The 69,937-nt window shown below is 46.9% G+C and overlaps 4 protein-coding genes and 2 pseudogenes across 5 annotated transcripts; 4 read left to right on the top strand and 2 right to left on the bottom strand.

The window, feature by feature from the left end:
• Positions 1–1,472: 1,472 nt before the first annotated feature.
• LOC149995252 (sialic acid-binding Ig-like lectin 5) lies at positions 1,473–3,975 on the top strand. The gene is made up of 7 exons (XM_090260286.1): positions 1,473–1,515; positions 1,575–1,975; positions 2,199–2,483; positions 2,738–2,785; positions 3,023–3,277; positions 3,359–3,655; positions 3,872–3,975. The coding sequence occupies exons 1-7, from the start codon at positions 1,478–1,480 to the stop codon at positions 3,973–3,975; spliced, it is 1,428 nt and encodes a 475-aa protein (XP_090116412.1). The 5' UTR covers positions 1,473–1,477.
• Positions 3,976–21,486: 17,511 nt separating this feature from the next.
• LOC149995251 (sialic acid-binding Ig-like lectin 5) lies at positions 21,487–24,004 on the top strand. The gene is made up of 7 exons (XM_090260297.1): positions 21,487–21,571; positions 21,649–22,029; positions 22,241–22,519; positions 22,782–22,829; positions 23,048–23,302; positions 23,380–23,685; positions 23,901–24,004. The coding sequence occupies exons 1-7, from the start codon at positions 21,535–21,537 to the stop codon at positions 24,002–24,004; spliced, it is 1,410 nt and encodes a 469-aa protein (XP_090116423.1). The 5' UTR covers positions 21,487–21,534.
• Positions 24,005–37,312: 13,308 nt separating this feature from the next.
• On the bottom strand, positions 37,313–37,940 carry LOC149995250 (large ribosomal subunit protein uL22 pseudogene; annotated as a pseudogene).
• Positions 37,941–39,874: 1,934 nt separating this feature from the next.
• Positions 39,875–40,680, bottom strand: LOC149995249 (chromatin modification-related protein MEAF6 pseudogene; annotated as a pseudogene).
• A 2,796-nt stretch (positions 40,681–43,476) lies between these two features.
• Positions 43,477–47,889, top strand: LOC149995248 (sialic acid-binding Ig-like lectin 5). 2 transcript variants are annotated; one of them, XM_090260283.1, is made up of 9 exons: positions 43,477–43,546; positions 43,624–43,986; positions 44,209–44,487; positions 44,728–44,775; positions 45,005–45,259; positions 45,342–45,638; positions 45,855–45,954; positions 46,741–46,822; positions 47,372–47,889. In XM_090260283.1, exons 1-9 carry the CDS (start codon positions 43,507–43,509, stop codon positions 47,564–47,566), a joined length of 1,659 nt encoding a protein of 552 aa, XP_090116409.1. In that variant the 5' UTR covers positions 43,477–43,506; the 3' UTR covers positions 47,567–47,889. The 2 variants fall into 2 exon arrangements, with proteins under 2 accessions (XP_090116409.1, XP_090116411.1); XM_090260285.1 differs by lacking the exon at positions 45,342–45,638.
• An 11,811-nt stretch (positions 47,890–59,700) lies between these two features.
• On the top strand, positions 59,701–63,951 carry LOC149995247 (sialic acid-binding Ig-like lectin 14). Its single transcript, XM_090259157.1, has 7 exons — positions 59,701–59,737; positions 59,815–60,195; positions 60,816–61,094; positions 61,252–61,296; positions 62,838–63,095; positions 63,203–63,338; positions 63,454–63,951. The coding sequence occupies exons 1-7, from the start codon at positions 59,701–59,703 to the stop codon at positions 63,488–63,490; spliced, it is 1,173 nt and encodes a 390-aa protein (XP_090115283.1). The 3' UTR covers positions 63,491–63,951.
• The last annotated feature ends 5,986 nt before the right edge of the window (positions 63,952–69,937 follow it).

The raw sequence follows: 69,937 nt of genomic DNA, 5'->3' as shown, positions 1-69,937 counted from the left end.
GCACAACCACGAAATCCTGCTTTCTTTAGACCTTTGCTGGCACAAAAGAATCTTCTTCGCAATAAGCATGGAGTTTGTGGTGGTGGTGGTTCGGAGTAGAGCCGGTTATATCTGGTTCACCTGCCCCCTGCAGCAGGGCCAAATCAGGTTTTGTGGAGCCCGATATTCATACTAGTGTTGAGATAACTGCTTCCAAAACAGAACAAAAAACAAACAATAAAAGGCAATATGTAGCACACGTGAATTGTTTTTGAAGTGAGAAAACACAGCCTATTAAGTCAGTAAAGCTAAAATGATGAAAACCAAAATATAAGACAATTCAAAACATTAGAGACCATTTTCATTAGTATTAAGGCATTGCAGTCTGGTACAGCTGCATGACAAGTTCCATGCATTTCTGATTAATAGTCTGATTCCCTCTTCATAGGAGAATAACTCTTACAGTAATAAGTATTAATATTACATTTATAATCACTTTAATTATTAAACATTATATTTATATGATATAGAGAATAGAAGAGAATTCAGTATTGCCTCCAGCAGAGGTGACTGATATTTCTTTTTCTCCTGTACAGTATAAGAAACTTGTTTTTCAATCACACAACTTGGTACAGGAATGTCTGACCTGTTTCACATCAATGTCATATTTGTGAAAACGTTTATCAGGTTTCTTTCATTCATAACAGAGCAGTGGGCTTGCAGGTTGTGTTCACATATCCCTGGAGCCCTTGCTGGGGCTTTGAAAAGAAACCAAGCATGTGAGGGGCCCTCAGGATAGAGCTCCCTGAGGATTCAGGTGGCAAGTTTGCTGCTATGCTGTGGGCCAGCCTTTGGGGTGCCCGCCAAATCGGGCAAGATCTCCCTGCACATGACCCATTTTTAAGGGGTGTGGGTGGTTGCTGTCTCACAGACCTCAGACCCTGGAAGAGGACCACGTGTGTATCCCATGTCCCCAAAACCCTCAGAACAGAGGGCTTTAATGTGCAGCTTTCCCCTGGATTCCATCCTCCACTGGAGTTTGGCCTAAATTCCTTCCTCTCCTTCAGCACTTGTGTGGTCTAAAGAAAACTTAACATTATCCTTTTCCAGAATGTTCAGTGATTTCAGCTGGAAGGTGGGTCCCTCTGAGTCACCAGGACCAGTTTGAACATAGCAGCCCCCTAGGTGACCTCCTTCTTGACTTAAACATCATCTACAAGGTGATCCCTTTCAGAGCCACATCTGGACAAACCTCTCAACCTCTGGGGGCCTCACTGTATTCACTTAGAGGACCTGACAGAGGGCTGAAGTTGGGACAGTGATTTCTCTGCACCCACCCCACCCCCATGGCCTGTGGAGCCCAAGTTCCCCCTCCAGGCCTGGCCACAGCTCTGTCACCCATGGCTTCCTGTTGGGGTGTCCTTGCCCCACCCCACAGCTTGGCATTTCCCTCCCTGACACGGGGACCGGGACCCTCTCTGCTCTGTCAGATGCAGACATGGTGCTCCTGCTGCTGCTGCCCCTGCTGTGGGGGGGGTGAGTGGGCTAAGGACGGGGGGAGGGGCAGGTGGGGGAGGGGAAGGGCTTAAGCTGAGGCTCTGTGTCCCCCCAGGGTCCCTGCAGGAGAAGCAGGAAGGCTATGAGCTCCGAGTGCAGGAATTGGTGAGTGTGCAGGAGGGTCTGAGTGTCCACGTGTCCTGCTCCTTCTCCTACCCGTGGAGTTCATTGTATTCCCCTGGCGAACTCTACACCTACTGGTACCGGCGTGGGGACAACACAAAAAATGGTTCTCCTGTGGCCACAAACAACCGAAATAAACCAGTGAAGAGTGTAACCCAGGGACGATTCCTCCTCGCGGACCCCACGACCAGCGACTGTTCCCTGAGCATCAGAGACGCCAGGAGGAGTGACTCAGGAACCTACGTCTTCCAAGCGGAGAGAGGAAGTGCTGTGAAATATACTTACCGGGATAAGACGCTGACACTGCAGGTGACAGGTATGCCAGGGTCGCAGGAGAGGTCGCTGAGACATGCGAGCCCGTGTTTGAGCAGGAAGAGGACCCTGGGACCCTCCCTGATGCAGGGCTTGGGCCCTGGGTTGGCAGGAGAGACAGGACCTGGAGTGATCTGGAGCCCCCAGGCCCAGGCCCAGGCCCATCACAGGGTGTCAGTCTGGGTCCCTAACTCTGGGGTCCCAGCACCTCCCTCTCGTCTCCTCAGACCTGACACAGAAACCAGACATCCTCATTCCGGAGCCCCTGGAGTCCGGCCGCCGCACGCAGCTGACCTGCAGCCTGCCAGGGTCCTGCGAAGGGGGACGTCCTCTCAGCTTCTCCTGGGCGGGAGCCGCTGTTGCTTCTATGAATACCCAGACCCTCCGCTCCTCTGTGCTAACCTTCACTCCGAAGCCCCATGACCATAGCACAAATCTCACCTGTCAGATGACACGGACACTCCATGGAACTTGGGTGTCCACGTGGAGAACCATCTGGCTCAATGTCTTTTGTGAGTGTTTGAGGGTCCCTGAGGGCTGTGGGACAGGCTGCATGTGTGTGTGCGTGTGCATGTGTGTGCGTGTGTGTTGCATGTAGAGGTAGATGAGCTCCCTGAGAACACCCGTGCATGGATCTGAGTGCAGGTGGGGAGGGGGCCAGAAGGACAGCTATTGCTCCTTCCTGGTTCCCACCGCCCCTCCTTGGGTTGGGGTGACTTCGATCCGCTCCTCCCCTCTGAAGCTGGGCCATGTCTTTCTGTCCCAGACGCCCCACAGAACCTCACCATAGGCATGTCCTTCAGAAATGTCACAGGTAGGAAAGAACCTCAGTCTCTGGGGCTGGTACCTGTCCCTGGGGCCGCCATGGAACTGAGGGGGGAACACGGTGAATGGGATCAGATCCAGGGAGGCAAGACTGAAAATCATCACCTTCCTTCCATCACCTTTGTGAGTAGGCATCTGCCCCCCCGGGGCACCACAATTCCCTCTCTCTCCCTTCCCCCCTCTCTCCCTTCCCTCTTCTCTCTCTCCCCACACTTCTCTCCCCCAGCCCTCAAGATTCTGCAAACCACATCCCTTCCCATCCTGGAGGGCGAGGCGCTGCGGCTGCTCTGTGTGGCTGACAGCAACCCCCCTGCAACGCTGAGCTGGTTCCGGGGGTCCCCAGTCCTGAACGCCACCCCCATCTCCAGCACCGCGATCCTGGAGCTACCTCGCGTGGGGTCGGGGGACGAAGGAGAGCTCACCTGCCGCGCTCGGCACCCGCTGGGCTCCCAAAGTGTCTCTGTAAACCTCTCCGTGGTTTGTGAGTGTGGGGACCCCTGGGCAGGTGACCTGGGTCCCCGGCGGGCAGGGGCACCGCTGACCTTCTCCTCGCTCCCCGCAGACCCCCCGCAGCTGCTGGGCCCCGCCTGCTCCTGGGAGGAGGACGAGGGTCTGCGCTGCAACTGCTCGTCCCGAGCCCAGCCGCCCCCCTCGCTGTGCTGGCGGCTGTGGGAGCGGCTGCTGGAGGGGACCCCCAGCGACGGCTCCTACACGGTCACCTCCCGCTCAGCCGGGCCCTGGGCCCACAGCGCCCTGAGCCTCCGCACGGGGCTCGGCGCCGGCCTCAGACTCAGCTGCGAGGCCGGGAACTTCCACGGGGCCCAGAGCGCCTCTGTCCTGCTGCTGTCGCCACCGCCAGGTCGGGGCCTGCTGGGGACAGAGGCTTCGGGAGAGAGGGTGCCGTCGGAGAGGAGCTGGTACCGGGGAGAGGGACTGCGGCCCAGAAGGGCGTGATTGCTATGATGAGACCCTCCATTTGGTTTCGGAACAGCACCTACAACCGGTTCTGCAAGGAGGTGGGAAGACAAGACACTGAGTCCCGTGAGTGGTGCGCTCACGCCCCTCTTCTCTGCAGGGCAGTCGGCATCTGTGTCGGGAGCGGTTCCTGCGGCTCTTGGAGGTGCTGGTGCCATGGCCCTGCTGTCGCTGTGTCTGTGTCTCATGTCCTTTTGCATGTGAGCCTGCGTCCTGGGGAGGTGCAGGGAACTGTGTTGTATGGGGTACTGATGGAGGCCCCCGAATCCAGAAGATGTAGCTGAGTATACACTGGGGTCTTTGGGGGAGCAGGATGGGGTAGCAGCTTTATTGAGATAAAATTTCCATAGACTTAACGTGTACCATTCAATGGCTTCTAGTTCAGGCACAGAGCTGTGCATTCATCTCCACAATCAGTTTTTAAATATTCTCATTAACACAAAATGAACAAAAGATCCCATATTTGCCATTTTGCCTTAATCATCACCCCAACCCCAGGCAGCCACTAATGTATTTCCTGTGTCTCTATATTTGCTTATTCTCCACATTTCATAGAAATGGAATCCTACAATACACTGTCTTTTGTGAATGATTTATTTCCACTTAGCATATTTTCAAGGTTCATGTCTCATTATTTTATTCCTTTTTATTTCCAAATAAGATTCCATGGTATGGATGAGGCACATTCTGTCTGTCTCTTTGTTCATTGAAGGACAGTTGGTTAGATTCTACATTGGGGCGATCTTTAATAACACTGTATGGTTTCTCGTGAATAAGTTTCTCTCTGTATAGGGGCCTATTGGGATGTAAGTTTAGTCTTAGCCAAACACCTGGTCATCCAGGGGACGGAGCACACACTTGCAAATAAGAGGATCTCTGAGTCTGGTTCCAGGGTCTGGATGCTCAGTTGTGTTACCAGGGAGTGGGAACAGCCTGCCCACCTGTGCGTGAGCCACTGTGGCTCTGACTTCTTCCCTTTGAGTGAAAGCCAGAAGGAAGCAAGCAGCCGGGAGACCAAAGATCATAAATGATGGAGACCCTGTCATGGGTACAGTCACCTGGGTGAGTGATGAGGGTGTCTTCTCCTGCAGTAAAGAAAAGTAGGCTGGGCACATCCATTCAATGAGTACAGACTAAGCTTCCCAGCATCTCACCAAATCTGCACCTCTGTGGTCAGCTGGACAGAGAGCTGGGAGCTGACCTCCCCTTCCTCTCCCAGAGCCCATGGTCAGCCTCCTGCCCCAGCCCTGCTGACCATTTAGCCCACCTCACCTCTCTGCCAGGAACAGCATGTTCCCTCACCTCTCCTCACCTTAGTTTCTCTATCTGTAAATGGAAATAATAAGACTATCATTTACACTTGATTTCTGTGAGGATGAAATGTGATTAGTAGCCCTCAATATGGTCTAATCAACCTTAGTATTATAAAATTTTAAATGATTGAGCAAATAGTTGAGTTTATGATTAGTTGTGTGGAATAAGACGATCAATGAATTACTGTTGGGTCTGCCCAACTTCCCCCTGGGTCCATGTCTACCTTACTCTTCACTGACTCTTCTCTCCCCTTCACTCAGGGTTCCCAGCAAAACCCTGGGCCAGAGAGGCCCCCAGACCAAGTGTCATTCCCAGAGGATGTCTCTCCGTCAAGAGAAGAGCAGGACGTCCAGTATGCTAACCTCACCTTTCACAGGAGGAAGCCGCAGGAGCCTCAGGACAAGGAGGCCACCAGCACCTGCGTGTACTCAGAGATCAAGAAGACCAGCAAACGAGGCATCACTCAGATCTCAGTTTTGGATGGAGGCATCACAGCCCCTCTGGGGGAAAAGAGTCATGGACTAATTGGTGAAGAATGAGGAGACCTTTGTGATATTAAGATGAATCACTGTAAGAGCATCTGCATGCAGAGCAGAAAGGAGAAAGGTTACAAAATTGGAGACACGGGCTCAATGCAGGCTTCATCACTTCCTAAGGCATTGTCACCAAGAAGTTCACTTCACTTTTCTGTTACTCAGTTTCCCATTCTGTAGAACACAAGTTATGCATCCTACTCAAACATGGCTGTGAATATTAAAGAAATTAAAAACCAAGAGAGGTCCAAAACTTGCTTTTCTCTTTCTTTGACCAGAAATGTCCTGGTGTCAAGTTCTGTTTCATCCAGGTTTGGCCAACCTTAGAAAAGATGGTGGTAAATTCATGGTGTCATTTCCATTCCAGAACTCTTCAAAGGGAAATACATGCCTGTCAGCCTGACATTCGGTTAATGATACGGTATCTTATAGTTTCTCTTGGACCACCTCACCTCACTGTGACCTGTCCATTCTTCCAGCCCCTCCTGACTGTCGATCCCTTCCCCATCCCATTAACAGTCCCACTGGGATCTTTCCAACAGTCTGTTGACTGTGAACAAGAGCTGACTGGGTACTTCATCACCAAAAAAGTTTTCTTTTTCAGAGAAAAGAGAAGGCTGCGAGGCAGTCAACACAGCCCCACTGACCCAGGTGCACACCCTTGGTAAGGAAGCAGCAGGCCAGAAGCCTTCTTTACAAAGCAGAAGAGAAAGTTCATGGAATGGGCTGTTAGGACCATATAGCTCTGCTGTGAGCGTAGTGCGTTTCTGGTAGGGTTGTCAGCACTACATAGGGTGTCACAGCACCCCCATAGGCCTCCCAATTCCTGGCTGGGTTAGTCCTCCATGGTAAAATGGGACACACCAGAGACCTGACCCTGCCTCTCTCCTACACAAACCCCTTCCTGACTCCCTGGCCTGAGACAATACATCACAGGCATCTTCCCCTGACATTTGCCTCCTCACCCACCCTCTCCCCGTGGTTTTTGTTCCTTAAACCTTCTATGGTGGTTCCTACAAAGTCTTACAAATTTGAGGTGTCCTTCCTGGAGGCCATGCCACCTCACTTCCTTCTGGTGTACACCATCCTGTCCTTCAACATGAGTTCTTGGACAGACTTGTGTTGAGAAGGTGAACTGAAGAAAAGAACTCATACTCTCCCACTTCTATATAGTTGATCTGATTTAATTTTTTAAAGAAAGTTCTAAAACAAAATCAGCCAAAATTCAAGAACAGTAGCGTAGCACAAGTACCTATCAATAGTCACTTTTGATTGTGAGTCCATTATTCCCCTAATCTTTGGGAGAGATATTCCAAGACCCCCAGTGATGCTTGTAATCACAGATAGTACGGAATCCTATATACACATAATTTTTTTCTATACACATCTCTGAAAAGTTTAATTTATAAATTAGTCACAAATAAGAATTAACAATAATGAGTAATAATACAATAGAAGCATTATAACAATACACTGTGATGAAGGTTATGGGAATGTGGTCTCCCTTTCCCAATACATCTTCTTGTACTTGCACTCACCCTGCTTCCTGTGCTGGTGTAAGATGTCACAATGCCTATGTGATGATTTGTAGGCAGGTGAATGTTACAGGCATTGTGATGTAGCACGAAGCTACTATAAGGGTGACTTGAACACCAGCACCCAGATACTGCCACAGTGGAACTGATAACATAGTCAGCTTAAGTGACGGATAGTGGATAGTGTATCAGTGTGGAGACACTGGTCAAAGGGTTCATGTTGGCAGGACAGACAGAGGCGTACAGGATTCATCATACTATTCAGACCACCATGAAATTGAAAACGCCAATGGTTTATTCCTGGAATCTTTGACTTAGTATTTTTGGACCGTGGTTGAACGCAGCTAACTGAAAGCCATGGAGAGCACAACGTGGATAAGAGGACATGACGCTACTAAACTTGTTTGGTTGACATTTTCTAATGGTTGCCGATGAAGTGTGTCTTATAATAAGAATCACAAGGGCTGGGCCAGCCACAACATTGGCTGCAGTGGGGGAAATGCCTGCGGTGTGGCCACAAGTAGTATGGGCCCAGGTGAGTGCCCCAGTGACACAGAACAAGCACCCAAACACAGCTGACTTATCTCCTGAATTTTAAAAAATGTCCTTGAGGAAAGAAGTGGACAATCACAGTGTGTGGTTTGGATGACTTCAGCTCCCCACATCCCCTTCACCAACCCCATTTGCAGTGGGCTAAGAAGTTGAATAGTGACTCTTGTTTTGGTAATAACTGGTTAAATCATCTGCTCAAGACTTGTGCTCAAAATAACAAAATTATCTGAAAAAATGTATAGAAAATGTAAAATCCCTCATTTTAAAAGTATACACTAATTCAAAAGAAAAGAAATGGGAACGGATTAGGCTAGTATTTTGGGGAATATGTCCATCCAGAAAATTAGAATATCAAAGCCAAAATACCATAGTTGCCAATGACATTTGCTCATATTGATCATGTGGCCTTGGTTCTGTGACCTTTGTGTCCTGGAAATAAAAATTAGGACTCTGGCCCTACCTAAGCTGAGGAGTTTCAAAGAGACCATCCCCACATTGTATTTATACCAGGGTAAGGGTGAGTAAAAAAACAAAACAAAACAAAACAAAGACAGGGAGAGAAACTGAATAGCAATCAGAGGAAAAAAGACAGATTACATTCAAAAGAGCAGTTTATTGAAATGTCAGTAGCAGCCATGCACAGCAGAAAAAAGCAAATACTATCTTTAAAAATCCCTTTATAATCTATGCTTAGTACAGATAATTCAAAACTGAGGAAGTAGTATAGATCATTTGAATCAAATAAATGAAGAAAATTATGGCTATTAGAATAAAAATATGATTTTTAAATCCTTGACTGTTATAACAGCTAAGACCAAAGTGGTTGTGGTGGGATAAGTGGACTTTACACTTCCTAATGTTTACATACTCCTTAGGAGGAGAGAGAGCTTTTCATTTACTAAATCTTTGGTGAGTTAATTATTTATGCAGTAAGTTTTATGGTTATGACTATACAAATAGAATCTTAATGTATAACTTTTGAACTAGAAACAGTCAACAGTATACTGTGAAAAACTTAGTGACTCAAAAGAAAACAAGAAGAAAGAGAGAAAGTAATGTGGCATTGCTGGAACATACATAAAATTAATATAATTTTGGATACTTATGTTGAATGCAATTGGATAAAGGCTTCAGTGAAAAACAGAGGGTCAGTTGGGAATGGTATCATGCTTTTGTAATATATGCATCTAAATTATAAGGATAGCAAATGTCAAAAGTCAAAGAAGACAAAAGTACATACTGTGCCAACATTAATAGAAAGAAAGCTGGAGTAGTCCTATTAAAGTCTTACAAAATACATGTTACTACATCATTCTACTACTACAAAATTCTAAGCCAACTATCTTGTTGAAGAATTAGAAAGCAGGTGCTGTGATTATAGGCAAAGGCAGAAAGACAGATGAGCCCAAATGTCAATATGATGGTAACCCACGAGGAGCTTGGAGAGAATGGGAAACAGAGAAATATTCTGAGGCTACTGTGGAGCCTTCATGTTCTGTATCTTAACTTGAGATATGATCACATAACTTATAAGTATACATTTATAAAATATAAACTATATTAATGAGGTATCATATTATGCACTTATAAACTTATAATATTTTGTTATATTACATAAGATACAATATGATGAATTGCAGTATGTCATTAATCATAATAATCAGTTACATATTATTAAAATATTTATAAGACAGATTTATATTATATAAACTATAAAAATATGTAAGGCTCACACAATGTGAACTATAAATATATTTTTCATAACCAATACATGTAAAACTATTTAAGCCAGGAAATTTTTATGTCCCAATGGTCACCTTTTATAGAAAATTTTGAAAGAAGAATAACATTATTAAATAGCAAGATGACATATCAGAAGTGTGAGAAAAAAAAACAAACATGAACCCAACCCACTGCCATGCCTAATCCTGCCTCCTCCTTCTCAAGAGGGACCCAGCCTTTCCGAAGCACCCCAACCTAGGTTTCCTGCTTACCTAAGGCTCTGCCCTTGTGCCTGTGAACCTGGTTCCTTGGCAGAGTTGACCCAGGTGTGCTCCAGGACCACGGACAGCGCCAACCCTTCATCTAGGAGCTCCAGGGTCTGGCTTCTTCTGGAGGCAAAGACTTCACCTGGTGACCTTCTGTCCTACAGGACAGAGGTGCACCCAAACTCCTTTCTCTGTTTCCCCCTTCACGCCCTCACATCCTAGGGAAGAGGAGCCTTAGCTTCAGAGACACAATGCATGTCTCAGAGGCCCCTGGGTTCTTTGCCCCTCAGGGCTGACTCTACTGTCACCCTCCCCAGAAAATGTATGCCAGCCTCTTGCCCTTCCTTCCTTTACTTTCTTTCCTCACAACAGTGGGCTGATATTTTCTTCAGCTTTTCATCCCTTCCTTGTACTGTCACAGAGCTCTGGGCAACAGAATCGTGATCTGTGACCCCTTTTCTTTGCCTGGCAGTAGGCCCAGTGCTGATTCAGCTCACCTGAAGAAATGAAGTTTTAGAAGATGGGTGTAGATGTTGTGTTTGGAGCTGATAGGTCACACAAATCAATTCTACATTTAAAGTCATTCTACATGAAGGGTAAACATTCAGATTAGGGAAAGAGTTCATGAAGAGAATTGTCATGAAGGGCAGGGAAAGCCAGGCAAGGCCAGGGGCAAATGGGAGTGGCGTCAGGAGAGGGAGATTCAACAGATACTCTAAAGAGCGAAGGCCTTTAGTGGCTGGAGGAACTTTATAGAAGTTAGAAGGTGTGAGTGCAGAGTTGATGGGAACGCTGAGAATGAGCTAACAGCCACACGAGTCCAGTGGCTTTCTAACATCAAACTGCCAGCAGAAAGCCACCAACACACTCACCTCTGGGGCTGGTGTCAGGGCTGCACTTCTCAGTCCTAGCCTCTGACCATTAGGGGCCCCTTGCCATATGAGATCAGTCACCCCTTCTGGAGGCTTCTTGCGTGGCCAGGCCTGGGCTGAGGACCAGGACAGCGATGGATTAGGTTTCAGGTAGGTCCTGACCCCGAGACCCTCCTGCTCTGAGAGTGATGTTTTGAGATTTCTAGAGAGCAGAGAGATACCGTGCTCTGTGCACTCACTGAGGGGAGAGCAGATGACCACTTGAGACAGGTGACATGATGACGAGGGATGAAAAGGGGCCACATGTGTAAGTAGAGGGCCAGGGCAAAGCTCCTCTTCTGAGCTCCTCCAGACCAGCAATTAACTCCAAGCATGAGAGGTGTCCAGATGTGGAGATGGGGACATCCAAATTCTCTCAGTATGAGAGGTCCACACTGGGGTGGGCTGGAAGAGGATGCGTGGGACGGGGTGTGTGGCACCCAGAGCAGCTAGGGCATAGTGACTTGGCCCAAAGCTGGTTCAGTCATAGAGCAAACAATCCTGTGCTGTGACTCATTCGTTGGGGACAGGCCAGCTGGTCCTGGGAAGGACAGGCTTGTGGGGAAGCTCCTCAATGCGTGGCACCATAGAACTTTAGGGGAGAACACACCTAGAGCAAAGAATAACTTTGAGCAAATTCTCCAGTTCAGATGACGTGATTAGGACAGCGGCTTGCCATGTTATTTCATAACTTCCTCCTAGAAAAAAAAAACTAGACGAGATGAATGAAATTTTTTTAAAGTTTGGAGTTAATGAACAGATAATTTGTTCAGTCAAGCAAAAAAAGTGAAAAGCTGTGAGAAGAATATTTGGAGCCACTTTTTCCAGAATATCAATGCTGATTCTGAGCACTCACTTCGAACCTAAGGAGATCATTTCTGAGTCTCATGGGGCCAGGAAAGGGGTCTTGCCGAGGAGCGGGGCACTGGTAAACATTACAGCCTTGTGGTTGGGACCCTAAAGGTGAGGGTGAATTGGAAGCAAATGAGAACCCTCAGCGATTGAAGTTGAAGTTTGAACTCCCTCAACCATTGACCAGATTTCAGTGACCCACCTGCTATAGGCAACAGTAAATGTATCTGGAGGAAGAGAATCTACCCAGAGTCTACCATGGTCTGTATCATGGGTCATAGCTGCATCAGGCAGGATGTGGCCAGGGAAACAGCCACTGAGTGAATGATGAGGAGAAGGGATTCATTAGAAAACCCAGTCCTTACACATTGTGACAGGAGCCAGCAAGTGATATTCTGGAGGGAGCAGGAGGGTAAGAGAGAGCATCGTGAAGTAACTCCCCTGAGGGACAGGTGTGGGTGGACACAAAACAGCTGGCTCAGCATGTGAAAAGCCAGGATGTCCAGTTGCCAACATGGAGTCTGAAAGGGAATCTCACAGAAAGTTCCAGAGAAGCTGTTGCCTCTGTGTGGGTGCTGCCTCTGTCAGGACAGAGCCAGGTGGCTGGTGGTGGACTTGGTGTTGGTGTTGATCATTGGGTTAGCAAATGGGAGGATGAACTACATGTGCAGATCAATTTCAAGTTATGAATGTTCAACAAATCCACCCTTATTCTCTGAGGTTATTATCTCTTCAATGTCAGAGTCGGAAACTGGGATCCAGGAGGAGCTTGTATCACAGGGAGAGCGTCTCAGGTGAGATGACTCAGGAACATGGAAATGCAGATGGCACCGTGTCCAGCAGTGGAAGGTCATGGCCTTGGTTTTCCATCCAGGATTTGAATGAGCCAGACCCTTGCTGAGAAGCTGAATTAAAGACACACCTTTCAGAATAGTCACCTGGATGTAGAGTGCAGCATGGGAGACACAGACAATAATACGTCATAACTGTGTGTGGTGCCCGGTGGGTGCTGGGAATATCAGGGAATCACTTTTTCAAGTACATGATTCTTACTCTGGCCAGTGCGGCTCAGTTGGTTGAGCATCATTTCATATACCGAAAGGGTGTGGTTTTTATTCTTGGTCAAGACACATGCCTAGGCTGTGAGTTTGATGCCCAGTTGGGGCCCCAGTGGGTGCAGCTGATCCGTGTTTCTCTCTCACGTCAATGCTTTTCTGTTTCTCCCTCGTTCTCCCTTCCTCTCTCTCTCTGTTGCTTCCTCTCTCTCAAAATTCAATAAATAAAAATAATTAAATAATAAAGTATATAATTCTCTGATGACCATGTTGTGTTCTTGAATCTAATACAGAATAATACTGAATGTAAACTATAAATCAAAAATAAAACTTAAATTAACAAAAGAGACACCCTTAGGCCTGTGGATTTCAGTTGACACATCAGCTCATATTTGCAATGAATTCATTCCTCTGCTCTAGTGGGTCTCCCCGACTCCAGATACAAAAATACACAAAACAGGATTTAAATAATTTTATGTCCTGAAGGATCACCATACAATCTTTATTCTCTGAGGTTATTACATCTCGGATGTCAGAACAGAAAACTGGGATCCAGGAGGGGCTTGTTTCCCAGGCAGAACGTCTCAGGTGAGATGACTCAGGAACATGGAAATGCGGGTGGCACCGTGTCCAGCAGAGAGAGGTCATGACCTTGGTTTTCCATCCAGGATTTGAATGAGCCAGACCCTGCCTGAGAATCTGAATTACAGAGACACCCTTTTTAGAATAGCCATAAGTAACATAGATACAGTAATGAAACAACTAGGTATGGTGCCCGGGGGGTGCTGGAAATATCAGGGGAATCACTTCTCACAGTACATAATTCTTGTTCTGGCCAGTGTGGCTCCATGGATTGGAGCGCTGTCTTGTCCACCGAAAGTTGTGGGTATTATATCCTGTCAGGGCACATGCCTAGTTTGCAGATTAGATCCCTCATGGGGGCACCTGTGGAAGGGAGTCGATCGATGTTTCTCTCTCACATCGATGTTTATTTCTCTTTTCCTCTCTCTCTCAAATCAGTAAATAAAAAAATATGTATACAATTCTCTTTCTACCATGTTGTATACTCAAAACCAATACAAAATAGTACTGAATGTAAACTAAAGTTGAAAAGTAAAATTTAACTAAAAAATAATAGACACCGTTGTGCCTGTAGGATTTATTTGGCCCATCAGTGCATTAATCATTTCTAATCGCCCCCCACAGATCCCTGCACGGCAGGCGGTGTGGGGAAGGAGTGCGGGAGGCCTGCGGAAAAGACGGTGATGGGGGAAGTGTCGCGATAAACAGCCCCACAGTCTACACATCCGAAATCAGCACAGAAATTTTATGTCACGTGAATTTCACCTCCACAAATAGTTTTATCTCTAGTTCACATGGAAAATACTCACACACTCACACACACACACTCCCTTTCCTGAGATGTATTCTGTGGCCCTTCTGGAATGCGACAGTGGTCGCTCCTTTCCCCCAAGTCACGGCTGTGGGTTGTGTTCGCAGGGGCCTCGTGCTCAGAGGTGGGTCAGCCCGGCCTCCTCTCTGCTCTGAGGCCCTGGTTGCCTGGTGCAGGTCCTTCCATCTGTGACTGTGGCTGTGGTCACGACTTCCTCTCCTCTCACCGCCCCAACTGTCTGTCACTCCTGACCCAGGGGACAGAGCGTGGACTTAGGGGATGGGGCAGTGTTGGGGCCACATCTGCAATCTCCAGTGTGAGAGGAGCCTCCCGTGATGGGTGGCACAAAAGCCAGAGGGAATCAGACAGGGGAGGGTCTGGGTGGGACCACTCACCAGCGTTCAGTGATTTCTGATCATGGCTATGTAGTGCAGCCTCCATACACACCAAAAATGACGCGGTTTGGAGCGCTCGGGTTGGTGAACACGCGTTGGCGCTGGGAGGGAGGGACCTCAGAGAGGCCACGGAAGCTCCACGCCCCTGACTGCACACCCTGCCCTCTGCATCTGCTCCATCCCGAGTCATATTCTTTTATAACAAACCTGTGACCTCGTGAGTAAGATGTGCTCTGCGTTCTGTGAGCCATTCTGGCAAGTTAATAAATTCAAAGAGGAGGAGGTCTTGGGACCCTGATTCATAGCTGGTGTGTTGAAGGCACAGGTGAGAACTGGACTTGACACTGGCATCTGACGTTGGGTTCGGGGGGACACGTTAAGAGCTGAAGCTTTAATTGTGGACTCTGATGTTGTCCTCAGGTAGGTAGTGTCAGAATTGAGCTGAAGTACTTGGTGGTGTGGGAGGAACTCCCCACCTTCCCCTCATTGGAAACCAAAATAGTTTACATTCATTTTTTTGCAGTCAGCCTTCCAAATCCAGTGTGTGTGTGTGTGTGTGTGTGTGTGTAGAAATATTTTCCTATTCTTGAGAGTGATACTTTAATGTTTACATGTGTTGTAAAGTTTTTCTCTCACTTGATGGCTGATGATTGAGCACGGCCTATGTTTCTTTTTTTTTAAGTATATTTTATTGATTATGTTGTTACAATAGTTTCAATTATTCCCCCTTTGCTCCCCTCTGCCCAATAACCTCCTTCCCTCCAGCAATTCTACTCCCCTTAGTTCATGTCCATGGGTCGTGCATGTAATTTCTTTGGCTTCACCCTTTCCTATATTATTCTTAACTTCCCCTGTCTATTTCATACCAACCAATTATGCTTCTTAGTCCCTGCACCATTTCCCCACCTGTCCCCCCACCCCCTCCCATCTGAAAACCATCCACATCATCTCCACACCTATGATCTGTTCCTATTCTAGTTTGCTTAGTAGGATTTTGTTTTTAATGTTTAGATTCAGTTGTTGATAAGTGAGTTTCTTGTCATTTTAGTGTTCATAGTTTTGATCTTTTTTATCTTAAGTAAGTCTCGTTGACATTTCATATAATAATGGCTCAGTGATGATGAACTCTTTAGCTTCACCTTGTCTGGGAAGCACTTCATCTGCCCTTCCATTCTAAATGATAGCTGTGCTGGATAGAGTAATCTTGGTTGTAGGTCCTTGCTTTTCACCATGTTGAATACTTCTTGCCAGTCCCTTCTTGCCTGCAAAGTGCTTTTGAGAAATCAGCTGATAGTCTTATAGACACCCCTTTGTAGGCAACTCTTTGCTTTTCTCTTGCTGCTTTTAGGGTTCTCTCTTGCTGCTTTTAGGATTCTCTCTTGCTGCTTTTAGGATTCTCTCTTTATCTTTCACCTTCAGCATTTTAATCATGATGTGTCTTGGTGTGGTCCCCTCTGGATCCAGCTCGTCTGGGACTCTCTGTGCTTCCTGGACTTGTATGTCCATTCCCTTCACAAAATTTGGGAAGTTTTCCTTCATTATTTCTTCACATAAGTTCCCAATTTCTTGCTCTTCTTCTTCTTTTGGCATCCTTATGATTCAGATGTTGGCATGTTTAAAGGTATCCCAGAGATTCCCAAGCCTCTTCTCATTTTTTTCAATGCCTGTCTCCTCAGTCTGCGCTGGTTGACTGATTTTTTCTTCCTTATGTTCCAAACCATCGATTTGAATCCTGATTTTCTTCCCTTCATCATTGGTTTTGTGTGGATTTTCCTTCATTTAACTTAGCATAGCCTTCACTTCTTTTCTTATGCGTTTGCCATACTCAAGCATATCTGTCAAGCCTGTGAGCATCTTTATTACCAGTGTTTTAAACTATGCATCTGTTAGGTTGGCTATCTCCTCGTCACTCATTTCTCTCACCAGAACCCTGATCCGCTCCCTCCTTAGGGCCATACTTCTCTATCTCCTCATCTTGCCAGGCTCCTCTGTTTGTTTGCCTCTTGTGTTTAAGGTAGAGCTGTTGCTCCTGTTATGTTGTAAGAGGCGGAGCCTAAGGTATTTGTCAGTACACAGCAACCTGTTTCACCACATTGTGGTGCTGTATGTGGGGGAGGTGTCTGGGAGGGAACAATGCTGCCTGTTCAGCACTCGCCCCCTTTTCCAGGCACTTCTCCCACTTCTGTATGAAACTGGCAGCCCTGTAGCTCCTGCCCTGGCCATCGTTCCCAGAGTGGGTGGGTCTGCGGACATTCTAGGGTGGTGAGGGCCCTTTAAACAAACGGACTCTGATGAGAGACCAGCTGTTTCTGCCTCCATCCCAACCCCCACTGGTTTGCACAGTCAGAAGCAATGAGGCTTGATTATCTCCGGTGCTGGAACCATGAGCTCTGTGGTCTGGTGAGGAGCTGAGAACGCTCCCCAGGTGTCCATTCTGACTTTTTAAAATGTGTAACTGTGCTTTCCACCAGCCTGATGCTGCCGCTGCTGCCACCACCACACTGCGTCCTCTCTGCCCCGGCTCCGCCCCTCTTACATGTCTGGATGAGTATTTCTTCTTTATATCTTTGTTTGTTGGACGTCCATGCAGTTTGACTTTCTGGAACTTCTCATTGTTTCTAGTTTTGAGGTAGTTGTACTACTTCTTAATTGTGGAGGGAGATGCAGCGTGTTTGTTTACGCCTCCAACTTGGCCAGAAGTCTGCCTATGGTGCCTTATAGGAGGAGTCCGTAGTTTCAGCATAGTCCAAGTTTTGATGTTTGTCTTGATAACTAGTGCTTTTTATGTCTTCTTCAGAAATCCCTCCCTACTGTAAATTCATGCAGACAGCCCTGCTCTATTATCTTCTAACAACTCTATTTTCTTTTTCTTGTACAACAATAGATGTTCAATCCATCTGCACTTGATTTTATTGCATTGTGGGAGCTAGGGGTGCAATCTCATTCAACTGCATTCGGATGCCTAGTTGCCCACATGTGTTATTGAAATGTTTATCATGCTTGGCCTGGTAGCCTAGTTGGTTAGAACATTGTTCCAATTAGCAAGGTTCACGGTTCAATCCCAGGTCAGGAAACATGCAGGAATCTATCAATTAATGCATCAGTAAGTGAAACACGAAGTTGATATTTCTCTCTCTCTCTCTCTCTCTCTCTCTCTCTCTCTCTCTCTCTCTCTCTCTCTCTCAGCAGGATGACAGCAAGTGGGTGAGGGGTGGCAGAGGGGGAGGGAAGGGAGGAATGAGGGAGGAGGTAGTTTGAGCATAAAGGAAAAAGATTCATAGACATGCACAACAGTGCAGTGATTGCTGGGTGCAGGGGGTATAAGGGGACCAAATTGTACTGGAAAATGAAATAAAAATTAAATAAAAAATAAAATCCATACGTAAGAAAAACTAAAACAGATGTTTATCTTTTTGTTACTTCTCTGCATCACCTCCTCTATCTGCATGACATTTCCTGTGGTCTAGGTCTAGTCACCCTATTCTGTCCCCGTGGTTTAGTGGTGTAACACCGTGTCAGTGAATGCAACACCGCGTTATTGTCTGTAACCCTTTACTGGGTCCTGAAGTTCTACAGAGCCTGTCCTTATACTTTGTTCTCCATGTTTGTCGTGGCTGCATTTGGAAAAATTTGCTTTCATATAAATTTTACAAGAGCGGTATGAAGTTTCCCAAAAGTGAACATGGGGACTGGGTGACATGTTGCTTTAATTCTGCACATTCATCCGGGTAGAGTGGACTTCTACACTGTATTGTTTTACTATCCATCCACACGCATATTTCTTTATTTAGTAACATCTTTCATGTCCTTCAAACAGATTTATCATCTCTTTCACTGAAAAAGTGCATTTTATATTTTTATTATGTACATATATGAACAGATATATTTCAGGTGTATTGTAACTTCTGGTGCTCTTGTCAATGGCATCCTTTATAACATCCTACCTTTTGTTTATTGTGCTGATAGGAGAATGCATTTGAGTTTTGGAATTTGATTTTGTCTCTAAGGCCCTTGCTAATTTTCATATTAAGCCCCCAAATGCATCTCTATGTAATGTGGATTTTTCTATATATACATTCATTTATGAAGAGAGACAGCTTTGTCTTCTTTTTGTTTTTCACAGTTTTTAATGATTGTCATACCCCTTCTATATTGGAACCCAATGCTACTGCATTCAGTATGATGTTTGCTGAAGACACCCGCTATCTCATTAAGGAAATTCTCCTCTGTTCTGAGTTGGTTACGAGTTTTATCATGAAGGCATTTGAAATCACCCACTGCTCCTTGTTTTATCTTGAGATTTAATCAGTCAAGGCTGGATTGGGGACACAGAAGCCCAAGCATGTCTTTCAGCAGCAATAATTTTTAAGGAATTACTTTATTATTTATTTTTAGAGAGAGGGGGCAGGAGAAAGAGAGGGAGAAAACATCGATGTGCAAGAGATACATTGATCAGTTGCCTCTCACACGCCCCCAGCTGGGGTCCTGCAACCCAGGCGTGTATCCCAAATTGAAGCGAAGACCTTTTGGTTCACATCTGACTCTCAATGCACTGAGCCACACGTGCCAGGGCCAGCAGCGGGAATTCAATGTGAAGAGTTTGTTATGAGGGTGTTGGAACACAAACAGAGCAGAAGTGGAACTCTGTGTGGAAGACTTGGGCCACTCTAATGTCACCCAAGCAGCCAGTCTGAGTTCTTTTTTTAAGTACATATATGTATTTTTTAAGTACATATAATTGACATATAACTTAATGATTTGATATGCATATATATTGTAAAGTTGTCACCACAACATGTCTTGTTAACACCCATTACCACATAGTTTCCACTATTTTTTTCTTGTAATGAGACCTTTAAATAATCTTATGTCTCAGAAACTTTATTCACTAATTTATTTTGAAAGAGTAGTACTATTTTATTATTTTATTTATCTGTATTAGTTATTTATTTTTGAAAGAAGAGAAGGGAGGGAGAAAGAGGGAGAGAAACATCAATGCGTGGTTGCCTCTTGTGCGCCCCCACCCAGGGACCCGGCCCGCAACCCAGCCATGTGCCCTGACCGGGAATCAAACCGGCGACCCTCCAGTTCACAGGCCAGCACTCAGTCCACTGAGCCACACCAGCCAGGGCTCTCTTAGTAACTTTAAAGTGTACAACACAGTATCATTAACTACCTCATTATAGTTACCAGTATAATACTAATACCCACTACTATTAACTACAGTCACCATGCTGTACCTGATGTCTTCACGATTTAATTATTTTGTAATGAAGACTGTACCTTCGACCCCCCACACCCATTTTGCCCAATGCCACCCTCTGTCTGGCCACCAACCATCTATTCTGTCTGTGAGATGGATTCTTTTCTTAAAGTTTCCACACCCTAGTATTTGTCTTTCTCTGTCTCATTTACTACACGTAGCAGGATGCACTCACGTTCCATTTGTGTACAGTAGTTGTGAACTGGAGGATTTCCTCCTTGTTTATGGCACAGAAACATCCCATTGTATCTGTGCACATTTTCTTCATCCATCATTTATTGGCAGACAAGACGGCTGTAGTAAACGATGCTGCAATGAACATAGACGTGCACACGTCTTTTTCAGTTAGTATTTTCATTTCCTCCAAATGAATACCCAGAAGTGGAACTGCTGGATAATGTGGAAGCTTTTTAGTAATTATCAAGGACGTCCCCTACTGATTGACACGATGATCCCCAATTTACATGCTCAGAAACAGTGCAAGGGTGTTCTCCTCTCTGAATATTCGTGCTAACCCCTTTTTCTTCTCATTTTTATAGTCCAGCTTGAGATTTGCTAGACCACCTGGTGATGTGAATTGTGGGGTCACATCGAAGGAAATGATGCTTCCTTTAGTCCTTTGCTTGCACAAGACCATCTTCTTTGAAAACATGAATAGTCCGGGGTGAGTGGAGTGGGACTGGTTCACGTGTTCCCTGTGTAAGGGGCACACCCCGGTTCTGTGGAGTCTGATATTTACACCAATGATGAGATCACTGCTTCAGAAAAAAAGCAACATGTGACACCTGTGAATTTTTCTGAAGTGAGAAAACACATCACATTAAATAAGAAGAACTACAATGTTAAAAATGAAAATATAAACAATTCAGAGAATTAGAGACTATTTTTATTAATAGTGTGGCATTCCTGTCTGGCACACCTGCAAACACGCTCTCTACCTGTTTTTGACTGATACTTCCTTTTGCCTTTTTATAGGAGAATAATTCTGTCGCACAGTAATAAATATTAATATTATGCTTATATAGTAAAAGAATAGAAGAGAATTCAGCATTTCCGGCAGCACAAGGGATTGACATTCTTTTCCCCCTGTACAGTTTAAGAAACGATCTTTCAAGCACAACGCTTGTAATTGGGACATGTGAAATGTTTCACATCATTGTCATATTTGGGAAAAGTTTAAGTTTTTTCTTTCATGGAAGAACAGTGGGCTTGCAGGTTATTTCCACACATCCCTGGAGCCCTTGCTGAAGCTTTGAAAAGGGACGCATGCGTGAGGGGCCCTGAGGATGGAGCTGGGTAAGTTTTAAGTTGGCGAACTTGCTGCTGTGCCTCTGGGTTCCCAGCTGAATGGGGTCAGATCTGCCTGCACATGTCCTGTTCTGGGGGGTGTCTGTGTGCCATCGCTGTCCCACAGGCCCTCAGACACTTGAAGAGGAACATGTGTGTATCTCATGTCTCCAAAACGCTCAGAGCAAAGGGCTTTGAGACCCAGTTTTCCCCGGGGTTCCACCTTCCACTGGAGTTTAGATTAAATTTCTTCCTCTCTTTTAGCAGTTGGTGATCTAAATAAAAGTTAAACTCATCTTTTTCCAGAACGTTCAAGGTTTTGGGTAGAGAGTGGGAGCCTGGATTCACTAGGACCAGCTCTGACCACGATGGCCCCTGGGCGACCTACCTCTTGACTTAAACATCAGCTACAAGGTGATCACTTTCAGATCCACATCTGAACAAGCCTCTCAAACCACTGCGGGCCTCCGTATATCACCTGCAGGCTCAGTTAGAGGTGACACAGGACGATTTCTCAGCCCTCAGTGCACCCCTATCACTCTTGAGCCCAGGTTCCCCCTCCAGGCCTGGCCACAGTCTGTCACCCATGGCTTCCTGTTGGGGCGGCCATGGCCCCACCCCACAGCTGGGCATTCCCCTCCCTGACACGGGGACCGGGACCCTCTCTGCCCTGTCAGATGCAGACATGGTGCCTCTGCTGCTGCTGCCCCTGCTGTGGGGGGGTGAGTGGGCTGAGGACGGGGGGACGGGCAGGTGGGGGAAGGGAAGGGGTTACAGCTGAGCCTCTGTGTCCCCCCAGGGTCCCTGCAGGAGCAGCAAGGCTCTGAGCTCCGAGTGCAGGAATGGGTGAGGGTGCAGGAGGGTCTGTGTGTAAACATTCCCTGCTCCTTCTCCTACCCACGGATTCCGTGGTATCCCACTAGCAAACTCTACACCTACTGGTACTGGAGTGGGGACGACACACATTCTGATTCTCCTGTAGCCACAAACAACCCAAATAAACCAGTGAAGAGAGAAATCCAGGGCCGATTCCTCCTCGCGGACCCCAGCACCAACGACTGTTCCCTGAGCATCAGAGATGCCAGGAGGAGTGACTCAGGAACCTACATCTTCCAAGTGGAGAGAGGAAGTGCTGTGAAATATACTTACTGGGACAAGTGGCTGACACTGCAGGTGACAGGTACGCCAGGGTCACTGGTTGAGACATGTGAGCCCTTTTTTGAACAGGAAGAGGACCCTGGGACATTCTTTGATTCAGGGCTTGGGCCCTGGGTGCTCATAAGAGACACAGGACCTCAGGTGATCTAGGGCACCAAGGCCCGGGTCCCTTGCAGCGTCTCAGTCTGGGTGCCTAACCCTGGGGTCCCAGCACCTCCCTCTCACCTCCTCAGACCTGACACAGAAACCAGACATCCACATTCCGGAGCCCCTGGAGTCCGGACGCCCCACGCAGCTGACCTGCAGCCTGCCAGGGTCCTGCGAAGGGGGACGTCCTCTCAGCTTCTCCTGGGCGGGAGCCGCTGTTGACTCTCTGAAGCCCTGGACCCTCCGCTCCTCTGTGCTCACCTTCACCCCGAGGCCCTGGCACTATGGCACCAACCTCACCTGTCAGGTGACACACCAAGTAACTGGGGTGACCATGCAGAGAACCATCTGGCTCAATGTCTTCTGTGAGTGTTGGAGGGATGGCTGGTTCCGTGGGGGCAGTGGGACTGACTTCTGTGTGTGTGTATGTGTGTATGTGTGTGTGTGTGTTGTGTGCACAGGTGGCTGATCTACCTGAGAACACCCGTGCATGGATCTGAGTGCAGGCGGGGAGGTGGCCAAAAGAACACCTATCTTTCCTTCCTGGTTCCCACCGCCCCTCCTTGGGTTGGGGTGACTTCCACCCGCTCCTCCCCCCTGATGCCGGGCCATGTCTTTCTGTCCCAGACGCCCCACAGAACCTCACCATAGGCATGTCCTTCAGAAATGTCACAGGTAGGAAAGAACCTCAGTCTCTGGGGCCGAGACCTGCCCCTGGGGTCGCCATGGAGCTGAGGGGGGAACAGTTGAATGGGATCAGATTTGGGAGATGCAAGGCTGAAAATCATCACCCTCCTTCCCTCACCTCCATGGGTGGGCATCTTCCCCCTGTGTTTCATAGCGGCATCTCCTGCTCTTACCCTGGCCCCTCTCCCTGCACTTCTCTCCCCCAGCCCTCAAGATCCTGCAAACCACATCCCTTCCCATCCTGGAGGGCGAGGCGCCGCGGCTGCTCTGTGTGGCTGACAGCAACCCCCCTGCAGTGCTGAGCTGGTTCCGGGGTCCCCCAGCCCTGAACGCCACCCCCATCTCCAGCACCGCGATCCTGGAGTTCCCTCACATGGGGTCAGGGGACGAAGGAGAGTTCACCTGCTGCGCTCAGCACCCGCTGGGCTCCCAAAGTATCTCTCTCAGCCTCTCCGTGGTCTGTGAGTGTGGGGACCCCTGGGGGCAAGTGACCTGGGTCCCCGGCGGGCAGAGGCACCGCTGACCCTTCTCCTCGCAGACCCCCCGCTGCTGCTGGGACCCGCCTGCTCCTGGGAGGAGGACGAGGGTCTGCGCTGCAACTGCTCCTCCCGAGCCCAGCCGCCCCCCCCCTCGCCGCGCTGGCGGCTGGGGGAGCGGCTGCTGGAGGGGACGGGGACCCCCAGCGACGGCTCCTACACGGTCACCTCCCGCTCAGCCGGGCCCTGGGTCCACAGCGCCCTGAGCCTCCGCACGGGGCTCGGCGCCGGCCTCAGACTCAGCTGCGAGGCCGGGAACGTCCACGGGGCCCAGAGCGCCTCTGTCCTGCTGCTGTCGCCGCCGCCAGGTCGGGGCCTGCTGGGGACAGAGGCTTAGGGAGAGAGGGTGGCATCAGAGAGGAGCTGTTACCGGGGAGAGGGGCTGCGGCGGGAAGGGCGTGATTGCTAAGACCCGACCCTCCGTTTGATGTCTGAACAGAACCTACCCTGGGTTCTGCAAGGAGGTGAGAAGACAAGACACTGAGTCCCGTGAGTGGTGAGCTCATGCCCCTCTTCTCTGCAGGGCAGTCAGAATCCGTGTCGGGAGCTGTTCCTGCGGCTCTTGGAGGTGCTGGTGCCATGGCCCTGCTGTTGCTGTGTCTGTGTCTCATCTACTTTCGCATGTGAGCCTGCGTCCCGGGGACGTACAGGAAGCTTTGTTGTAGGGAGTACAGATGGAGGACCTGAGTCCAAGATGAAGCTGAGTACATACACAAAGATCTTTGGGGGTGGCGGGCGGGGGGGGAAGGATATGGTAGCAGCTCTATTGAGATAGAATTCCCATAGACTTAAAGTGTACCACTCAATGGCTTCTAGTTCAGGCACAGAGTTGTGCACCAGTCACAACAATCATATTTATAATATTTTCATTAACACAAAATGAACAAAAAATCCCGTATTTGTCGTTTTGCCTTCATTCTCCTCCCAACCCCAGGCAGCCACTAATCTATTTCCCATGTCTCTAGATTTGCTTATTCTCCACATTTCATAGAAATGGAATCCTACAATACACAGTCTTTTGTGAATGATTTATTTCCACTTAGTATATCTTCAAGATTCCTGTCTCTTTATTTTAATTCTTTTTATTTCCAAATAAGACTCTATGATATGGATAGGGCACATTTTATCTGTCTCTTTGTTCATCGAAGGACAGTTGGGTTGATTCTACATTGGGGCGATCCTTAATAACACTGTATGATTTCTTGTGAATAAGTTTCTCTCTGTATAGGGGCCTATCGTGATGTAAGTTTAGTCTTAGCCAAACACCTGGTCATCCAGGGGACGGAGCACACACTTGCAAATAAGAGGATCTCTGAGTCTGGTTCCAGGGTCTGGATGCTCAGTTGTGTTACCAGGGAGTGGGGGCAGCCTGTCCACCTGTGCGTGAGCCATTGTGGCTCCTGACTTCTTCCCTTAGAGTGAAAGCCAGAAGGAAGCAAGAAGCCAGGAAACCAGAGTTCAGAAATGATGAAGACACTGTCATAGGAACAGTCTCCTTGGTGAGTGATGAGGGTGTCTTCTCCTGCAGTGAAGGGAGGCAGGTTGGGCACATCCATTCAATAAGTCCAGACAGAGCTTCCCAGCATTTCACCAAACCTGCACCTCTGTGGTCAGCTGAACAAAGAGCTGGGAGCTGACCTCCCCTCCATCTCCTGAAGCCAGCGGTCAGTCTCCTGCCCCAGCCCTGCTGACCATTTAGCCCACCTCACCTCTCTGCCAGGTACAGCCTGCCAGAACCATTGCCAAAAAACTATTACTTTCTACTCTTCTGGGCATCTTGCCTCACCTCTCCTCATCTCAGTTTCTCTATCTGTAAATGGAAATAATAAGACTATCATTTACACTTGATTTCTGTGAGGATGAAATGTGATTAGTAGCCCTCAATATGGTCTAATCAACCGTAGTATTACAAAATTTTAAATGATTGAGCAAATAGTTGAGTTTATGATTAGTTGTGTGGAATATGAAAATGAATGAATTACTGTTGGGTCTGCCCAACTTCCCCCTGGGTCCATGTCTACCTTACTCTTCTCTGACTCTCTTCTCTCCCCTTCACTCAGGGTTTCCAGCAAAACCCTGGGCCAGAGAGGCCCCCAGACCAAGTGTCATTCCCAGAGGATGGCTCTCTGTTGAGAGAGGAGCAAGACGTCCAGTATTCTAACATCACCTTTCATGGGAGGAAGCCACGGGTGCCTCAGAACAAGGAGGCCACCAGCACCTGCGTGTACTCAGAGATCAAGAAGACCAGCAAACAAGGAATAAGTCCGATCTCGGTTTTGGATGGAGGCATAACAGCCTCTCTGGGGGAAAGGAGTAAGAAACTAATTGGTGAAGCATGAGGAGACCTTTTGCGATATTCACATTAATCACTGGAAGAGCATCTGAATGCAGAGCAGAAAGAAGAAAGGTAACTAGGTTGGAGACCCTTGGGCTCAAGTACAGGCTTCAGCACTTCCTAAGGCATTGTCATCAAGAAGTTCACTTCGTTTTTCCATTCTTCAGTTTCTCGTTCTGTAAACACAAATCATACATCCGACTCTAAGTGGCTGTGAATATTAAAGAAATTAAGAACCAACACAGGTCCAGGGCTTGCCTGTGTCTTTCTTTGAACAGAAAAATCCTGGTGTCAAGTTCTCCTTCAGCCATAGAAAACATGGTGGCAAATTGATGGTGTCATTTCCACCCCAGAACTCTTCAATGGGAAATACATGCCCGTCGGCCTGGCGTTCGGTTCATGATACAGTATCTTATAGTTTCTCTGGGGAGCACAGGACTGTTAATCTCAGGTTTGTGGGTTCTAGCCTCACATTGGGTGCCACTTGAGAGAGACTCTGGGTCCCTCAGAGTGGATGAAGAAACTACTCAGAAAGTCACCATCTGAGGAACGAAGGGAGGGGTTTTTTTCCTGAGGAAAATCGCCCCTGTTTCTTTATTAGCTAGTGTTTTTACCTACTTTATACATGGGAATTGCATAAGAAAAACATGCAGCCCTTCACCAAATGTTTGGGAGTAATAACAAAGGGAAACACTGATCAATACAGGGTTGAAACGCCTAGGTTTTTCACACAAGTTCAAAAACATTTTCTTTTACTTAATCGTTCTGTTTTTCATAGTCTACTGACAAGAATTTGGGACTACTCAGAGAAAAACAGAGCAGGTTCCCTTTTGCGTTAAAGCCACTTTGCATTTTTTTCTACCTTTAAAACACCCTAGAGGGTGGGATTCATAGAAAGCATGAAAGACAAAAACCAGCCGGTTAAGACCCAGGTTCCCGTTTTTGGGCCGGGCTCCACACAGAGGTCGTCAAAGTCTTTTGAACCATGCCTGCCTGTCTCCCACAAGCTTCGTGGCAAATTGATTGTGTCATTTCCATCCCAGAACTCTTCACAAGGAAATATATGTCTGTCAGCCTGGTGTTCGGTTCATGATACGGTATCTTATAGTTTCTCTGGGGCCATCTCGCCTCGCTGTGACCTGTCCATTCTTCCAGCACCTTCTGACTGTCGACCCCTTCCCCATCCCATTAACGGTTCCACTCGGATCTTTCCAACAGCCTGTCAACTGTGAACAAGAGCTGACTGGGTACTTCATCACCAAAAAAGATTCTTTTGGAGAAAACAAAAGTCTGTGAGGCAGTCACTGCAGCCCCAGTGAGCCACATGCACATGCTAAGCAAGAAAGCAGCTAAGAAGCACTTTTTACAAAGCAGAAGAGGAAGTTCAGGGGAGAGGCTGTTATGACCATAGAGCTCTGCTGTGACCATAGACTGTTTCCTATAGGGCTTTCAGCACTACTTAGGGTGTCACAGCACTCCCCACAGGCCTCCCGATTCCTGGCTGGGTTAGTCCTCTGCGGTAAAATGGGACATGCCAGAGACCTGACGCTGCCTCTCCTACACAAGCCCCTTACAGACTCCCTGGCCTGAGACAGTACATTACAGGCATCTTCCCCTGGCATCTATCTCCTCACCAATCTTCTCCTTGTGGCCTTTGTTCTTTAACCTTCTATGATGTTGCCTAAAAAATGTTAGCAATTTGAGGTCCCCCTCCTGGAGGCCACACCACCTTGCTTTCATCTGACCTACACCAACCTGTCCTTCAAACCTGAGTTCTTGGACAGACTTGGGTTGAGAGGGTGAACTGAAAACTCATTCTTCCACCTGTATACTTGATATAATTTAATTTTCAAAGAAATCTCTAAAACAAAATCAGCCAAAAATTCAAGAGCAGTCGCATAGCATATGTAGCTATCAGTAATCGCTTTTGATTTTGGGGACATTAGTCCTCCTTATTTTTGGAAGAGATGTTCCAATACCCACCGTGGGTGCTTGAAACTGCAGATAATACACAATCTGATACACACATGACATCTTCTACACACATCTCTGATAAAGATTAATTTATATATTAGGCACAATTAGCGATTAACAATAATGACTAATAATAAGGTAGAAGAATTATAATAATATACTGTGATGAAGGTTGTGTGATTGTGGTCTCCCCATCACTCAAAATATCTTTTTCTCTTGTACTAACCCTTCTTCCTGAGCTGCTGTAAGATGTCACAATGCCTCTGTCATGAGATGTAGGCAGGTGAATGTTACAGGCATTGTGACATAACATGAGGCTACTATAGAGGTGACTTGAACACCAGCACCCAGATACAGCAATAGTCCAACTGATAACAAGCGGGCAGTGTATAAGCATGGAGACACTGGTGAAAGGGTTCATATTGGCAGGACAGACAGAGGCATAGAGGATTCATCGTACTATTCAGCCCATGGAGAAATTTAAAACAGGAAAAATTTGGTTCTGGAATCTTCCATTTAGTATATTCGGACTGTGGTTGAACACAGTTAACTGAAACCATGGAAAACACAACTGCAGAGAAGAGGAGATGACGCTACTAAACCTGTTTCTTCAAAGTTTCTAAGGGTTGTTGCTGAAGTGTGTCCTATAATCATAATAATAATGACAAGATCTGGACCAGCCACACCATTGGCTGCAGCGGGGGAAATGTCTGGTGTGGCCACAAGTATTATGGGCCCAGGTGAGTGCTCCTGTGACACAGAACAAGCACCTGAACACAGGTGACTTATTTCCTGAACTTTTGAAAGTGTTCTTGAGGAAAGAAGTGGACAATTACACTGTGAAAGTAGGATGACTTTGGTTCCCCACATCCACTATACCAACCCCGTTTGCAGTGGGCTAAGAAGTTGAATAGTGACTCTTGTTTTGGTAATAACTGGTTAAATCATCTGCTCAAGATCTCTGGCCAAAATGGAGGCCTAGATCGACATGCTGCGTCTTCTGCACAACTAAGAAGGAATACAACTACCTCAAAACTAGAGACAATCAGAAGTTCCAGAAAACCAAGCTGCATGGAACTCCAACAAACAAAGATGTAAATAAGAAATACTCATCTAGACAGGTAGGAGAGACAGAGATGGGGCAGAGAGGATGCGGTGTGGTGGCAGCAGCAGCAGTGGCAGTGGCAGGCCAGTGGAAAGCGCAGTCAAACATTTTGAAAAAGTTGAGAGAAACATCTGGGGAGCACTCCCAGCACCACACCAGACCACACAGCTCATGGTTCCAGAGCTGGGGAAAATAGAGGCTCATTGCTTCTGACTGTGCAAACCAGTGGTGGTTGAGGCAGAAGCAAAAACTGCCAGTCTCTCAGTAGAGTTCCCTTGTTTAGAGGGCCCCAACAATCCTAGAACATCTGAAAACCCACTCACTCTGGGCATGACAGCCAGGGCAACAGCTAGAGGCACCAGTCCCATATGGAAGTGGGAGAAGTGCCTGGGAAAGGAGTAAGTGCTGAGCAAGAGGCATTGTTCCTTCTCAGACCCCTTCCCCGCATACAGCGTCACAACATGGTGAAATGGGTCACCCTGTACTGACGAACACCTAAGGCTCCACCCCTTAAATGTAACAGGTGTGGCAGCTCTGCCTAAGACACAGGCAAACAAATACAGGAGCCTGTCAAGATGTGGAGACAGAGACCTTTGGCCAAGATGGAGGTGTAGACAGACACACTGAGTCTCCCTCCACAACTAAGAAGAAATACAACTACCTCAAAACTAGAAACAACCAGAAGTTCCAGAAAATCAAACTACATGGAAATCCAGCAAACAAAGATATAAAGAAGAAATACTCATCCAGACAGGTAGCAGTGGTGGAGCCAGGGCAGAGAGGATGCAGTGTGGCAGCAGCAGCGGCGGGTCGGTGGGAAGCACAGTCACACATATTAAAAGGTCAGGAGGGACACCTGGGGAGTGTTCCCAGCTCCTCACCAGATCTCGCAGCTCACGGTCCCAGCACCAGGGAAAATCAAGCCTCATTGCTTCTGACTGTGCAGACCAGTAGGGTTGGGGCGGAGAAAGAAACTGCTGGTCTCAGCAGAGTCCACTTGTTTAAGGGGCCCCCACAGTCCTAGAACATTCACAGACCCACCCACTCTGGGAACGATGGCAAGGGTAGCAGCTAGAGGGGCGCCAGTCCAGTGCAGAAGTGGGAGAGGTCCCTGGAAAAGGGGTGAGTGCTGGGCTGGCGGTATTGTTTCTCTTGGACCCCCCCCCCCCCACATACAGCGCCACAACATCGTGAAACAGGTCGCCCTGTACTGAAGAAATCCCTAAGGCCCTTCCCCTTATAACAGGAGTGACAGCTCTACCTGGGACACAGGAGCCTGTCAGAATGAGGAGACAAAGAAGTATGGCCCAAAAGGGGAAATGGATCAAGGTTCCAGTGGGAGATCTAAGTGACGAGGAGATAGACCACCTAAGAGAAGAGGAAACAGACAACCTAACAGATGCAGAATTCAAAACACTGGTGATAAATATGCTCACAGGCTTGACAGATATGCTTGAGTATCGCAAATGCATAAGGTAAGAAGTGAAGGCTATGTTAAGTGAAACAAAGGAAAATCCACACAAAAGCAATGCTGAAGGGAAGGAAACCAGGGTTCAAATCAATGATTTGGAACTTAAGGAAGAAAAAAACAGTCAACCAGTGCAGAATGAGGAGGCAAGAATTGAAAAACATGAGAAAAACTTCCCAAATTTTGTGAAGGAGATGGACATACAGGTCTAGGAAGCACGGAGGGTTCTGGGTGAGCTGGACCCAGAGGGGACCACACCAGAGTGCATCATGACTGAGACGCCAAAGGTGAAAGATAAAGAGAGAGTCCTGGTGGCAGCAAGAGAGATGCGGAGAGTTGCCTACAGGGGGGTGCCTGTAGGACTATCAGCTGGTTTCTCAGAGGATACTTTGCAGGCAGGAAGGGATTGGCAAGCAGTATTCAATGTGATGAAAGGCAACCTGCAACCAGGATTACTCTATCCAGCAAGGCTATCATTTGGAATGGAAGGGCAGATAAGGTGCTTCCCAGAGAAGTTAAAGCTAAAGGAGTTCATCATCACCAAGTTATTATTATACAAAATGTTAAAGGGACTTATTTAAGACAAAGATCAAAACTATGAACATTAAAATGACAACAAACTCACAACTATCAACAACTGAATCTAAAACATAAAAACAAACTCCAACTAAGCAAACAACCAGAACAGGAACAGAATCATAGGTATGGGGATCATTTGGAGGGTTATCAGCTGGGAGAGGGAAGGGGGAGAAATGGGGAAATGGTACAAAGACTAAGAAGCATAACTGGTTGGTACAAAATAGACAAGGAGAGGTTAAGAATAATATAGGAAAGGGCAAAGCCAAAGAACTTATATGCATGACCCATGGACATGAACTAAGGGGGTGAGAGTGCTGGAGGGAAGGGGGTACTGGGCATAGGGGAGCAAAGGAAAAAAATTGGAACAACTGTAACAACATAATCAATATAACATACTTTAAAAAATCATCTGCTCAAGATTTGTGCTGAGAACAACAAAAATCTTTGAAAAATAAATAGAGAAATTAAAATCTCTCATTTTATAAGCATAGAATAATTTAAAAGACTGAAAATGGGAACTTACAGTCTTGTATTTTGGGGAATGCTTGAATCCTGAAAATTAGACAGATATCTAAGTCATAACACCATAGTTTCCAATGACATTTGCCCATACTGATCATGTGTGCTTTGGTTCTGTGGCCTTTGCGTCTTGGAAATTAAAGTCAGGACTCTGGCTCTTCCCAAGGTGGGGAGTTTGTATCAGGATAACGGTGAGTCAAAGAAAACCACAGTCAAGGAGAAAATATAAACAGCAACCAGAGGAAAAAAGACAGATTGCATTCAAAAGAGTAGCAGTTTAATTGAAATGTCACTAGTAACCATGGACAGCATAAAAAAGCACTTTCTAATCTATGGTCTGTAGAGACAATTCAAAAATGAGGAAGTAATACAGATCCTGTGAAACCAAGAAATGGGGAAAGTCATTGTCAGTAGAATAAAAATATAGTTTTAAAATCCTTGACAGTTATAAGAGCTAAGTCCAAAATGGGTGTGGTGGGATCGATTAACTTTACACTTTCTAATATTTGTATACTCTCTGGGAGGAGAGAGAGCTTTTCACTTACTAACAGTTAATTATGCAGTAAGTTTTATGGTAATGACTATACAAATAGAATCCTAATGTATAATTTATGAACTAAAATCAGTCAACAATATACTGTGAAAAACTTAGTAAATCAAAATAAGACAAGAAAAAAGGAGAAAAAGTAATGTGACATTGCTGGCACATATGTAAAATAAATGGAATGTGGGATACTTATGTTGAATACAATTAGATAAAGGCTTCAGGGAAAAACAGAGGGTCAGCTTGGGTCAATATCATGCTCTTTATAATATATGCATCTAAATTATAAGGAGAGCAAATGTCAAAATCAAAGTAGATGAAAGTAAATACTGTGCCAACATTAAGAGAAAGAAAGCTGGAGTAACCCTATCCTATTAACCTCATACAAAATACATGTTACTACATCATTTGACTACTGTAAAGTCCTAAAGCAACTGTCTTGTTGAAGAATAATAGACAGGTGCTGTGATTATAAGCAAAGGCAGAAAAATAGATGACCCCAAATGTCAATATGATGGTAACCTCCGAGGAACTTGGAGAGAATATTCTGAGTCTCCTGCAGAGCCTTCTTGTTCTATATCTTAACTTGAGATATGATCACATAATAAACTTATCAGTATATATTTATATAATATAAACTATATTAATGAGGTATCGCATTATACATTGAGTATATTTATAAACCTATATTTTTACATTATATAAAATACAATATGATGAATTGCAGCATACTATTAATGATAATAATTAGTTACATATTAATTATAATGTTTATAAGTCAGATTTACATAATAGAAACTATAAAAATATATAAGGTTTACACAATATGAACTATAACTATATTTTTCATAACCAATACATGTAAAACTATTTGAGCCAGGAAATGTTTTATGTTCCAATGGTCACATTTTGCAGAAAAATTTGAAGGAATAGTAACATTATGAAATAGAAGGAGGACATATCAGAAGTGTGAGAGAAAAAGCAGAAGCACGAACCCAGCCCACTGCCACGCATACGCCTGCCTCTCCTTATCAAGAGAGACCCAGCCTTTCCGAAGCAGCCCTGACTTAGGTGCCCTGCTTACCTGAGGCTCAGCCCTTGTGCCTCTGAACTGTGTTCCAGGACCACGGACAGCGGCAACCCTTCCTTAACGAGCTCCTGGGTCTGGCATGGTGGGTGGTGCGTCCCCTATAGGCAGAGCCTGGACCTGGTGACATTCTGTCCTACAGGACAGAGGTGCACCCAAACTCCTGTCTCAGTTTCCCCCTGAATGCCCCCGCATCCTAGGGAAGAGGAGCCTTAGCTCCAGAGACACAATGCATGCCTCAGAGGCCCCAGGGTTCTTTGCCCCTCAGGGCTGATTCTACTGTCACCCTCTCCAGAAAACATGTGCCAGCCTCCTGCCTTTCCTCCCTTCACTTTCTTTCCTCACAACAGTGGACTGACGTTTTGTCTTGCTTTTCATCCCTTCCTTGTACTGTCACGGACGGAGCCCTGGAGAACAGAACCATGATCTGTGATCCTTTTCTGTGCGTGGCAGTAGGCCCAGTGCTGATTCAGCTCACCTGAAGAAACGAGGCATCAGAAGACCAGGTGAGACGTGTTTGGAGCTGGTAGGTCACACAAACACATCCTGAGTTTCAACTGGTCCCACATGAAGGGTAAACAGTCAGATTGGGGAAAGGATTCTGAGGCCTCGGGGGAACGCAGCATGAAGAGAATTGTCATGAAGGGCAGGGAAAGCCAGGCAAGGCCAGGGGCAAATGGAAGGGTGGTCAGGAGAGGGAGATTCAATAGATACCCTAAAGAGGGGAGGCCTTTTGTGGCTGGAGGAACTTTATACAAGTTAGAAGGAGTGAATGCAGGATTCATGGGAACGCTGAGAATGAGCTAACAGCCACGCTCCAGTCCAGTGGCTTTCTAACCTCAAACTGCCAGCAGGAAGCCACCAACACACTCACTCCTGGAACTGGTGTCAGGGCTGTCCTTCTCAGTCCTAGCCTCTGACCCCGAGGGACCCCTTGCCATGAGTGTGAGATCAGCCCTCCCTTCTGGAGGTTTTTTGTGTGACCAGGCCTGGGCTGAGGACCAGGACGGACATAGATTAGGTTTCAAGTAGATCCTGGCCCCTAGACCCTCCTTTGCTGAGAGAAATGTTTTGAAAATTCTGAGAGCAGAGAGAGACCTCTATATGTCTGTTCTCTGAAGGGGGTGGGGATGACCACTTGGGACAGGTGACATGATGGAGGTGGGATGGAAAGGGGCCATCCTGACAGGTTGTCACCAGATCTACAGTGAGAGGAGCTCTGGCTCTGCCTTCCCTTCCCTATTTTTTACTGGGGAGAAGGGAAGCTTTTGAGAGAGGGCGGGTTTGGAAGAGACCCCTCTAAAAAGAGTGTACTTATCTACTGCTTCCCGGAGAGCAGGGACTGATCTGGTGCTGTCTGGTGTCCCAGCCTTGCCCCCTCTAAGGTCAGGCTGTTGCCACTCTCCCTGCTGTGTGTATGTGGGATAAGAGGGCTGTGGGACACCATCTTCCCTATTTATTGGGAACAACTTAGAGAAGCCTCGGGGCAGGATCTGCAGGTATGAGGATGGGGGACATGGTGAGGACAAAGTGCTTGTAGGTCCTTGTGCTCTGACCTTCTCTCATCCTCAAACCTGCAGCTTTACTCTAGAATAGCCTACATCTTCTCACTTAAGGAAGAGGCCAACATATACCATGGTCCTCCTATGCCCAAAGGGACCTGGTCAAAAGCTGAAGGAGATGACCAACACTCTTGGGCATACTCCACGTTTTGGGGAAACTCCACCTATGACCGTACCCTGAGGAACAGAGGTACCTAGATGGGGAGAGCTGGACACTGTTCCTTAGGGAATGAAGACTGTTTAGGAGATACTGTGACATGAAAAGCCCTCCAGGTGTCATATGTTTCTTAGTGGTGTCTTGGTCTCTTTTCTCGTGCTGACTCAGAGACCTGACCTTCACCTTCTGGGGACGCTGGGATCTGAAAAATGGCGCCTGGTTGGGAGTATGACATTCAACCTTCACTGGCAACATTTCACCCTGAGTCTCCCTCCACCAACACACCTCTTGTGATGCAGAAAGGCCTGTGCATCCTTGGACCTTCTCCACCCAGGACCCCAGCTCAATTCAGCTCTTGTTTATGCTGCTGGTTCTGGGAAAGAGCCGTGCTCACCTGGGGGCTCCAGTGACCACACAGAACAGTCTCAATTGTGTAAGTAGACGGCCAGGGCAAGGCCCTCCTCTGCACTCACCCAGACCAGCAATTGCCCCCACGCATGAGGGGTGCCCACATGTAGACATGGGGACACCCTAACTCTCTGGGTACAACAGGTCCTCACTGGGGTGGGCTGTAGAAGAGGACATGGGGATGGGGTGTGTGGGACACAGAGCAGGGAGGGCATAGAGCAAGCAATCTCTGCTGTGACTCATTCGTTGGGGACAGGCCAGCTGGTCCTGGGAGAGACAGGCTTGTGGGGAAGCCCCTCAGTGGTGGCACCACAGAACTTCAGGGGAAAAGGCACTCAGAGCAGAGAAGAATATTGAGAAGATAGATATTCCAGTTCAGGTGACATGATTCGGACAGTGGCTTGCCATGTTATTTCAAATCTTTCTACTAGAAACATTTTTTTAAAACACCATGTAACATGGATTAAATCTGTTAAAGGTTTGGAGTTAATGAAAAGAGAATTTATATAGTGAAGATGGAAGAATCAGGAAGTGAAAGCTATAAGCAGAGTGTTTGGAGCCACTTTTCCCGCGTATTGACTGCTGATTCTGAGCACTCACTGAGACCTAAATAGACCATTCACAAGTCTCGTGGGGCCAGGAAAGCGGTCTTGCCAAAGAGGGGGCACTGGCAAACATTGCATACTGTGGTTGGGACCCTAAAGTTGAGGGTGGACTGGAGAGAGATGAGATCCCTTAGGGACTGAAGTCAATTTTGAATTTCCTCAACCCTTGACCGGATTGCCGCGACCCACCTGCTACAGGCAACAGTAAATGTATCTGGAGGAAGAGAATACTGCCCAGATCTAACGCGGTCTGTATCATGGGTCATAGCTGCATCAGGCAGGATGTGGCCAGGGAAACAGCTACCAGGTGAATAATGAGGAGAAGGGATTTAGTAGAAAACCCAGTCCTTACACATTATGCCAGGAGCCAGGAAGTGATGTTCTGGAGGGAGCAAGAGGGGAAAAGGGAGCATCATGAAGCAACTCCCCTGAGGCACGGGTGTGGGTGGACATGAGAGAGCTGGCCCAGGATGTGAGAAGCCAAGATATCCATCACCAACATGGGAGTCCGAAGGGGAAGCTCACAGAAATTTCCAGGGGGAAGCTGTTGCCTCTTTGTGGCCACTGCCTCTGTTGGGACACAGCCAGGTGGCTGGTGGTGGGCTTGATGTTGGTTTTGGTCATCAGGGTTCAGTGATTGTGAAGGTGAGCTGCACATGGAGCAAGGTGGAGTGAATTGTCTCACGTGTTACATATGGTTTGACAGTTTTTCACAACTGGAGGGGTAGTCTGGTACCAGTCATTGTATCCTGCATGGTTCTTTATTTCACATATTCCAATTTGACAATGCAAGTCCCTCTTCCAGCATCTATTTACTTGATCGTGTTGATGACAAAGTCCATGCGTGACACTCCTTCACCTGGATGCCATGTGACCATGTCCATACATTGTTCTTCATGATTGTTTTTTCTACATTTGGAAGATTTTACTTTAATATACATTTTACAACAGAAGTACCAAGTTTCACAAAATCAACTGGAAGATATGGTGACATTTGCTTTAATTCTGCAGGCTAATTTGGGTGAAATAGACTTTTATACAATATTGTTTTCATATCCATAAACATATGTATTTTTGCATTTATTTACATCTTTATGTCCTTTTATGCAGATTTATCATTTTTCCATTGAAAAAGCACATAACATATTTTTGTCATGTACATACCTGAATATCTCTCTTCGAGGCGTACCATGATTTTTGATGCTATCATCAATGGCATCTTGTATAACATCCGTCTTTGGTATTGCTGTGGTATAGGAATGCACTTGATTTCTGTAATCTGCTTTTGTCTCTAGCAACCTTGATAAACTCTCTTAGTAAAGCCCCAGATGTATCTGCACATACTTGTGGATTTTTCTATATATTCAATCATTGACGAACTAAGAAAGCTTTGTTTTCTTTTCCATTTTCATAGCTTTTACTTCTTGTTTCCTTTGTAGACTATGACCTGATGCTACTGCATTAGGTGTGATGTTTGCTGAAGTCATCCCCTATCCCATTAAGGAAATTTGCCTTTATTCCTAGTTGACAGTGCATTTTATCATGAAGGCATTTGAAATAACCCACTACTCATTGTTTTATCTCTTTTTTTTTTTTTTTACTTTTATTAGTATTTATTTTATGCTGAATTTACTCCCGGGCCATAAGCTTTTGTTTCTTCAGTTTCTTCTGGGATATCTTTTTCTTCTGTGCCACCTCCTCTTCTGGTTTAGGAACGATCTGCTCCTTTTCAGTGAGGATCATCTCAATGTGGCAGGGAGAGCTCATGTACGGATTAATCCGCCCGTGAGCTCTGTAAGTTCTGCATCACATCTTGGGAGCTTTGTTCACCTGGATGTGCTTGATGACCAGAGAATCCACATCTAAACCCTTAAGTTCAGCATTACTCTCTGCGTTTTTCAGCATGTGCAGCAAAAACTCAGCACTCTTTTTGGGCCATCGACCCTGTGTCCAGCCCCACTGTTTGGCCTGGGCACACCTACCAACTCCCCCATTGTATCGACGGAAGGGGACACACTGCTTCTTTAAAGTGACATCTTTCAGATACTTGGTGGCCTTCCGAATGTGCATACCCTTGATGGCTTGGGCAGTTTCACGTGTGTTCTTAAAGTGAACATGAAGATTCAAACCTCTCGATTTGCATGACTTCGTGGGGTTTTCTGGGTCAAGCGAATAGCGAACCATTTTCAGAGGTCACCTCTGGTCACTTTCTGGAAGAGGAAGAGCCTATCACTTTTTTCATTTATTTTATTTTATTGTTGTTCAATTACAGTTGACCCAGTTTTTCCCCCATTGCTCTCTCCTGCCACACCCACACCCACTCCCACAGTCAATCCTCTCCCTGTTGTTCCTATCCACGGATCATTTATACTTGATCCTTGACTAGATGCTCCCCTTCTTTCTCCCATTTTCCCTCTCCTGCCTCCCCTCTGATCACTGTCTGTTCCTTATTTCCATGACATTGGTTCTATTTTCTCATCTGTTTTGTTCATTAGGTTCCACTTACATATGAGGTCATATGGAATTTGTCTTTCACCACTTGGCTTATTTCTCTTAGCATAATACTATCTAGTTCCATCCATGCTAATTGAATACTCAGAGGCCAGTCAGGAACACAGAAGCCCCACTATGTATTTCACCAGTAGGAATTTAATGTAAGGAATGTGTTATGCCAATGTTGGACACAAATGGAGCAGAAAGTGGGACTCTGCCTGAAAGACATGAACCTTCAGATCTAATCCAAGTACACAGTCTGAGTTTTGAAAGTTATATATAATTGAGATACAATTTACATATAATATTATGTTGCTTTCAAGTGTCCAAATTAATGATTTGATTGTAAAGTGCAGATCACAATATGTCTTGTTAACATCCATCACCACATAAAGTTACACACTATTTTCTTGTGGTGAGACCTTTTAAGTGTGCTCTCTTAGCAATTTTCTAATACACCATGCAGTATTATTAACTCTAATATTATAGTTAATGTATTAATACCCACTATTTTTGACCACAGTCACCCTGCTGTACATTATGCTCTCATGATTTCACTATTTTATAACTAGAAGTTTGTGCCTGTGACCACCCTCACCATTTTACTCACACCCCACCCTCTGCCTCTGGCAACCATCAATCTATTCTCCCTATCTATGATTTTGATTTTTTAAAAAATTTTCAGGTGGCCCTGCCCTGGCAATTACCTGAGGCTCCGCCCCACACAATTTACAGGTGTCTTTTGTAAATAGACCACAATACTAAGACAGGGATAAAAGCATCTCTGCTTAATACACAGAAACAAACCCAGGGAGGCTGCCCACCCCCAAAAAAAATTTCCACATACACGTGAGATCATATGGTATTTGTATTTCTCTGTCTGACTTACTTCACTTAGCATAATGCCCTCAGGGTCCATCCATGTTGTTGCAAATGCAGGATTTCCTTTTTTGTGGCAGAATAATATTCCATTGTATATATGCCACATATTCTTCACCTTTTTTTTTTTTTTTAGGTTTAAAAGTAAAGCATGAGAAGTCAAGCCCTATGATCTTTTATTTACACAGAAATCTATTTTAAAAGGACTGCTTAAAACTTAGGTTTTTCAGCTTTTCTTTTTCCTTGAACATGAAAACTGCTTCCAGTTGAGAAGGATTTAGGGTAATTATTAAATAAACACTCTTTACCTTTCCCCTGCACAAAACCAAAGAGCCAAGTTCCCCATTTTATTTATGGTAAACCAGAGTACTTTCACTCTAAAAATACTGATAACAAATTATTAGATATGTGAGCAGGAACGTATGAGCTGTACAAAGTCATTACAAAAGTCCCAAAAGAAAGGAATACGGTCAGAACGATAGAAAAAGAATGAAACACAAACAAAATAAGAAAAAGCCTGGTATTTACAGCCTCCCTCTGAAATGTGGTCACAGCTCTACTATCAGCATAGAACAAAAGCAGAGACTATTTGTCGATGGGTATCACAGATGAAGCTGATGCCAGCCAGTTTGGGGGGGTGCGGTGTATTAGTTCCAAGAAGGGAGAGGTTCAGTTAGCATCCTGCTCGGATCATAACCATGTCATGGTCTTCCTGCAGTTCTGTTACTAAACATGACACAAAGTAAACGACCCAATGTGGTCGTACGGAAATGAATTGTCTGTCACCACATCTCAGAAGAAAGTGCTCCGAGTGACAGGCACTGGGTCTGGGAAAGCAGAGGTGGATGGATGGTCACGCACTCAGATAAGGGATGTTTGTCTGTGTGAGGTCACAGGAGGGAAGCAGGGCTTTGCAGCCTGGAAGCTTCTGTACTAATGAATCTTCTAGTGCTCAGCTCGTGGTTTGTTTTCTTTCTTTGTTTAACTTCTGATCAATCCTCAATCATGTTTTTCTGTCTTGTAAAAAACTTCCCAGCCTAACCTGACATACATATCGGTGCCAGATTTTATTCTTCCGTTTTTTGTGGCTGCTGTGATGACTCCCTGAGGAAGTAGAAGATGCAACATCTGAGGTTTCACTGCCTGCACAGATCCAACCAGATCCCTGGGGTCCTCCTGGTTGGGCTCATTTTCCTGGAGGTGGACGTCTGGAGAGGTATCACTTTCCGTCCCACGTCCCGGCTCCCTCTGTTCAGCGAGCTGGTCCTGAACTCCTGCCAATGCACCTGCTGCAGCTGCAGAAGTAACAGGATTTACTGCAGAGCCGCTCAGCGCCCTTCCCCTTCTGGTTCCTTCAGCCGTTTTGGCTATTGGAGTTTTTTCTTTTTTTTTGGTTGGTCAGATACCTATCCCAGCCACGAATGCTTTTGCCATACATCTGAGTGTCTTCCAGGCGGCTTCCTTCAAAAGCATACATCTGTCTCTCCAAGTTTGCCAGTGCAGCCGCCAGCTCCTGCTTCTAGTTCAAGAGCTTCACCAGCTCCCACGGGGTGTCCGGGTTCTGGGACAGCGGGGTCTCCTTATACATCGCCACACTGGGCTGAGGCGGGCAACACCGGCACCGGGCTGGGGGGCCACCCATTCATTATTGCGGGGCACTTAGATTCCTTCCACACCTTGGCTGTTGTAAGTGATGCTACAGTGAACACAGTGGTGAGTATGTCTTTTCAAGTTAGTGTTTTTATTTCCTCCAAATAAATACCCAGAATTACTGCATTCTCTGGCAGCTCTATTTTTAATTTTTGAGGAAGTGCCAGTCTGATTTACATAGTGATCCCCAATTTAGATTCTCAGCAACAGTGCATGACAGTTCCTTTTTCTGAACATCCTTGCCAACATTATTTCTTGTCTTTTTTATGATTCCAGCTTGAGATTTGCTAGATCACTCGGGGGTGTGAACTGTGGGGGCACAACCATGAAAATCCTGCTTCCTTTAGTCCTTTGCTTGCACAGTCAATCTTATTAGCAACCCGTGAGGAGTTTGGGGTGGCTGGGGTAGGGCTGGCTACCTCTGGTTCACCTGCTCCCCATTGAGGGGCAGATCCAGGTTTTGTGGAGCCTCATATTTAGACTAATGTTGACATCACAGATTCCACAAAAACCAACATGTGGCACATATGAATTTTTCTGAAATGAGAAAACACATCACATGAAGTAAGAAAAGCTAAAATGCTGAAAACCAAAATATAAGACAATTCAGAAATATGACGGACTATTTTCATTAGTAAAATGGCATTCCCGTCTGGCACACCTGCATGACACATGTTCTTAACAGTTTTTGACTGATAGTCTTCGATTGCCACTTAAGAGGAGAATAATTATGCCATATAGTAATAAATATTAATATAATATTAGTAAGTATTATTGTTATCGGGTCGGCAGCCGTCCGTCTCGAGAGACGATGGTGTAGCTTCTTAAGAGTCTATCTGCACTGCCGAGAATGGCTGTGCAGTCCGACTCGGGAGTGACACGGTATCTGTCTCCTCCCGTGTTGAATCGACATCTTGCGATGACGCTGAAGCTACAGAGCCTGGGCAGGGTGATATGGAGGGTCTGCTGTTGCCCATGCAGCAGACCCCCCCTCTCTTCGCAGCTGAAGGGTCCAAGGGAAAGACGGAGTCGATACAGCTTGGCTTCAGGTGCGCCGCAGGAGTTGCCGGTGTTGACTACAACGTCAAACCGCCTTAGGGACCCCGGCTCTGGATTTTCTGTCGGGGTTTACTCCCTTAGCCTTTCCCCTGAAGAGGTATGCCGCAAGGCAGCGGAGGTTTTTTGGAGTCAGAGTTTTCCTTCTCTGATGTGCCCTGACTGGAAGATCGAACCAGCGACACTTAGCTCGCAGGCCGACGCTCAATCCACTGAGCCAAACCAGCCAGGGTAGTATTATTGTTATAATTTATATTTATATAACATAGATCAGGGATCCCCAATCCCACTGCCACAGACTGGGACGCACAGCAGGAGGTTAGCGGTGGGTGAGCGAAGCTTCATTTGCACTTACAACCGCCTGAGCTCCGCCTCCTGTCCGATCAGCGGGGCATTAGACTCTCACAGGAGCACGAACCCTACTGTGAACTGCGCACGAGGGACCTAGGTCGCGCGCTCCCTACGAGGATCTAACGCCCGGTGACCTGAGGTGCAGCCGAGGCGGCGATGCTGGCGCCGGGGAGCGGCTGCAAACACAGATGATCCTCAGCAGAGAGGTCGGACTGCACGGAGACCATAACCCATCAAGGGCTTGCAGACTCGTATCAAAACCTTATCAGTGAGGGGCACGTGACAATTACGCTGTATCTGGTGGCGGAATATAAAGCCCTCCCCCACCCCCAGACAGTGGAGAAATCGTCTTCCTTGAAATCAGTACTTGGTGTCAAAGAAGTTGGGGGCCTCTGTTACAGAGAAAAGAAAGAGAATTCAGTATTTTTGTCCCGTGCGCATGATTGACATTTTTTTTTCCTCCTGTACAGTTCAAGAAACATTTTCAATCACACAACTTGTTACTAGCATGTGTGAACTGGTTCACATCACTGTCATATTTGGGAAAAGGGTTAAGTGCTGTTCTTTCTTAAAAGAGCAGCAGGATTGCAGGTTATTTCCACACGTCCCTGGGGCCCTTGCTGGGGCTTTGGAAAGGGACCCAGCGCGGGAGGGGCCCTGAGGGTGGAGGTCTATGATCTTAAAGTTGGCGAATTCGCTGCTGTGCTGAGGGCCAGCCTCTGGGGTCCCTGCTGAAAGGGGTGAGATATCTCTGCACATGTCCTGTTTTGGGGGGTCTGCGTGCCCTTGCTGCCCACAGACCCTCAGATGCTTGAGAGGACCATGTGTAGCCCATGTCCCCAAAACCCTCAGAGCAAAGGGCTTTAATGCTTAGCTTTCCCCAGGGTTCCACCCTCCACGGGAGTCGGGTTTAAATTCCTTCCCCTCTTTCATCAATTGGTGCTCTAACTAAAATTTCAACTCAGCCTTTCCCAGAACTTTCAGGTGTTCCTGTTGGAGGGTTCCCTTAAGTCACCAGGACCAGCTCTGAACACAATGACCCCTGGGTGACCTCCTTCTCAACTGAAACATCATCTACAAGACGATCACTTTCAGATCCACATCTGAACAAGCCTCTCAAACCACTGGGGGCCTCGGTATAGGTACCTGCATGGTCGGGTTAGGGGAGATGAGGCAGGGTGATTTCTCAGCACCCACCGCATCCCATGGCCTGTGGAGCCCAAGTTCCCCCTCCAGGCCTGGCCAGGGTCTGTCACCCATGGCTTCCTGTTGGGGTGGTCTGGGCCCCATCACACAGCTGTGCACTTCCCTCCCTGACACGGGGACCGGGACCCACTCTGTGCTGTGAGAAGCAGACATGGTGCCCCTGCTGCTGCTGCTGCCTCTGCTGTGGGGAGGTGAGTGGACCATGAGAGGGTGGCTGGGCAGGTGGGGGAGGGACAGGAGCTGATGGTCAGTGTCTGTGTCCCCCCAGGGTCCCTGCAGCAGCAGCGAGGGTATGAGATCCGAGTGCAGGAGGGTCTGTGTGTCCATGTGCCCTGCTCCTTCTCCTACTCTTGGAGTTTGTGGTCTCCCTCTAGCCAACGCTACGCCTACTGGTACCGGCGTGGGTACTCCATACATGACTGGGAGATTGTGGCCACAAATGACCCAAAGGGAAAAGTGAAGGAAGACACCAAGGCTAGATTCCTCCTTGCGGATACCAAGACCAATAACTGTTCCCTGAGCATCAGAGACACCAGGAAGAACGACGCAGGAACCTACATCTTCCATCTGGGGAGAGGAAATGATGTGAAATACACTTACCAGGATAAGGGGCTGAATTTGCATGTGACAGGTACACCATGGTCCCAGGAGAGGACGCTGAGGTATGGGACCCTGCTTAGAAATAGAACAGGATGCTGGGACACAACTTGATTCAGGTCTTGGGGACAGGGTGGTTGAAAGAGACACAGGAACCAGGGTGAGCTCAGGTCCTGAGGCCCGGGTCTCAGGCAGGGTCACAGTCAGGCTCCCCCTTCCAACCTCAGGTCCCACACACCCCCTCTCTCCTCCGCAGACCTCACACAGAAACCTGACATCCTCATTCCGGAGCCCCTGGAGTCCGGCCGCCGCACGCAGCTGACCTGCAGCCTGCCAGGGTCCTGCGAAGGGGGACGTCCTCTCAGCTTCTCCTGGGTGGGGGATGCTCTGCGCTCTCTGAATTCCAAGACCCTTTATTTCCCCGTGCTCACCTTCACCCCGAGGTCCCAGGACCATGGAACCAAAATCACCTGTCTGGTGAAGCTTGCAGGATCTGGGCTGACCACGCAAAAAACCATCTGGCTCAATGTCTTCTGTGAGTTTTGAAGGGATGGCTGGTTCCCTGGGGGCAGTGGCTTTCCCTGTGTGTGTGTGAGTGTTGTCTGCACAGGAGGCTGAGCTCCCTGAGAACACCCATGCACGGATCTGAGTGCAGGCGGGGAGGGGGCCAGAGGACAGCTATCCCTCCTTCTTGGTTCCCACTGCTCCTCCTTGGGTTGGGATGACTTCCCTCAGCTCCTCCCCTCTGAAGCCGGGTCATGTCTTTCTGTCCCAGACGCCCCACAGAAACTCACCATAGGCATGTCCTTCAGAAATGTCACAGGTAAGAAAGAACCTCAATCTCTGGGGCTGGAATCTGAACCCTGGGACACCACCTAGTTCGAGGTGGGGTGGGAACAGACTACAAATACAATCAGATACAGGAGAGGCAAGGATGAAAATCAATACTCTTCCTATTCCCTTACTTCTTGTGTGCGGGCACCTGCTCCTGTGTTTTCTCTTCTCTCTTCTCTCTCTCTCTCTCTCTCTCTCCCTGCACTTCTCTCCCCCAGCCCTCAAGATCCTGCAAACCACATCCCTTCCCATCCTGGAGGGCGAGGCGCTGCGGCTGCTCTGTGTGGCTGACAGCAACCCCCCTGCAGTGCTGAGCTGGTTCCGGGGTCCCCCAGCCCTGAACGCCACCCCCATCTCCAGCACCGCGATCCTGGAGCTGCCTCACGTGGGCTCGGGGGACGAAGGAGAGCTCACCTGCCGCGCTCGGCACCCGCTGGGCTCCCAAAGTGTCTCTGTAAACCTCTCTGTGGTCTGTGAGTGTGGGGACCCCTGGGGGCAGGTGTCCTGGGTCCCGGCAGGCAGGGGCTCCGCTGACCTTCTCCTTGCTCCCCGCAGACCCCCCACAGCTGCTGGGACCCGCCTGCTCCTGGGAGGAGGACGAGGGTCTGCGCTGCAACTGCTCCTCCCGAGCCCAGCCGGGCCCCTCGCTGCGCTGGCGGCTGGGGGAGGGGCTGCTGGAGGGGACCCCCAGCGACGGCTCCTACACGGTCACTTCCCGCTCAGCCGGGCCCTGGGTCCACAGCGCCCTGAGCCTCCGCACGGGGCTCGGCGCCGGCCTCCGACTCAGCTGCGAGGCCGGGAACGTCCACGGGGCTCAGAGCGCCTCTGTCCTGCTGCTGTCGCCGCTGCCAGGTCGGGGCCTGCTGGGGACAGAGGCTTAGGGAGAGAGGGTGGGATCAGAGAGGAGCTGGTACCGGGGAGAGGGGCTGCGGCGGGAAGGACATGATTGCTATGATGAGACCCTCCATTTAGTTTCGGAACAGCACCTACAACCAGTTCTGCAAGGAGGTGGGAAGACAAGACATTGAGTACCATGAGTGCGTGGGCTCACGCCCCTTTTCTCTGCAGGGCAGTCGGCATCCGTGTCGGGAGCGGTTCCTGCGGCTCTTGGAGGTGCTGGTGCCCTGGCCCTGCTGTCGCTGTGTCTGTGTCTCATGTCCTTTCGCATGTGAGCCTGCGTCCCGGGACGTACAGGGAGCTGTGTTCTAGGGGGTAAAGGTGGAGGCCCCTGAATCTAGAAAGGCAGAACTGAGGACATACAAAGGAATCTCTTTTGGGGGCAGGATGAGGAAGCAGCTTTACTGAAACAAAACTCTGGTAGACATAAAGTGTACAATTCAATAACTTTTAGTTTAGTCACAGAGTTCTGCACCTACCATCACAATCAATTTTTAGATATTTTCATTAGCACAAAATGAAAAAAAAATCACTTGTCATTTTGCCTTCATCCTTCCTCCAGCCCCAGGCAGCCACTAATGTATTTCCTGTGTCTCTAGATTTGCCTATTCTTGACATTTCATATAAATAGAATCCTATGTACATTGTCTTTTGTGAATGACTCTTCTTTTCACATAGCATAATTTTTTCAAGGTTCATATGTCATTATTTTATTCCTTTTTATTCCCAAATAAGATTCCATGGTATGGATGGGGCACATTTTGTCTGTCTCTTCATTCATAGGAGGACACTTGGGTTGATTCTACTTTGGGGTGGTCCTCAACAACACTGTTATGATCACTCGTGAATCAGTTTCTCCCTGTATAGGGGCCTATCGTGATGTAAGTTTAGTGTTGGCCAAAAATCTAGTCATCCAGGGGACGGAGCACTCACTTGCATGTCAGGAGGTTCTCTGAGTCTCGTTCCAGGGTTTGGATGCTCAGTTTTGTTACCAGGGAGTGGGGGAAGCCTGCCCTCCTGAGACTGAGCCACTGTGGCTTCTGGCTTCTTCCCTTAGAGTGAAAGCCCACAGGAAGCAAGCAGCCGGGAGACCAAAGGGAATGAACGATGAAGGCCCTGTCATGGCTGGAGCCACCTGGGTGAGTGATGAGGATGTCTTCTCCTGCAATGTAGGGAGGGGTCCTGGGCATATTTATTCAGCGAGTCCAGACTGTGCTTCCCAGCATTTCCCTAATCTCACTCTGTGGTCAGCTGGACAGACAGCTGGGAGTTGACTTTTCCTTCATCTCCTGCAGCCCAGGGTCAGCCTCCTGCCCCAGCCCTGCTCGCCACTGAGCCTGCCTCACCTCTATGTCAGGGACAGGCTGCCAGAATGGTCTCTCCAAAACTATTACTCTCTACTCCAGGCATGTTACTTCAGCTCTCCTAACCTCAGTTTCCCTATCTGTAAATGGAAATAATAATAAGAGTATCATTTATACTTGGTGTCTGTGAGGATGAAATGTGAGTAGTGATCTCTCGATATGGTCTAATCATTTGTGGTATTACAATATTTTTAAGTGATGAGCCAATCATTGCGTTCATGAGAAGTGCGTGTGGAGTAAGAGGATCAATGAAGAACTTCCATCAGTCTGATTTCCCCTTGTCTGTTTATTCTTCTCTGACTCTCTTCTCTCCCCTTTACTCAGGGTTCCCAGCAAAATCCCTGGCCAGACAGACCCCCAGACCAACTGTCATTGCCACAGGATGGCTCTCTAGCGAGAGAGGAGCAGGACGTCCAGTACGTGAACTTCACTTTTCACGAGAGGAAGCCGCCGGAGCCTCAGGACAAGGAGGCCACCAGCACCTGCGTGTACTCAGAGATCAAGAAGACCAGCAAATGAGGCATCACTCAGATCTCGGTTTTGGATGGAGACATCACAACCCCTCTGGGGGAAAGCAGTCAGGGACTAATTGGTGAAGCATGAGGAGACCTTGTGAGATATTCACATTAATCACTGGAAGAGCGTCAGCACGCAGAGCAGGAAGAAGAAAGGTAACAAGATTGGAGACACTTGGGCTCAAGTGCAGGCTTCAGCACTTCTTAAAGCATTGTCATCAAATTCACTTCACTTTTCTGTTTCTCAATTTCCCATTCTTAAACACAAATTATACATCCGACTCTAAGTGGCTGTGAATATTAAAGAAATTAAGAACCAAGACAGGACCAGGGCTTGCCTGTCTCTTTTTTTGACCAGAGAAGTCCTGGTGTGAAGTTCTCCTTCAGCCAGGTGTGGCCAACCATAATAAACATGGTGACAAATTGATGGTGTCATTTCCATCCCAGAACTCTTCACAGGGAAATATATGCCCATCAGTCTGGCGTTCAGTTTATGATACAGTATCTTATAGTTTCTCTGGAGCCATCTCTCCTCACTGGGACCTGTCCATTCTCCCAGCAACTCCAGACTCTCGACCCCTTCCCCATCCCATTAACGTTCCCACTGGGATCTTTCCAACAGCCTGTCGCCTGTGAACAAGAGCTGACTGGGTACTTCATCACCGAAAAGGGTTTTTTTCAGAGAAAACAAAAGGCTGTAAGACAGTCAATGCAGCTTCAGTGACCCACGTGCATACTCTAGGCAAGAAAGCAGCAAGAAGTCCTTTTTATGGAGCGGAAGAGGAAGTTCAGGGGAGGGGCTGTTATGACCATAGAGCTCTGCTGTGACCATAGAGCATTTCCGGTAGGGCTGTCAGCACTACAGACGGTGTGACAGCGCCCCCCACAGGCCTCCCGATTCCTGGCTGGGTTAGTCCTCCGTGGTAAAACGGAACACGCCAGAGGCCTGACGCTGCCTCTCCTACACAAACCCCTTACAGACTCCCTGGCCTGAGACAATACATCACAGGCATCTTCTCCTGGCACCTCTGTCCTCACCAGCCTTGTCCTCAGGGCCTTTGTTCTTTAATCTTCTATGGTGATTCCTACAAAAATGTTAGCAATTTGAGGTCCCCCTCCTGGAGGCCACACCACCTTGCTTTCATCTGACCTACACCAACCTGTCCTTCAAACCTGAGTTCTTGGACAGACTTGGGTTGAGAGGGTGAACTGAAAACTCATACTCTCAACCTCTATATAGTTGATATAATTTACTATTTAAAGAAATCTCCACAACGAAATCAGCCTAAAATTCAAGAGCAGTAGTATAGCCTAAGTTGCTATCAATAACCACTTTTGATTGTGAAAACATCAGTCCCCCTTATCTTTGGAAGAGATGTTCCAATACCCACAGTGTGTACTTGAAACCGCAGATAGTACAGAATCTGATACACGCATGATTTTTTCTACACACATCTCTGATAAAGTTTAATTTATATATTAGGCACAATTAGGGATTAACAGTAATGACTAATAACAAAAGAGAAGAATTATAACAATATACTGTGATGAAGGTTTTGTGAATGTGGTCTCTCCATCTCTCAAAATATCTTCTTGTCCTTTACTTATCATTCTTCCTGTGCTGCTGCTGTAAGATGTCACAATGCCTCTGTGATGAGATGTAGGCAGGTGAATGTTACAGGCATTGTGACATAACACGAGGCTACTATAAAGGTGACTTGAAAAAAAAAAAAAACAAGTGACTTGAACACAAGTGCCCAGATACTGCCACAGTCCAACTGATAACCTAGTCAGCTTAAGTGACTAACAAGTGGGCAGTGTATACAGAATGGAGACACTGGTCAAAGGGTTCATGTTGGCAGGACAGACAGAGGCATAAAGGATTCATCATACTTTTCAGCTCATGGAGAAATTTAAAACACGAGTAATTAAGTTCTGGAAACTTCCATTTAGTACATACAGACTGTGGTTGAACACAGTTAACTGAAACCATGGAAAACACAACTGCAGAGAAGAGGAGATGACGCTACTAAATCCGTTTTTTTCAAAGTTTCTAAGGGTTGTTGCTGAAGTGTGTCCTATAATCATAATAAAAACCACAAGAGCTGGTCCAGCCACAAAATTGACTGCAGTGGGGGAAATGTCTGTGCTGTGGGCACAAGTAGTATGGGCCTAGGTGAGTGCCCCAGTGACACAAAACAAGCACCCATACATAATGACTTATTTCCTGAACTTTTGAAAGTTTTCTTGAGGAAAGAAGTGGACAATTACAGCATGATAGTTGGATGACTTTGGTTTCCACAATCACTATACCAACCCCATTTTTAGGGGGATAAAAAGTTGAATACTGACTTTTGTTTTGGTAATAAATGGTTAAGTCATCTGCTCAAAGACTTCTGGCCAAGATGGAGGCCTAAACAGACACACTGCAGCTCCCTCCACAACTGAGAAGGAATACAACTACCTCAAAATGAAAGAAAACCAGAAGTTCTAAGAAAATTGAGCTGCACGGAAGTCCAACAAACAAAGATATAAAGAAGAAATACTCATTCAGACACGCAGGAGGGGCAGAGCCGAGGTGAAGAGGATGTGGTGTGGTGGTGGTAGCAGTGGTACAGCAGCAGGACGGCAGAAAGCACAGTCAAACATTTAAAAATGTCGGGAGGAACACCTGGGGAACATTGCCAGCACCAGACCAGACCACACAGCTCACGATCCCAGTGCAAGGGAAAATCAAGCCTCATTGCTTCTGACTGTGCAAACCAGCAGGGATTGGGGCGGAGGAAGAAACTTTCAGTCTTTCAGCAGAGTCCACTTGTTTGGAGGGCCCTTGTGGTCCTGGATAATCTGCAGACCCACCCAATCTGGGAGTGACAAACAGGGTAATGGCTGGAGGGGTGCTAGTCCCATGTAAAGGTGGGCAAGGTGCCTGGAAGGGGGCTGGTGCTGAATTGGGTGCCTTGTTCTCTCTCTGACCCCTCCCCCACATACAGCACCACAGCCTGTACTGACGAATACCTAAGGCTCTGCCCCTTACAATGTAACAGGTGTGACAGCTCTACTTAAGACACAGAGGCAAACAAACACAGGAGCCTGTCAAGATTAGGGGACAGAGAAGTGTGGTTCAAAAAGGTGAATAGATCAAAGTTCCAGTGGGGGAACTAAGCGACAAGGAGATAGCCAGCCTAACAGATGAGGAAATAGCCAACCTAACAGATTCAGAGTTCAAAACACTGGTGATAAAGATGCTCACAGGCTTGACAGATATGTTTGAGTATGGCAAATGCATAAGAGAAGAAGTGAAGGCTATGCTAAATTAAACGAAGAAAAATCCACACAAAACCAATGGTGAAGGAAAAAAAAACTGGGATTCAAATCAATGATTTGGAAAATAAGGAATAAAAAAACAGTCAACCAGTACAGAATGAGGAAACAAGAATTGAAAAAAAGTGATGAGAGGCTTAGGAGCCTCTGAGACAACTTTAAACATGCCAACATTCAAATCATAGGGATGCCAGAAGGAGAATAGGAAGAGCAAAAAATTGAAAGCTTATGTGAAAAAATAATGAAGGAAAACTTACCAAATTTGGTGAAGGAAATAGACATAGAAGCCCAGAAAGCACAAGAGTCCCAAACAAGATGGACCCAAAGAGGACCACACAAGACACATCATAATTAAAATGCCAACTGTGAAGATAAAGAGAGAATCTTAAAAGCAGCAAGAGAAAAGCAGAGAGTTACCTACAAAGGGGTACCCATAAAACTATCAGCTGATTTCTCAAAGGAAACTTTTCAGGCAAGAAGGGACTGGCAAGAAGTGATGAAAAGCAAGGACCTACCACCAAGATTACTCTATCCAGCAAAGCTATCAGTTAGGATCGTAGGGCGGGTGAAGTTCTTCCTAGACAAGGTGAAGGTAAAAGACTTTATTATCACCAAGCCATTATTGTATGAAATGTTAAAGCGACTTACTTAAGGAAAAGACAATCAAAACTATGAACACTAAAATGACAAGAAACTCACAACTATCAACAACTGAAACTAAAAAATAAAAACAAAATCCAACTAAGCAAACCAGAATAGGAAGAGAATCATAGGTATAAGGATCATTTGGAGGGTTATCAGCTGGGAGGGGGAAGGGGGCAAAAATGAGGAAATGATGCAGGGATTAATCCATAATTGATTGGTACAAAATAGACAGGGAGAAGTTAAGAATAGTATAGGAAGAGCTCTGGTACTGTGGCTCAGTGGACTGAGCATCGGCCTGAGATCCACATGTCGCTGGTTCGATTCCCAGTCAGGGCCCATGATTAGGTTGCATGTCAGGTCCCAAGTTGGGGGCGCGAGTGAGAGGCAACCACACAGTGATGTTTCTCTCCCTCTCTTTCTCCTTTCCCTTCTCTCTAAAAATAAAATAAACAAATAAATAAATAAATACTTTTTTTTTTTAAGGAATAGTACAGGAAAGGGTGAAGCCAAAGAACTTATATTCATGAGCCATGGACATGAACTAAGGGGGTGGCATTGCTGGAGGGAAGGGGGCTTTTGGGTAAAGTCCAAAGGAGAAAAAAATTGCGACTACTGTAACACATAATTAATAAAGTATAATTTAAAAAAGGACCCCTGGCTGGTTTGGCTCAGTGGATTGAGCGTCGGCCTGCGAGCTAAGTGTCGCTGGTTCGATCTTCCAGTCAGGGCACATCAGAGAAGGAAAACTCTGACTCCAAAAAACCTCCGCTGCCTTGCGGCATACCTCTTCAGGGGAAAGGCTAAGGGAGTAAACCCCGACAGAAAATCCGGAGCCGGAGTCCCTAAGGCGGTTTGACGTTGTAGTCAACACCGGCAACTCCTGCGGCGCACCTGAAGCCAAGCTGTATTGACTCCGTCTTTCCCTTGGACCCTTCAGCTGCGAAGAGAGGGGGGGTCTGCTGCATGGGCAACAGCAGACCCTCCATATTACCCTGCCCAGGCTCTGTAGCTTCAGCTTCACTGGAGAGGACACTCCAGCGTCATCGCAAGATGTCGATTCAACACGGGAGGAGACAGATACCGTGTCACTCCCGAGTCGGACTGCACAGCCATTCTCGGCGGTGCAGATAGACTCTTAAGAAGCTACACCATCGTCTCTCGAGACGGACGGCTGCCGACGACGAATTTAAAAAAGGAACAACATAAAAATTGACTTTCCTGTTGTATTTACTGTCTGTGGGAGTGCGTAATGGGGGACACAGACAATAATATGTCATTACTGTGTGTGGTGCCGGATGGGTGCTGGGAATATCAGGGAATCACTTCTCAAAGCACGATTTTGTTCTGGCCAGTGCGGCTCCACTGGTTGAGCATCGTCCCATACACCGATAGGTTGTGGTTTTCATTCCTAGTAAAGGCACATATCTAGGCTGTGGGTTTGATACCCGGTTGGGGCACATGTGGGTGGCAGATAATCCATGTTTCTCTCTCACATTGATGCCTTTCTGTCTCCCCTTCTCTGTCCCTTCCCCTCTCTCTCTGTCCCTTCTTCTCTCTCTAAATTCAATATATAAAAATAAATAAATAATAAAGAATATGAGTGTCTGATGACCATGTTGTGTATTTGAATCTAATACAAAATAACATTCAATGTAAACTGTAATCCTTTTGTCTGCAGGATTTCGGTTGGCTCCTCAGTGCATGAACGGTTTCAGGAGCCCCCAGGTCAGACTCCTACCAGGAAGGAAACATGGTGCAGGAGGCCTCTGGTAAAAATAGTGATGGGGGATGTGTAGTAATAAACAGCCTCACAGTTTACTCATCCAAGATTAGCATTAGTAATTTTTTAAGATTTATTTTTATTGTATTTTCTTCCATTACTATTTATCTCCCTTATACCCCCCTCCCCTTGCAGTCACCACACTGTTATCCATGTCCTTGAGCTTATTTTCCTATTGTCTCAATCCCTCCACCCCTAACCACCGCCCCCCAGAGCTGCCACCTGCTCTCCGTCTGTGAGTCTGTCTGTATTTCGCTTCTTAATTCAGTTTGTTCATTAGATTCCACATCTGAGTGAAGTCATATGGTCTTTGTCTTCCTCTGACTGGCTTATTTCCCTTAGCATAAAATTCTCCAGGTCCGTCCATGCTGTCACAAAGGGTAATATTTCTTCTTTTTTACAGCCTAGTAGTATTCCATTGTGTAAACATCCCATAGCTGTTCTGTCCACTCACCTACTGAAGGACATTTGGGCTGCTCCCAATCTTGATAGTTGTAAATAATGCTGCAATGAACATAGGGGTGCTTATAGTCTCTTTTTTATTATTTTATTTACTGATGTTTAGAAAGAGAGAGAAAGGGAGACAGAAACATCAACGTGAGAGAGAAACATTGTTTGATTGCCTACTGTACACCCTGCAACCGGAGACCTGGCCTGAACCCAGACATGTATCCTGACCGTAATTGAACCAGCAACCACATGCTTTGCAGGATGACACCTAACCCCCTGAGCCACACCGGCCAGGGCAGGATGCTTATATTTTTGAATTACTGTTTTGGATTTCTTCGTATAAATTCCCAGAAGTAGTAACGTGGAGTCATATGACAGATTTGTTCTTACTTTTATAGGTATTTCCATACTGCTTTCCTCAATGTCTGCACCAGTCTGCATTCCGGCCAAAAGTGCACTAGGGTTCCCCTTTCTCCACATCCTCGCCAACACCTGTTGTTTTTTGACTTATTGCTGGTAGCCATTCTGACCAGGGTGAGGTGGTATCTCATTTTGGTTTTAATTTGCATTCCTATGATTCATAACATTGAGCATCTTTTCATATATTTATTGACCATCTTTGAAGAAGCATCTAATCAGGTCCTTTGACCATTTTTTATTGGATTGTTAGTTTTTTGGTGTTGAGTATTGTAAGTTCTATATTCATTTTGGGTAGTAACCCCTTATCAGGTATATCAAAATATATGTTCTTCCATTCAGGGGGTTGTCTTTCTATTTTGTTGATGGTTTCCTTTGCTGCACAAAACCTTTGAAGTTCAATGTAGTCTCCTATTTGTTCATTTTTCTTGTGTTTCCCTTGCCCAAGGAGATACATCAGATAAAATATTGCTACAAGCAATGTTCGAGATTTTACTGCCTGTTTTCTTCTAGGATTTTTATGGTTTAGGGTCTAACATTTAAGTTTTTATTCCACTTTGAATTTAATCTTGTATGTGGTGCAAGAAAGTGTCTGGTTTCATTTTTCTACACATATCTTTCCAATTTCACCAACACCATTTATTGAATAAGCTATCCTCAGCCCATTGTATGGACTTGCTGCCTCTCTCAAATACTAATTGACTATAAAGGTGTGGGTTCATTTCTGAGCTCCTAGTCTGTCCCATTGATCTACGTGTCTGTTTTATGCTAGTACTATGCAGTTCTGATTACAATGGCCTTATAGTATAGTTTGATATAAGGTAGTGTGATTTCTCCAAATATGTTCTTTCTCAGGGTCGCTGTGGCTATGCAGGGCCTTTGGTGGTTCCATATAAGATTTTGAAATATTTTTTCTAATTCTATGAAATACTTCATTGGAATGTTGATAGAATTGCATTGAATTTATAGATGGCTTTGGGTAGCATGGGCATTGTAATGCTGTTAAATATTCCTATCCATGAACATGATATGTACTTCCAATTATTTGTATCATCTTTGATTCTTTCTTCAGTGTGTTATAATTTTCTGAGCACAGGTCTTCTACATCCACGGTAAGATTTATTCCTACGTATTTTATTCTTTTTGGAGCAAGTTTGAATGGGATTGTTTTCTTAATTTCCCTATCTGAGAGTTCATTATGGGATATAAAAATGCAACTGTTCCCTGGATATTAATTTTGTATCCTGCTGCCTGTGACTGGCCCTGGGCAACCTGTTTGGAGCTATCAGCATTGCACAGCACGTGGCGCCCTCTGCTGGTCCTGGGTGCGCGCAGAAGGAACCAAGCTGCACACCAAGGCCAGCTTTTACCAGAACCAGGCCCAGAGGCGGTCAGCTAAAGCCTCAGATCTCCCACAGATGCACCTCTGCCTGCAGGCTTTCTGTTAGACTCAATGACTGAAACAGCCTCCAGCTGTGCTCCTCAGCAGCCTGGGTTAAGCTGCACAGCGTGGGGTGAGAGGAATTCCTGAGGCTGGGCCTATTCCTTTGCCTCAGGCTGATGCCGCAATGAGGTGAATGCTCTGCCTGAGAAAGGTGGCTCCTGCAGTACAGGGAATGAGTCAGCACTGGAATCCTGGCATCTTTAATTCAATTCTCTCCCCAGAGCCACCAACCCCAGACTCTCCTCTTGTGGCTCTAGTCCACTCTGCTCTCCTTCTACTGGAGCCCAGAGTAAGTTGCTGCCAACAAAATTTTGAGTGTTGGCCCCTTAAGAGGGTCTCTGAGTCTTTAGATGTACCTCCTTGCTAGACAGAAACATCACTGCCTTGCACAGCTGGATGTTACTTGGGTTCCTTCCCCAGCTCTGGTGGTCTAGGCTGCGGAGCCCACCTTGGGGTTTAAACCCCACACTTCTCAGGGGGAATTCCCTTCCTACATCGGACCCTAAAATATCCCTCCAGAACTTCAGCTGAAGCTCATTGGAGCCCAGTTTGCCCTCTCGCACCTGCACTTCCTACCAGTCTGTTACAGAAACAGGGGAGTCCAAAAACAAACCCCAGAGTTTGCCACTGGGAGATAGGGAAAAGGAAGCAGCTTTCAGGATGTCCTTGCATGCCTGGGGCTAGTGGCTGGAAACCTTGTTGCACAAAGATCCGCTTTACTTCCAAGGCTCAGGAAGATGGGAGGGGTCTTGGACTGTGGGCTGGTAGGGAAGAAGCAGACAGAGCCTATGTAGGGTTCTGTGAATGGTCAGAACTGTTTGCAACACCCACTGCATGAGAGGATGCAGGGAGGGGGATAAGCAGCTGCAGACATTTTAGCTGGGCTCTGGGGCTGGCTTTCTCTCACTCTCTCTCTGGCCCTGGCTCTGGTGTGCTTCCTCCATGTGGTTATGAGAAGGGGAGGAGATCCATGCGGTTTGCAGGAAGAAGGCAGTTTCCAAGGAGGCCGAGAATCCAGGCGGTCCTGCATTGAGAGCTGGAGGGCACCACAGCACAGAAAGGGCCTCCCCAGTCAGAACTGAGTGATTGGCAGCTGCTGGTAAAGCTGAACTGTGCCTGGGAAGTAGGGAAACAGTGTTTCTGACTTTCCTAAGACTGGCCAGGTCTGGGAGGGGGAGGCAGGGCTTTGTGTAAATAAACAATTCTTTTTCTTTTCACCAAACTCTGGTATTGAGAGTTATAATTCTGGCGGCGGGCAATCGGGCCCCTAACTAAACAGCTCGTGGGTTCTGTTTCAATCAGAGCAGCCCAGGGGTTCTGTTACAAGTCTCCTTGTGGAGAAATGGTTTCTTCTGTTCATCCCTGGTTATATGGCTTCTCATCATCTAGTGCTCAGTTGGTTATTCAGGATGATTGTCCTAAAATTTAGTGTAATTCTAGTTTGGTTTTGGGAGGTTAGTGTAGCTTCCAGTTACTCTTCTGCCATCTTGGATCTGACCAGGGAAATTTTTTTTTATTCTTAGTTGCCTGTGAGTTTTAACATGAAGGCATTTGAAATCACCCACTGCTCCTTGTTTTATCTCATGATTTAATCAGTCAAGGGCAGATCAGGAAGAGAGATGCCCCACTATGTATTTCAGCTGCAGGAATTTAGTGTAAGGAATTGGCTATGCTGGTTTTTGAACACAAATGAGGGAGAAAGGATCTCTGCCTGGAAGACTTGGCCCAGCCTGAGTGTTTTTAGTATATATGTACAATTGAGATAGATTCTTGATACATAACATTCCTGCAGCTTCAAGTCCAACTTAAAGGTTTGTTAGATGTATATATTGTGATGTGCTCATCAGAATGTGTCTTGCTATATACCTGGAACCACATAAAGTTACACACTTGTTTCTTGTGATGAGAACTTTTAACAATTTATTCTCTTAGCAATTTTTAAATATACAACATGGTGTGATTAACTATATTATTATAGTCAATAGTATTAATATCTACTATTATTAACTACAGCCACCATGCTGTGCATGAACTCCTCATGATTTAATTTTCTTATGGCTGTAAGTTTGTACATTTGACTACCCCAAACCTTCTGCCTCTGGCAACTGCTGATCTATTCTCTGCATGTATCAGTTTGATTTTTTAAGAAGTGTTTACCTATAAGTAAACTGATGTGGTATTAGTCTTTGTCTGATTTAGTTCACTTAGCGTAGTGCCCATATGATCCATCATGTTATCAAAAATGGAAGGATTTTCTTTTCTTTTTTTAGGGGAGGTACAAAAATATTCTGTTGTGCACAACCACATATTATTTATCCATTTATTTGAGGATGCACACGTAGGTTGCTTCCACATACTGGCTATTGTAATTAATGCTGCAACAAACACGGGGATGCATTAGTTTTTTTCATGTTAGTGTTTTCATTTCCTCCAAATAAATACCCAGAAGTGAAATTGCTGGATCTTATGGAAGTTCTGTTTTTAACTTTTGAGGAACTGCCATACTGATTTACAAAGTGGCCTCCAATTTAATTTCCACCAACTGTACAAGGGGGTTCTCCTTTCTGAACATTCTTGCCAACACTTACTATTTCTTGAGGTTTGCTAGAACCCTCAGTGATGTGAGTTGTGGGGGCACAACCATGAAATTCTGCTTTCTTTAGACCTTTGCTGGCACAAAACCATCTTCTTTGCACTCCGTGTGGAGTCAGTGGTGAGTGGGGTGTAGAGCTGGTTCCTACTTGTTCACCTGCTCCCTGCAGCAGGGGCAGACCTGTATTTTGTGGAACGTAATATGTATACTAATGTTGAGATCACTGCTTCAAAGAGAAATGCAATATGTGGCACACATAGATTTTTTTGAAGTGAGAAAACACATCCCGTTAAGTCAGTAAAGCTAAAATGCTGAAAACCAAAATATAAGACAATTCAGAACATTACAGACGACTTTCATTAGGAGTAAGGTGTTCCAGTCTGGTCCACCTGCATGACAACACTTCCCTGTGTTTCTAACTAATAGTCTGATTCCCTCTTCATAGGAAAATAATTGTGTCTGATAGTTATAAATATTAATATCATATTAATCATTCCCTTACTAAATATTATATTTATATAATGTAGAGAGTAGAAAAGAATTCAATATTTCCTCCAGCGGAACTGATTGATGTTTCTTTCTCCTGTACAGGATCAAAAACTTTATTTCAGTCACTCAGCTTGTTACAGGAATTTCTGAATTGTTTCACACCATTGTCATATTTGTGAAAACATTTATCAGGTTTCTTTCATTCATAACAGAGCAGTGGGCTTGCAGGTTATTGTCACACATCCCTGGAGCCCTTGCTGGAGCTTTGAAAAGAGACTGAGGATGTGAGGCGCCCTGAGGATAAAGTTCCCTGAGGATTCAGGGGGCAAGTTTCCTGCTGTGCTGAGGGCCAGCCTTTGGGGTTCCTGCCAAAGAGACCATTTGGGGTCTCTGCACACATCTCATTTTGAAGGGGCATTTGTGGTTGATGTCCCACAGACCCTCAGACCCTTCAAGAAAAACACATGTGTATCCCATGTCCCCAAAACCCTCAGGACAGAGGGCTTTAATGTGCAGCTTTCCCATGGGTTTTAACCTCCACTGAAGTTTGGTCTAAATTCCTTCCTCTCCTTCAGCACTTGTGTGGTCTAAGGAAAACTTAACATTATCCTTTTCCAGAATGTTCAGTGATTTCAGCTGGAGGGTGGTAGCCCCCGAGTCACCAAGATCCCTTTGAGTGTAGGAACCAATGGGTTACCTTCTTCTCAACTTAAACATCATCTACAAGGTGATCTCTTTCAGAACCACATCTGGAGAAGCCTCTCAACCTCTGGGCACCTTGGTATATCCACTTGGAGGATCTGACAGAGGGCTGAAGTTCATTTCACAGCACCCACACCACCCCCATGGCCTGTGGAGCCCAAGTTCCCCCTCCAGGCCTGGCCACAGTCGGTCACCCATGGCTTCCTGTTGGGGTGTCCTCGGCCCCACCCCACAGCTGGGCATTTCCCTCCCTGACACGGGGACCGGGACCCACTCTACCTGTCAGATGCAGACATGGTGCTCCTGCTGCTGCTGCCCCTGCTGTGGGGGGGTGAGTGGGCTGAGGACGGGGGGATGGGCAGGTGGGGGAGGGGAAGGGGTTACAGCTGAGCCTCTATGTCCCCCCAGGGTCCCTGCAGGAGCAGAAAGGCTATGAGCTCCGAGTGCAGGAATGGCTTAGGGTGCAGGAGGGCCTGTGCATCCACGTGCCCTGCTCCTTCTCCTACCCGTGGATTCCGTGGTATCCCACTAGCAATCCCTACACCTACTGGTACTGGAGTGGGGACGACACAGATTATGCTGCTCCTGTGGCCACAAACAACCCAAATAAACCAGTGAAGAAAGGGACCCAGAGCCGATTCCTCCTCGCGGACCCCAGGACCAACAACTGTTCCTTGAGCATCAGAGATGCCAGGAGGAATGACACAGGAATCTACGTCTTCCGAGTGGAGAGAGGGATTCATGTGAAATATACTTACCGGGATAAGACGCTGACACTGCAGGTGACAGGTACGCCAGGGTCGCGGGAGGGGACACTGAGACGTGCGAGCCTGTGTTTGAGCAGGAAGAGGACCCTGGGACCCTCCCTGATGCAGGGCTTGGACCCCGGTGCTCAGAAGAGAAATAGGAGCTGAGGTGATCGGGGCCCAATGGAGGCAAATTAAGGTCAGTTGAGGCACCGGGCACAGAAGAAAATATTGGGCCCCTTAACAAAAAGAGAGAAACAGGGAAAATAAAAATACATGTTAACCATATTTTTAAATAAATAAAAAATATTTGCTCCGATGAGCGGTAGCGCGGCCGCACGGGGCCTGTGAACCGTAGTGTATGTATACCATGCAGAGTGGTAATGAAATAAAAAGGTAAGTGAATGTAACGTACTATCAGGCTTTACTGCCAATTGTGAACATGTACGTAATTAAAATTGCACTTACGAAACCAAACTCGGTGTCGTTAGAAAAAAGTTTTAAGTTGGGGTTTTGTGGGGCCTTTCAGAAGTTGGGGCCCAGGGCGCACAGCTGGTGTGCCCGCTGTTAAATCCGCCTCTGGCACCGAGGCCCGGGTCTGTCGCAGAGTCTCAGTCCGGGTCCCTAACTCTGGGCCCCAGCACCTCCCTCTCGCCTCCTCAGACCTGACACAGAAACCAGACATCCACATTCCGGAGCCCCTGGAGTCCGGCCGCCCCACGCAGCTGACCTGCAGCCTGCCAGGGTCCTGCGAAGGGGGACGTCCTCTCAGCTTCTCCTGGGTCGGGGATGCTGTTGGCTCTCTGAATCCCGAGACCCTTCACTCCCCCGTGCTCACCTTCACCCCGAGGCCCAGCAACCACGGCACCAACCTCACCTGTCAGGTGACACTACAAGGGTCTTTGGTTACCACGCAGAGAACCATCCAGCTCAGTGTCTTCTGTGAGTGTTGAGCGGTGGCTGGGTCCCTGGGGACCAGAGGAATCCCTTTCCCAGGGGACATCGGCAAAGTAAAGCTTCACCTCTTCCCCTTACGGAGCTCCTGGCGCAAATGGGAGATGTCCCCTTTACCCTTATCTCACCACGTTTTCCTCCCCAGACGCGCCTCGGTTGACCATCAGCCTTTCCCAGGGAAACTCTACAGGTAGGAACCGTTTTGTCCTCTCTGGGGATGTGAGGGGAGTGGGGTTTCTACCAGCCTAGGGATCTGCCCCCAGGTCTGGGTCTGCCCCCACACCCTCATCAACATCTCACATTTATGGGATTTCGCTTGCTTTTGGCCACTACCTGTTCGTTTCTAAAGTTCTATGTTTAGTTTTCATTGTAATAAAGTGCACATAATACACCACTAACTATCTTCACAATTTAAAAAAAATATTTTATTTATTTATTTTTAGAAAGAGGAGAAGGGAGGGAGAAAGAAAGGGAGAAAAACATCGATGTGTGGTTGCCTCTCGCGTGCCCCCAACTGGGGACCTGGGCTGTAACCGAGGATGAGCCCTGACTGGGAATCAAACCAGCGACCCTTTGGTTTACAGGCCCGCACTCAGTCCACTGAGCCACACCAGTCGGGGCTGTCTTCACCATTTTTTAGGCAACAGTTCAGCAGGGTTAGTACATGTGCGGGGTTGTGCAACCCGTGAGCAGAATTTTTTCCTGTTGCAGAACTGAAACTCCATCCCCAGCAGACATGAACTTCCCACCCCACTCGCCATGTCCAGCCCCTGACAAATGCCTTCCACTTTCTGTCTCTGTGGTGGTGACACTTCCAAGTTCTGCTCCTTCTTTTCCCTGCTCCCTTTCTGAAGTTCCTGTCTGCCCTCACCCCCACTGATACATACCCTTCTTCATCTGCGATCTGGTCATTTTCTCCAGGAGCCTTCAACGTTCCCATTCCCCACGGCCCCACCCTGCACGTGGTTCAATCTCTCTCCACTTTCCGGGACATGCTCCTCACGTCCCACGTCTCCACCTGCGACCCTGCCTCTGACCTGACCAATCCTGATGTCTCCTGGAGCTTTACAGGCAGCTACAGATCTGCACATGTCGGTGCCTCTGGCTGGTGCCTGTCAAGGTCCCTGTGACCACACGTAACTCAGACGTGGTCTGACTCACTCTAGATGACTTCCTTTCTCAGCAGCAGCTTCCCGAGTCCGTGAGTCAGGGAAATGTCACTTCTCAAATTCTTCCCCTTTCTTCTTGCCCTTGGCCCAGCCTCAGTGCCAGTCTTGTCCTCGACCCTGAACCCCATGGCTCAGCCTCCTCCTCAGCCTCCCTGCCTCCAGTCTAATGTCTCAGGCCCAGACCCCACAGCCCAGCAGGATCTCCCTGGACTTGGCACTGATTCTCTGTGTCCCCTGGACAAGCTCCCTACTGCTGTCTAGTGAACCCAGGGCACAGCTTAATGCCCTCAGCCTGGGCTCAAGGCTCCGGAATTTCTGCCTCTGCCTTGTCTCCACCATAGCCATGGCTTTGGTGCTCCTGGGCCTACTGCCAAGATGCAGGTGTAGGTGTAGTGCCCCTCCCTGGCCAGGCTCCAAAATTCTTGACACAGCTCCATCTGAGCTGCCTGCCCACTTCCCATCCAGCCAACCACAGCTCAACCCCTCCTTTCTGGTAGCCTGACCTGACTGCCAGGGTCATTGTCCCTTAACCCACCTTGCTGTGTGTGTGTCCCTCCCCCAGTTCTGAAGACCCTCAGCAACCACACATCACTGCCTGTCCTGGAGGGCCAGTCCCTACGTCTGGTCTGTGTGGCCGACAGCAGCCCCCCTGCCACGCTGAGCTGGTCCCTGGAGGGAAAAACACTGAATCCCTTGCAGCCTTCTGCTCCAGGGGTCTTGGAGCTGCCGCCCATGCGATCTGGAGATGGAGGGGAGTTCACCTGCCGGGCTCAGCACCCGCTGGGCTCCCAGCATGTTTCCTTCAGCCTCTCTGTGCAGAGTGAGTACAGGACAGGTGCTGGGAGCCGGCAGCCATGTCAGGCATTGGGGCTATGGGCAGGACAGGACCGGGGGTCACAATGTCACACCCCCTCTCCTCTTCCCCAGGAAGCCCCCCTCCCTGCAGGTGTGTGACTGAGGAGGAACAGGGCTCCTGGCCCCTGGTGCTCACCCTGGTCAGAGGGGCCCTCATGGGGGCCGGCTTCCTCCTCACCTGCGGCCTCACCTGGCTCTACTACACCAGGTGGGCAGGTCTGTCTCCCTACAGGGACGGTCAGTGACTGGCCCCAGTTCCAGGTGGGGCTGAGCTGTCCCCCTGCCTGGAGCTGAGCTGAGCGAGGCCTGTGTTGGTTCTGCAGGTGTGGAGGCCCCTTAGCAACAAGGCCAACATTTTGACCAATTCTCCTTTCTTGTTAAGACGGCACTGAGGTGAGACACGGGGTCCAGAGAAGCCATCGCGGGACATCAGTGTCACCTTCTCCCTGGAAACTCTTGACTCACCTGTCTCAATAGTACCCTTGGGATTTTAATTTGTGTGACTGAGTGACGGCAAGGACAGTCAATGCCAATGGAAGGAGATTTTATTACTTTCATTTCCATAGAGGAGGCCCCGCCAGGCCAGCAGGGCCCCAGGGGAAGCACCAGGTCTCCTCAGGGAGCAGATGTATGTGGGGGGAAGCCTAGCCAGAGCCTTTGTTGGAGTTTCCAAGGGAAGTCCAAGGTAAGGCAGGGTGACCTGTTTAGGATCAGCTGTATATACACATCTGGTGGGTTTGTTCCTGCGGGTGGTCTCTGTTTCTCTGATCCCAGGTCCTGGGTGATTGAGGGCAGGTTGGTGGCTGGGGAATGTGGGATCAGAATTGGATGGTTTGCCTCTGAGGGTCTGTTCCTGGCAGAGTCCTTCCCTGTCTCTGAGATGTGGTGAGTCCTGGGAGGAGCTGTCTCTCCTTGGCCAGCACGGTTTTACAGACTTGAAAGCATCCTAAGATGCAGAAAATAAACAACAGGTGATACACACTCGCAATGGACCCTTTTTTCTGCCTGTGCCTCTCCCGTTGACTAGTCCTCTCTCTCCCCACTTTGTGCTCCTCTCTCTCCATCCCCTGGCCCAGGAAGGAAATGAACTTGGGCCTTATTCTCCCATTGCCCACAGGTACCTGGTAACACCTGAGTTTCCAGTCTCCCAAACTTCCCTGTCAGTGTAGACACCCACACAGTGTAGAGTGAGGAGCACAGCTCTTCTGTTCTATTCAAAGATGCCTACCTTGTAGTGATTAACATTTAATTACACATAAAAATGTGTTAAGAACTACAACATAGACTTCCGGCCAAGATGGAGGCCTAGACAGACATGCTGCATCTCCCTCCACAACTAAGAAGAAATACAACTGCCTCAAAACTAGAGACAACCAGAAGTTCCAGAAAATTGAGCTGCATGGAAGTCCAACAAACAAAGGTATAAAGAAGAAACAGTCATCCAGGCAGGTAGGAGGGGCGGAGCTAAGGCAGAGAGGATGTAGTGTGGTGGTGGCAGCAGCGGTGGCAAGAGCAGGACAGCAGAAAGCACAGTCACATGTTTTAAAAAGTGGGGAGGTACACCTGGGGAGCACTCTCAGCACCAGACCAGACCGCACAGGTCACAATCCCAGCGCCAGGGAAAATCAAGCCTCATTGCTTCTCACTGTGCACTGGGGGTTGGGGCAGAGGAAGAAACTGTCTGTCTTTCAGCAGAGTCTGCTTCTTTGGATGGTCCCCATGGTCCAGGAACATCCACAGACCCACCAACTCTGGGAGCGGCGGCCAGGGCGACTGCTGGAGGGGCACCAGTCCCATGCGAAGGTAAGAGAGGTGCCTGAAAAAGGGGTGGGTGCTGAGCCGGCAGCATTGTTCCCTCTCTGACCCCGCCCCCACATACAGCACCAAAGCGTGGTGAAACGGGTTGCCTTATACTAATGAACACCTAACGCTTCACCCCTTACAATGTAACAGTTGCAATAACTCTACCTAAGACACAGAGGAAAACAAACACAGAGCTCGTGAAGATGAGGAGACAGAGAAGTATGGCCCAAACAGGGGAACGGATCAAGGTTCCAGTGGGAGAACTAAGCAACAAAGAGATAGCCAACCTAACAAACAAGGATTAAAGCCAAACTAACAGATGCAGAGTTCAGAACGCTGGTGATAAAAATGCTCACAGGCTTGACAGATATGCCTGAGTATGGCAAACGCATAAGGGAAGAAGTGAAGGCTATGCTAAGTTAAACAGAAAAATTCACACAAAACCAATAATGAAGAAAATGAAACCAGGGTTCAAATCAATGATTTGCAACATAGGGAATAAAAAAAAAAACCAGTCTACCAGTACAGAATGAGTCTCTGGGATAACTTTAAACATGCCAACATCTGAACCATTGGGGTACTAGAAGGAGAAGAGGAAGAGGAAGAAATTGAAAGCTTATGTGAAAAAATAATGAAGGAAAACTTCCAAGATTTGCTGAAGGAAATAGACATATAAGTCAAGGAAGCACGGAGAGTCCCAAACAAGCTAGACAGAAAAAGGACCACAACAAGACACATCATAATTAAAATGCCAAACATGAAAGATAAAGAGAGAATCTTAAAAGCAGCAGGAGAAAAGCAGAGTTACCTAGAAAGGAGCTCCCATAAGACTATCAGCTGATTTCTCACAAGAAACTTTGCAGGCAAGAAGGGACTTACAGCCATGATTCCTCTATCCAGCAAAGCTATCATTTAGAATGGAAGGGCAGATGAAGTGCTTCGCAGACAAGGTAAAGCTCAAAAAGTTCATCATCACCAAGCCATTATTATATGAAATGTTAAAGGGACTTATTTAAGGAAAAGAAGATCAAAACTATGAACACTAAAATGACAAGAAACTCACGACTACCAATAACTGAATCTAAAAAATAAAAAAAATTCAACTAAGCAAATCAGAACAGGAACAGAATCATAGGTATAAGAATCATTTGGAGGGTCATCAGCTGGGAGGGGAAGGGGGAGAAATGGGGAAATGGTGTAGGGACTAAGAAACATAATCGGTTGATACAAAATAGACAGGGAGATGTTAAGAATAATATAGGAAAGGGTGAAGCCGAAGAACTTAAATGCATGACCCATGGACACGAACTAAGGGGGTGGGATTGCTGGAGGGAAGAGGGGTACTGGGTGGAGGACAGGAAAGGGGGGAAAATTGGGACTACTGTAACAACATAATCAATAAAATAATCTTAAAAAAAAAGAACTACAACATAAAGATTGACTTTGCTGCCGTATTTAGTGTCTGTGGGAGTTTCTTGAGCACGCTTATGGATTCTGAGAATGACTGTGGTTAAGCTAACGGTTCTGGGCCAAACCTGTAATGAAGTTTGCAATGAATCCATTCCTCTCCCCTAGTGGGTCTCACTGACTCTACATCTAAAATATAAAAAAAACTGAGTGCAGGCCAATTTTAGCCCCTGAAGGACCAACGAATCCACTCCCGCTTTATGAGGACTAGCATCTCTCCCGTTTCAGAGTAGGAAACCGGGATCCAGGAGGGGCTTGTTTCCCGGGGAGAGCGACTCAGGTGAGATGGTACCGTGTCCAGCAGAGGGTGGTCATGGCCTTGGTTTTCCATCCAGGATTTGAATGAGCCAGACCCTTGCTGAGAAGGTGAATTAAAGAGACACCCTTCGGAATAGTCACCTGGATGTAGAGTGCAGCATGTGGGTCACAGACAATAATACGTCATAACTGTGTGTGGTGCCCGGTGGGTGCTGGGAATATCAGGGAATCACTGTTTAAAGTACATGATTCTTGCTCTGGCCAGTGTGGCTCAGTTGGTTGAGCATCATTTCATACACCGAAAGGTTGTGGTTTTCATTTATGGTGAAGGCTCATACCTAGGCTGTGAGTTTGATGCCTGGTTGGGGCACATGTGGATGGCAGCTGATCCGTGTTTCTCCTTCACATCAGTGTTTTTCTGTCTTCCTACCTCCTGTGCCTTCCTCTCTCTCTCTGTCCCTTCTTCTCTCTCTAAATTCAATAAATAAAAATAAGTAAATAATAAAGTATATAATTCTCTGATGACCATGTTATGTACTCAAAACTAATATGAAATAATATTGAATGTAAACTATAAATGAAAGAGAAAACTTAAATTTAAAAAGGAGACACCCCTCTGCCTGCAGGATTTCAGTTGGCTCACCAGCGCATGAACGGTTTCAGGAGCCCCCAGCTCAGACTCCGACCAGGAAGGGAACAGGTGCAGGAGGCCTGTGGTAAAGGCAGTGATGGGGGATGTGTAATGATAAGCAGCCCCACAGTTTATGCATCCAAAATTGGCACAGTAATTTTTCAGATTTATTTTTATAGTATTTTCTTCCATTACTATTTATCTTTCTTACACCCCCCTCCCCTTGCAGTCACCACACTGTCATCCATGTCTGTGAGCCCATTTTCCCAACGGCTCGACCCCTCTACGCTCTAACCACCGCCCCCCAGAGCTGCCACCTGCTCTCCGTCTGTGAGTCTGTCTGTATTTCGATTCTTAGTTCAGTTTGTTCATTAGATTCCACATCTGAGTGAAATCATATGGTGTTTGTCTTTCTCTGACTGGCTTATTTCACTTAGTATAATGTTCTCCAGGTTCATTCTTACTGTCACAAAGGGTAACATTTCTTCTCTTTAACAACCAAGTAGTGTTCCACTGTGTAAATGTCCCATAGCTGTTCTACCCACTTATCTACTGATGGTCACTTGGGCTGCTTCCTAACCTCGGCAGTTGTAAATAATGCTGCAGTTAACACTCAGGTGCTTATATTCTCTCTTTTATGATTTTATATACTTACTTTTAGAGAGAGAGGAGGGGAGGAAGAAAGAAACATCAATACAAGAGGGAAACATTGATTGATTGCCAACTGCACATCCCCAACCAGGGACCCAGCCCGCAACCCAGACATGTGTCCTGATTGTAATCGAACCAGTGACCCCTTGCTTTGCAGGATGATGTTTAACCCACTGAGTGACACCGGCCAGGGCAGAGTGCTTATATTCTTTCAAATTAGTGTTTTCTATTTATTCAGGTAAATTTCCAGAAGTAGTAATGTGGAGTCAAAAGGGAGATTCCTTTTTAATATTTTAGGAATCTCCGTACTGCTTTTCACAGTGGCCACACAAATCTGCATTCTTACCAACAATGCACTAAGTTTCCCCTTTCTTCACATCCTCACCAACACTTGCTGTTTGTTGATTTATTGCTGGTAGTCATTCTGACCAGTGTGAGGTGGTATCTCATTGGGTTTTAGTTTGCATTTCTATGATGATTTGAAACATTGAGCATCTTTTCATATGTCTATGGGCCATCTGTACGTCCTCTTAGGAGAAGCATCTAAGCAGGTGCTTTGCCCATTTTTCATTAGATTGTTTATTTTTTGGTGTTGAGTTTTGTAAGTCTTTATACATTTTGGGTCGTAACCCCTGATCAGGTATATCAGCATACATGTTCTCCCATTCAGTGGGTTGTATTTTTATTTTGTTGATCATTTCCTTTGCTGGCAAAAACGTTTAAGTTCAATGTAGTCCCATTTGTTAACTTTTATTTGTTTCCCTTGCCCGGGGAGATACATCAGATAAAATATTGCTACAGCCATAGTTCGAGATTTTACTGCCTATGTTTTCTTCTAGGATTTTTATGGTTTAGGGTCTGACATTTAAGTTTTTAATCTATTTTGAGTTTAATCTTGTGTGTGGTGTAAGAAGGGGGTCTAGTTTCATTTTTCTGCATATATCTGTTTAATTCCCCCAACACCACTTATTGAATAAACTATCTTTAGCCCATTGTATGGACTTGCTGCCTCTCTCAAATACTAATTGACTATAACGGTGTGGGTTCATTTCTGGGCTCTCTAGTCTGGTCCATTGATCTACATGTCTGTTTTATGCTAGTATCATGCAGTTCTGATTACAATGGCCTACTAGTATAGTTTGATATAAGGTAGTGTGATTTCTCCAAATATGTTCTTTCTCAGGGTCGCTGTGGCTATGCAGGGCCTTTGGTGGTTCCATATAAGATTTTGAAATATTTTTTCTAATTCTATGAAATACTTCATTGGAATGTTGATAGAATTGCATTGAATTTATAGATGGCTTTGGGTAGCATGGACATTGTAATGCTGTTAAATATTCCTATCCATGAACATGATATGTGCTTCCAATTATTTGTATCATCTTTGATTCTTTCTTCAGTGTGTTATAATTTTTTGAGCACAGGTCTTCTACATCCACGGTAAAATTTATTCCTAGGTATTTTATTCTTTTTGGAGCAAGTTTGAATGGGATTGTTTTCTTAATTTCCCTATCTGAGAGTTCATTATGGGATATAAAAATGCAACTGTTTCCTGGATATTAATTTTGTATCCTGCTGCCTGTGACTGGCCCTGGGCAACCTGTTTGGAGCTATCAGCATTGCACAGCACGTGGCGCCCTCTGCTGGTCCTGGGTGCGCGCAGAAGGAACCAAGCTGCACACCAAGGCCAGCTTTTACCAGAACCAGGCCCAGAGGAGGGTCAGCTAAAGCCTCAGACCTCCCACAGATGCACCTCTGCCTGCAGGCTTTCTGTTAGACTCAATGACTGAAACAGCCTCCAGCTGTGCTCCTCAGCAGCCTGGGTTAAGCTGCACAGCATGGGGAGAGAGGAATTCCTGAGGCTGGGCCTATTCCTTTGCCTCAGGCTGATGCCGCAATGAGGTGAGTGCTCTGCCTGAGAAAGGTGGCTCCTGCAGTACAGAGAGTGAGTCAGCACGGGAATCCTGGCGTCTTTAATTCAATTCTCTCCTCTGAGC

Source organism: Furipterus horrens, unplaced genomic scaffold (genome assembly GCF_987537825.1).
Source record: "Furipterus horrens unplaced genomic scaffold, mFurHor1.1.pri manual_scaffold_13, whole genome shotgun sequence".
NCBI lineage: Eukaryota > Metazoa > Chordata > Mammalia > Chiroptera > Furipteridae > Furipterus > Furipterus horrens.
This window is presented reverse-complemented; position numbering and strand designations above follow the sequence as displayed.

Bases quoted from the DNA above. Each gene is read 5' to 3' on its own strand.
- LOC149995247 (XM_090259157.1), top strand. From the start codon at position 59,701: ATGGTGCTCCTGCTGCTGCTGCCCCTGCTGTGGGGGG. The intron at 59,738-59,814 runs GTGAGTGGGCTG...ATGTCCCCCCAG, and splicing joins GCTGCCCCTGCTGTGGGGGG to GGTCCCTGCAGGAGCAGAAA. The intron at 63,096-63,202 runs GTGAGTACAGGA...CCTCTTCCCCAG, and splicing joins CTTCAGCCTCTCTGTGCAGA to GAAGCCCCCCTCCCTGCAGG.
- LOC149995248 (XM_090260283.1), top strand. From the start codon at position 43,507: ATGGTGCCCCTGCTGCTGCTGCTGCCTCTGCTGTGGGGAG. The intron at 43,547-43,623 runs GTGAGTGGACCA...GTGTCCCCCCAG, and splicing joins GCTGCCTCTGCTGTGGGGAG to GGTCCCTGCAGCAGCAGCGA. The intron at 45,639-45,854 runs GTCGGGGCCTGC...TTTTCTCTGCAG, and splicing joins GCTGCTGTCGCCGCTGCCAG to GGCAGTCGGCATCCGTGTCG.
- LOC149995251 (XM_090260297.1), top strand. From the start codon at position 21,535: ATGGTGCCTCTGCTGCTGCTGCCCCTGCTGTGGGGGG. The intron at 22,030-22,240 runs GTACGCCAGGGT...TCACCTCCTCAG, and splicing joins GCTGACACTGCAGGTGACAG to ACCTGACACAGAAACCAGAC. The intron at 22,830-23,047 runs GTAGGAAAGAAC...TCTCTCCCCCAG, and splicing joins GTCCTTCAGAAATGTCACAG to CCCTCAAGATCCTGCAAACC.
- LOC149995252 (XM_090260286.1), top strand. From the start codon at position 1,478: ATGGTGCTCCTGCTGCTGCTGCCCCTGCTGTGGGGGGG. The intron at 1,516-1,574 runs GTGAGTGGGCTA...GCTTAAGCTGAG, and splicing joins CTGCCCCTGCTGTGGGGGGG to GCTCTGTGTCCCCCCAGGGT. The intron at 1,976-2,198 runs GTATGCCAGGGT...TCGTCTCCTCAG, and splicing joins GCTGACACTGCAGGTGACAG to ACCTGACACAGAAACCAGAC.